This window comes from Bufo gargarizans, chromosome 3 (genome assembly GCF_014858855.1).
Source record: "Bufo gargarizans isolate SCDJY-AF-19 chromosome 3, ASM1485885v1, whole genome shotgun sequence".
In the NCBI taxonomy this organism is placed as follows: domain Eukaryota; kingdom Metazoa; phylum Chordata; class Amphibia; order Anura; family Bufonidae; genus Bufo; species Bufo gargarizans.
Window position 1 is genome coordinate 64,776,097 of NC_058082.1, and position 72,089 is coordinate 64,848,185.

General features: G+C 45.4%; 1 protein-coding gene across 1 annotated transcript; it reads right to left on the reverse strand.

Moving 5' to 3' along the window:
• Positions 1-4,134: 4,134 nt before the first annotated feature.
• LOC122931373 (chymotrypsin-like elastase family member 1) lies at positions 4,135-60,530 on the reverse strand. The gene is made up of 8 exons (XM_044285444.1): positions 60,474-60,530; positions 51,189-51,286; positions 43,399-43,499; positions 15,307-15,432; positions 14,298-14,434; positions 8,534-8,679; positions 6,691-6,840; positions 4,135-4,143 (listed from the first exon to the last, which is right to left on the reverse strand). Exons 1-8 carry the CDS (start codon positions 60,511-60,513, stop codon positions 4,135-4,137), a joined length of 807 nt encoding a protein of 268 aa, XP_044141379.1. The 5' UTR covers positions 60,514-60,530.
• Between the last annotated feature and the right edge of the window lie 11,559 nt (positions 60,531-72,089).

Sequence of the window (72,089 nt, forward strand, 5' to 3'; positions counted from 1 at the left end):
TAATTATTATTATTTGCCAAATGCCAGAATAATGAGCAAGAGAGAATGTTTTAAGGTATTTTTATTACTTTCTGCAAAGTATGTTAAAGTTTACATACATTTCATAAACATTTCTTAAACTGTATGACATGGGTCAAACGTTTTGGATATCCTTCTACAAGCTTCTCACAATAGTTGATCGGAATTTGGGCCCATTCCTCCTGACAAAACATGGTGTAAATGAGCCATGTTTGTTGGTCGCCTTGATCGCACCTGCCTTTTTAGCTTTGCCCATACATTTTCAATAGGATTGAGATCAGGGCTTTGTGATGGCCACTCCGAAACATTGACTTTGTTTTTCTTAAGCCCTTTTGTAACCAGTTTGGCAGTCTGCTTCGGGTCATTGTCTATTTGGAAGACCCATTTCCGCCCAAGCTTTAAAGGGTTTCTGTCACCAGAAATATATACTGTATACACACAGTATGGAGTGCTGTTCGCATCTATTGCGGCCCCACTGAAATGAATGGGTCTGCACCCGTTCTGCAGAATTACGGAATGGATGGGGACCCATTCATATGGTTGTGTGAATGAGCCCTAAGAGTTATGAATATGCAGATATGTACACCAATTTACACACTCAATGCTCTGCTGACGTGGCTCGTGTCATGGTGACAAGATGCCATTTTTCTCCTGATCTGCTTTGCAAACAGAAAGCTTCATTTCTGGGTGTATTTAGGACTGTTAGGGTGCGGCAAGACTGGCCACACAACATCTGTTGCGGCCAAGATAGCAGAGTAGCAGCTATCCCATAGAAATTGATGCTGTCCGGGTAAAAAAAAAATAGGTGTTTTTGAAAGTCATGTAGCAATCTCATTCATTTCTATGGGATCACTGCTACTCTACTTTCCTTACTGCGACCAGTGTCACATTCTGCTGATTTTGCTGCAGAATACGAATATTGCCTGACCCCTCAGTGCTTTGCACTGGTATTTCTGACTCCCATCCTGTGGATCAGCTACCAACTACACCGGCACTATGTCAAGAGGTAGTGACCTGGTGGCCACCCAGCAGCAAAGACCTTTGTAAGGGTTACAGGGTGAAAACCAGAGTACAGCCAGGGTAATGCCCTAAAAATTTGCCTAAAGTCAAACTGGTTAGTTGGTAAAATGGGGCCACACCAACCTGCCCATTACAAATTCCACCTGCACTGAACTTCTGCCTGAAAAACAATGTATTCTGCCTCTTGATTTGGTCCCGCAAACTGTTATTCTATCCATCTCCATGTCAGTTGTTACTAGCAAACACTACACCAGTGAAGTGCCTTGGGGAGTCACTGTGGGAAAATCCATACCTGCATGCAGGGCCGGTTTTAGACAAAATGTGGCCCTGGGATAAATGAAAAGTGGGGCCCTATATTCTTAAGTATTGTATCAACAGACACATTTATTCACTTTCGGAAAATAAAAAAATATAGTAATGTAAAACATAGGAGGTCATTTATTAAGGCCAGCGTTTTAGACGCCGGTCTGAATAAAGCTCCTGCTCTGGCAGTAGATTGCCGAAGTTATGTAGAGGTGCCAACACAACTCATCAGTCTGTTCTTCGATGCCCGTCCACTGCTCCTGCGCGCTGTTGTTTTTTTTCCCCAAACAGAGTTTAAGAACAGCCTGCTGTAGTTTCGCTCTGGCTTTGTTGAAGTTGGTGGTGCAGGTGTTATGCTAACCAGATGAGGAGGCGGTAGAGGAGGAAGTGGAGTAGGAGGCAACAGGAGGCAACAAGAAACGTCCAGCAATCCTCGGTGGCGGTAGGACATGTACCAAACCGCTTTCCTCCTCAGGCCCAGCCGCCGCTGCATTTACCCAGTGTGCAGTTAGGGAGATATAACGTCTCTGCCCGTGCTTACTAGTCCACATATAGGTGGTTATGTGGACCTTGCCATAGATGGCGTTGCACAGTGCACACCTGATTTTGTCTGCCACTTGGTTGTGCAGGGCCAGCACCATAAGGTTTTTAAAAGTCTCCATCTCCACCAGACGGAATGACAGCATTTCAAAAGCCAGGAATTTGGCATTCAGGACCAGGGATCGCTGGTGGGTAAGGAGGTACTTCCTCTTTCTCTCCAGTGTTTGGGGGATGGACAGCGGAACGCTTCCTGGGGACAGGGTGGAGATGCTCAGTGACACTGCTGGTGGTGGTGGTGATGATGCGGTCACACCCTCTGTTTGCGGGGAGCCATGTGGCCCTGTTGCTCGAGATTCAAGAGGGGGAGAAAGAGGCCGAGACTGCAGCAGAAGAGGGAGCAGAAGGAGCCTGAGATCTTTCGTGGTTTTTAAAGTGTGTACTCCACTGCAGTATGTGCTTTGCATTTAGATGCCTGGTCATGCAGGTGGTGCTCAGGCTTAGAACATTTATGCCTCACTTCAGGCTCTGACTGCACAGCATGCAAACCACTCGCGTCTAGTCGTCAGCACATTGCCTGAAGAACTGCCATGCCAGGGAACTCTTTGGAGCTGGCTTTGGTGTGCTCAGTCCCTGGGTGCGGTGGGTAGTAGCAGGTGTACTGGCTAGGGGATGGCCGCTCTGCTTTTGCACTATGCTCCCTCTTTTGCTGTGCGGCTGTGCTCTTTGACCACCACCTCTTCCTCCGAACTGCACACGTCACTTGCATGACCTTGATTCCATGTGGGGTCTAGGACCTCATTATCCTCCACATCACCCCCTAACCACTCCTCCCCCCTACCATCTTTACTGGTCTGCACACTGCAGAAAGCTGCAGCAGTCCCATGTCCACATTCTCAAACATAAGTGGTTGGGTATCAGTGCACTCAATCTCTTCCACTTCTGGGGCAGGGCTAGGTGGATGGCGCATGGAAACCCCGGCAGCAGAGTCCCCAAAAAGCATAAGTGACTGCTGCATGACTTGGGGCTCAGACTGCTTGGCTGATTTGCAAGGGGTGAGGTGGAAGACAGATGCCCATGGGCTGCAGGTGCCTACTCTGTGCTTTCAACAGGAGACCGGGTGGGAGACAATGTGAAGGAACTGGAGACACTGTCAACCATCCAATCTACTATCGCCTCTACTAGTTCTGGCCTCACCATTTGTGTACCGGTATTCGGGCTTACAAAATGACGCAGAATGTCCTGTCATCTACGTGTACCTGAGAAAGGTGTTTGATTTGGGCTTATAGCTGGCACAGATTGACTACGTCCTCTCCCTGCAGCAGGAGCTCCAACAACACCAGCAGCACCACAACCATGGCCATGTCCGTTATTTGATGCTCTCCTCATTCTTTGAGGTCACCCACCGAACTAACAGACAGATTAACTATTGTGTTTCTCTTTCTTGGATATAGTGCAGTTGCATCTGTTACCAAAAATAGGTATATCTCAACCACAGAACTAACAGATAAATTAACTATTGTATTTCCTTGTCATGGATGCAGTGCAGGTGTATCTGACACCAAAAATGGGTATATGTCACCCACCAAACTAACAGAAAGATTAACTATTGTATTTCCCTGTCTCGGATGCAATGCAGGTGTATCTCACACCAAAAATGGGTATATGTTACCCACTAAACTAACAGACAGATTAACTATAGTATTTCCCTGTCTCAAATGCAATGCAGGCTTATTTCACAGCAATAATGGGTATGTTACCCACCGAACTAACAGACAGATTAACTAGTTGCAAACACTCCACTGGGGTGAGATAAAGCATTTACAGAAAGCAGCTGCTTGGTCTCTCTCTCACTGTAGCTGCTCCTTCCCATTCCTCCCCCCTCCATGCACACACTTCTATAACCTACTTATGGGTAGGAACTGTAACCTTATCTCTAAGTAAGCTAATAACCTAGCAAGGGGATAAGATGAGGAATCTGTTAAGTAGAGAAAAGGGAATTTTTCTGTAAAAACACAGTATATTGACAAAGTTTCTTATCTACAACTGTACTATTAGTTTATAGAATGAAAATGGAAATGATGGCTAAGCATTATATAATTATAGGAATATCCAATGTACATTCCCACGTGTCACAATGGAAAAAAGTAGTAAAACAATTGGTTTTAGGTTAGTTCTTTATTAGCAAGTTGTTCTCATTTAAACAGTTGTGTGTTGTAGCTGTTATTCCAACTAGGCAAATAGGTGTAATCCCGATTAGATGTTCTACAAAAGAAAACATACATGGAAATTTAAGCTTTTATTTGAACATATGAGAAGTCTAAATTTAGTCGTGTCATTAGGACTAATGATGGTTGCCAATTTACAAAGGTAGTCTCTTTAGTGGCGTGCCTAGGGTGATTGGTCTTTTCTCTGCCCCCCAATACTTAAAAAAAATTGTACCCCCTCACAGTAGTATTGCCCTCATTGTACAACCTTCACAGTAGTTTTGTACATATGTGTGGCCTCTCTCAGTAGTTATGTCCACATTTTGCTGTCTCACAGTAGGTATGCCCACATTGTGCCCCCCTTCCTAGTAGTTATGCCATCTCTGTGTCCCTTTCACAGTTTAATGCCCTCTTTGTGCCCCCTGCACAGTAATAATCCCCATTGCGCCCCCTTCACAGTAATAATGCCCATTGTGCCCATTAATAGTAGTAATGCCCTCTGTGCCCCTTCACAGTAATAATGCCCTTTGTGCCCCCTTAATAGTAGTAATGCCCTCTGTGCCCCTCCATAGTAGAAATCCAAATTGTGCCCCCCTCACAGTAATAATGTCCTCTGTGCCCCCTTCACTGTAGTAATGCCCTCTGGCTCTGTGCCACCTCCATAGTAGAAATGCCCATCGTGCCCCCTTCACATTAGTATTGTCTTCTGTACCCCCTCCAAAGTAGTAATGCCCTCTGTGCCCCCTCCATAGTAGTGATGCCTTCTGTGCCCCCTCCATAGTATTAAAGTCCTCTGTGCCCCCTCCATAGCAATAAAGACCTCTGTGCCTCCTCCAAAGTAATAAAGCCCTCGGTGCCTGTTCCTGAAGCTCACATACCTCTCTTCCCTGCAGGCTCCGCCCACACCGGCAGTGCGATCTGGTGGAGCAGGCTGACTGGTGGAGCAGGAGAAGTCTTTCTGCTTCACCATTCAGACCACTGCCGGCCTTAAGGAAGGGAGGAGCACGGAGAGCTGAGTGGTCAGCGAGAGGACTGCAGCTCCCTGCACTCGAGCAATGAGCGCCCCCCCCTCCCTCTTAGCACGCCACTGAGTCTGTTACCTCCGAAATGGGTTTCAAGGTTAGCTAAGCATAACTCAAACATTTCTCAGAATTAGAGGACCGGTTTTTCACAAGAAAGCTATGGCCATGTTTTGGGGTATCTAACCTACATGGTGGTATCTTACTTGGAGGTCAATTTTGGAGGTGACAGACTCTATTTTAAAATAGATAAATTATACAGGTTGGCAGTACATCACATAAATCCAAAAACAAGTAGAGCCTGCCCATCATATTATGGTATCATTTTTTTGTAAGTCTAATATAAGCAATCGCCAAATGACCAATTTAAAAAAAGCCAACACAGTTGCTTACCAACTGGGACTGAATGTCTTTATTTCATTTCATACATATTGTGTGTAAGGGCCCTTTTTCAGATGGACATGGACAAATATACAAAACGTATGAAAAACAATATATACCCTCCTTAGCTGGAAACAACCTACAATGTGTGGGGGAGGAATTAATCATAACACAAGTGCAGAAGTAAATTACCTCCTAAAATTGCAATTATATACATAGAAATGGGATCATAATCAATAAGCAACAAGAAGCTAAATGAATTAACCCCTTCCCGGCAGCTTTGGTACATGTATGTCAGAAATCGGGTCTTTAAAGAGGGCACTAATGTCTATGATTGACAGTAATGCCGATCTCAGACATTTAATCCCTCAAATGTCATGGTCAGATGTGACCACGGCATCTGAGGCGGCTTTCCCTGGGAACTCTGCACTTCAGAGGCCCAAATTGCTTCTCTGCACGGAGCTAGGGGAAACTGTTCATTCTTTCTAAGAGTTCCAGGCTAATGGAGTGTTAGTTTCTATTGAGCCCTGCAGGTGGCAGTGCTCCATAGGAATATAATGATTCTCCCATACACTATTATATTAAATTACATTAGTGTATGGGAGCAGTGAGCAAAAGATTGCATATTATATTCCCCTAGTGTAAAAAAAAAGAGTAAAGCAAGTTTGAAAAAATAAAAATAAACAATAAAAATAAACATTAGCATCACATCATAGCTACGGGATGGTAGAAAGTGAAAAATGAAAATGCAAAATGGAAAATCACATGGAGCTGAAAGGGTTAACTATTAATTATCAGCACAATTCTGAGTATATAATTGTAATTTTAGGAGACGATGTTTATCTGCACTTGTGTTGTGATTAACTTCTCCCCCACAGGTCGCACTTTGTTCCCACCCATAAGTAGGTGTAAGTATTATTTTGTATGTCCATATGCATGTTATGTCCATGTCCACCTGTCTTAATGATGTATGGCTATCCTGGGCATCAACAAAGTGGTAATTCTGCTCAACTGAATGATTGATTGAAACAGTTTAATGTACATATTGCCTAAATGGATGTATTATTGAAGACTTGCACCCAGTTTTAGTGCACCTCTTCTGTACAGCTCAGCAATTCAGTGTAAGTCCTATTGACACCATAGTATATAGTTGGCACGTAGGCAGGTTTGGGGTATAATCCAATATATTCATATACATTACTTACGCTGTTGATCCAGGAGATGTAATCAGAGACTTTGGTAAAGACGGATGGTTTCCGGTAGTAGTTGCATCCAAGAGCAGATCCAAAGCTGACAATACCATGGACTTGATACACACCATTGATAGCACAGTTGAGGGGTCCACCAGAATCACCCTAAGGTGCAATCATGAAGAAACACACACTTCAGTAGATAGCAATACATTTTTTTCATGTGTATCATAGAATCATGTTCTTAAATCACAAAATTTAGTATGGCCCACCCAGACCCACCCAGTTTCCCAGTACGGATGCATCATTCACAAGCACCCCATAACGCAAAGTGCAACACACCAGATTTATGAAAATTTTTATTTATTGAGCAGAAGAAATTTTAATAAAACACTTTATACTATTTCTATGTTGGAGAAAGTAGGGCAGGTGTTTCAAAAATATAGTGCTCGTATAATATTTATCAGTATATTCCTTAATTTATTTACACCAGAAAGCTGGCATAAATATATTGACATTGTAAATCCCCACCATAGAGCCGTAAACCACTGCTTCTTTTTTACATAATATATTACAAATCTGGCTACTTGTAGACATCACTGGGGGGAGTTCAGAGCATAGGAATTTATATAGTTACTGTAGTAATCTCTTTGCACTGAGTTCCCCCTAGTGGCAGCTGCACGAAAACAGTGCTTTCATGGTGGGAAGGAGGTTCAGCATTGGACCCTATAGCAGTTATATGGTCTGCCTATTGAAGGTACGCCATTGTATATGCAATGATCTTATGGTTGATTGCTAAAGGGTTAATACTATATTCATGGTAGAGTTTTGATCCTGATATTAATCTATGTACTATGTAACCCCAAAAGGCTGGATAGTGGGCTGGTCCAATTTCCCTCTGGTTAGTGCAGTCTGCAACTAAGCAAGCCAGTAGGAAGACCTGTTCAATGTGTGCTGCTGCCAAGTAGGCCACAGGTTCTACTCCAGAAAAACACCATTCCTGTGAGTGAAAACTGAGGAAAAAGCAGCTGGGAACTACTGTAACTCTGAAAGAAAGAAGCATTTAATTATTGCAGATGGTTGAAGACCATGAGGTCCGTGCTCGGACTCAGTAAAGGTAATGCACGCATATGGCTTTAGACTTTACTGCCTAGGTTTGGGTTTATTGCTTCTGACGCCCACCACACTACTGAGTTGAACTGTACATCCAATCTAATATTACACTTTGTGACTTGGCACTGCAGAGGAATATTGAGGAATTGCAAGCTTTTGGTTATTTGAGAAAATTGCTGGTATCTATAGAGGTAGAATCATATACACAGCCTTTTGTGAAAAGCCTACTCTGTGAAAAACTTTGGACTGTGCCTACTGCATATATTTTCACTGTGAACTCCATAATCTATTTAGTAAAGGAAATACTTTATTTTGCTATAATCAAGGCAGCAGTCATTGGTCTCTATACTTGATCATCATCATTGACCTTCTGTTCTCCTGCCTTTCATTCCGCTGCATATATATTAACATAAAGGGCACCCCAGCTATCACCAGGGAGGAGACACCAAAAGTGAAGGGTATATCCTGCAGGGAAGAAGGGTTGCACCCCTCCATTTACTGCCCATGCGGCCTGGGAGAGCTCTGGAGCAGAGACTAGTCACCATGATGGCTACACATTCCCTCATTGCTTCCACCAAAGTTCCCATATACTCTATAGTATGCATAGTTTTGTAATATATCTTTTTCATGTAGCCCGCTTACTACCCAAGTGATTTATAATGATGGAAACATTTGCATTGAATAACCATTACTATTGTAGGCATGTCTACATTCAAGGAGAGCATTTTAAGAAGATGCAACTCACATAGCAGGAAGACTTTATTCCATCTCCACCAGCACAGATCATACTGGTCTTGACAGTGCTGCCCCACCAATAGCTGCCAGAGCAGGTTGAGTAGGAAACTACAGGCAGAGTGGCTTGCTGGAGAATCGCAGGAATAGGTCCACTGGCTGTGTAGAAATGATAGTATTTTATAATCATCACAATTGAATGCAACAGATAGCAAACTGGCATTGGAACAGGAGGCTTCATATATGTATATATATATATATATATATATATATATTATTTAAAAAAATATATATATTAGCATCAGTTCTTCTTGGTGCTCTTGCATCTCTAAGATATTTACATGTTTTTCATGCTGAAAGTTTCTTTAAAATAGGATCATTCCCCTTATATGAAACACATTGGGGCAGATATATCAATCTCACTACGCCTGTATCATGTCTTGATTTTTGCTAAAATTTTTGACGCACAATTTCCACAGCAAACATATGAAGTGTGTTTGCCACAGTTTTCTTTCATTTACCACAAATAGGGATTTTTATGGCACATTTGGTCTCATCTTCCCTTCACCACTGTATAAAACATCATCACAGATTTTGACATGTTTAACAGCCCAAATAATCAATTTTGAGGATCCTGCAAGGTACAGAGAGAGACACTACCTTTTTGTTCACACCCACCATACTGGACACTAAAAAGCGTTTTGAGTATGACTCTAAACGTCTCATTAACCTGGAGCTCCATATGTTCACTCTGTGTGAATATCATCAAAATCACAGAATCCCACGTGGGATGAGGTCACAGTTGAGACCGGATTTTTTTCCCAACAATGCTGATTTCTGTGCGAGATTCTCACAAATTTGTAATAAGTTTGCATTTGATATGATACTGCTCAATATTGAGTTTCTCCAGAAAGAGATTTTGTCTCTACAGGATGCTCTACAGATAACAACAACGGCATTGAAAAATTTATTGCCGGCTGCAGAATTTGATGCATATATTGCGTCTTGCGCACCACATTTTGAGAAACTAAGAGCTGATCTGCAAGATAAAAAACGCCAAAAATGGTCACGCGACATGGAGGACTATACACGTGGATTCATATACATATGGCAACGTGATCCTAAGAATCCTAGAGGAGGAGATAGGAGGCAGATTCATCCCTCTGACAAAAGACATACACGATCTCAATCTCAAAATAAGAGTCAGGAACGTGTAGAGGCCAACCAGCAAGCAACTTGTCCGAAATCTTTTTTAGGACTGGGTATGGATCCTATAGAACCAGGAGGGGCGGCAAACGCCACCGGAGATGGCGAGGACAGAAAAAAAACCTCAGACCTCAGCGCCAGAAAATAGTGAACAAAAAGAGGACACAGTGGTAAATATCTCCTCTATGGTTCTAGATGATGCACAACTATCAGTCTTGAACAAGGGCCTGTCTTTTTGCCCTGTGTCCAAGACTGATTGGTTTAACATTGAGTTGGACTTACACAGATTTTTACGTAGTATCAAACTCAAGATTTGGTTTGCAACACAAAACCAAACTGTGAGAGGTGAAGGTAATAGATCAACAGAATTGTCTTTGCATAATACAGGTCTATATGTCAAAAGTAATTTTAACCCTGTGATTGATCATCCAGCTGTTGATGCCTTTTTTCTAGCCATACGCAGGGACCTAAATGAATTGAAAAGGGTTTCTGAACACCATAATCTTAGATTTGCTAATATCACCTCTGACGAGATGACTGCAATGTGCTCTCTGGCCTCCGACCACAGCCTCACCATCAAGTCCACGGACAAAGGTGGTGGGGTTGTGGTAATGGACACCAGTGAGTACATTCGGGAGATTCATGGCCAACTTAACGATCCGCAGGTGTATAAACGGGTCGCACAGGATCCGAAATTTGGCTTACTAAGGGAGCTAAGAGATATTCTAAATCAAGCCCGTGAGGCGGAAATTATTGATGACAAGTTGTTCAGCTACTTGTATCGGGATAAGCCCTGTACACCTCTGTTATACACCCTGCCAAAAGTACACAAGGGGGTTTCGCCCCCGCCTGGCCGCCCAATTGTATCTGGGAGGGAATCCCTTTTTTACAATGTAGCGATTTTTCTTGATAAAATGTTGCGCCGTTTTGCCATCTCCACCAGATCATTCATCAGAGATACGGGTGATTTTTTGTCCAAAATAAATGATCTTGAGGTCCCTGCAGGCTCGGCTCTTGTGTCATTCGACGTGTGTAGTTTATACACGTCGATTGACCATGAGCTCGGCCTGCAGGCCGTTGAGGCGTGTCTTAGAAGTTCTGATTATTCCGAAATTTGTCAAGAATTTTTACTTTCATTATTAAGATTTGTTCTCACGAAAAATTATTTTCTTTTTCAGGACGATTTCTTTGTTCAGTTGCGTGGAACCGCGATGGGGTCCAACGTGGCGCCCACTTATGCAAACATCTACATGGCCCACCTCGAGGAGTCGTCGATCTATGGCAGCCACCACTTCAGACATGTTCTGGGGTGGTGGCGCTATATCGACGATATCTTCTTGGTGTGGACGGGCGACACGTTGGACCTCCTTGCGTTCCATGCTTTTCTCAACGAAATCGACCCCACTGTGAAATTCACTATGGTGCAGTCCATGGACAAACTACAGTTCCTGGACACAGAGGTCCGGATCATGGGACGAGGTTTGAGTACTGATTTATTTGTCAAGCCTACTGACAAGAACACTCTGTTACGATATGACAGCCACCATCCTCGTTCCATGATCCGATCTCTACCCTACAGCCAGTTCTTGCGAGTACATCGCATAGTCAAGGATAGACAAGTGAGACACACTAGATTCCAAGAAATGAGTCAGAAATTTGCCATACGTGGATATCCGAAAAAGCTGATCAGAAACACCATTGATAGATTGGGGAATCAGCTCACTGATACTATCGTTCAGAAAGAGGCCCAAAGTCCTCGCATTCCCTTCATCTCCCATTTCTCGACTGACAGCCCGCAAATTGCGGGTGTCATTCGGAGACATTGGAGATTGATAGGGAATAGTTTTCCCGAAATTGCGGAATTTAAATCACCCCCTCTTTTCTCCTATCGGAGAGGACGGAACGTGGGTGATAGATTGGTGAAGGCGGATGTGGGCAGTGCCAGGATCAATGTGAGGACAATGTGTGGTTCTACTCGTACTGGCTGCTACCCTTGCTATCATTGCATAAATTGCAAACTTATGATCAAAGGAGATACATTTTTAAATCCGGCCACTGGTGGGATGATGAAAATCACTCAATTCTTGACCTGTGACTCATCCTACGTGGTCTACCAACTGACCTGCCCGTGTGGGAAGTGGTATGTTGGTGAGACCACGTGGGATGTAAAGACACCATTGAATCAACATCGCTACTCCATCAGGAAAGAAAAGATGGATTTACCAGTGTCCAAACATTTTAAAGAGGCAGGGCACACACAGAGTGATTTGAGATTTCGTATTTTGGAACAGGTAGAATTGGGGAGGCGTGGTGGAGATAGACAGGCTATCCTTAAAAAACGCGAGTTATACTGGATATATACGCTAAAGACGTTAAAACCTAATGGGTTAAACGTGGACTTTAGGGTGGATTAGTGTAGTTTGGCCCTGGCACTGCCCATATCTTATGCCTTCTCTACTCTGCAGGATCCGTATTCTTTTCTGTAGGTCAAATGCACGTGTGTTTCTGCATTTGAATGATTATCTTGAATCAAGTATAATTTTTTATGAGAACTGCTAAAATTTTCTCTTTTTGTTTTTAGATTCATTTTGATCTCACTGCCTTGGCGGAGGCACTGCATGATGTGACGTTCATCCTGGTTCCAGTTGGCTCCCCAATATCTATTTACTTTATTCAACCAATATATGCCTGGTTCAGTGCTTTACTATTTGTGCGGAATTTGTTGTACATTGTTCTGGATGCCCCCGTATACCGTTCATATAGAAAAATTTGATCAGTTTGACCATGGTACCTGTATTAGTATGGTTGTTCTTCCCCTTTTTTCCTTGAATTGAATGCTTATATTCATTTATGGGTATCAATGTTGTTACTTTTTGAGAGAATAGTGGCGTTCCGTGGGGATCCCCCTGCGATGTAGGGTTGTTTTCCCATTGTTCACGCCGATATCTCATTATTATAAATTGTCAATCAATATGTGACATTCATATACAAACCATGTAAAACTATTTTTTATAGTTTAGATTTTGGATCTTTGGGGCACTGTGCCCGACTACCATACGTGCTTTGACATGTGGGTGGCCGTGCGGCATTGCCCTAGGACCCATTCATTTATAATATCGGGTTCCATGGACTAGCAGTCTTATTGAGATCACTTTGATCATGTGATATGTGTTGGGTGGCACCCATTACTGCTCTGACATGCGCACAATGCATTTGATCCAGTTTCGTCCATCTTAGTTGTGGGCGTTAGCCAGCCGCTCGAAAACGGAGGAATCGCGAGATTTGATATATTCGCGCATGCGCTAATTACGTGTATTTTCGCGCATGCGCTAATCACGAGATTTTCGCGCATGCGCTAATTACGTATAGTATTTTCGCGCATGCGCAAATCATGCATGGGGACGCCAATGGAGCATGTTCAACGCCAACCATGCAGCTGCCCACCTGACAGTGAGTTTTTAATTCACCTTATTAGGGTAATCACTGACACTTATTATGTTATATTCCATATAAATCACGATATGTGGAATTAATGTAGTTTTAGTCTGATGTATTATTTTTGCCAAATGAGGCCAATTTGTTATATGTATTTTTTATGATCACATGTATTGTTCGTTCACTGTATATTCACTGTATTATGTTCAATTGATGTTAATCTATTTTCGATTGATGCCCTTATTTAAAGTGTGTCTGTAACACATGTGCACTGTGCTTGATAAAGACAGCAACAAGCTGTTGAAACGTCGCCTGATTTTGGGTCCAATAAATCATCAACTTTTGAATTGATTTGGAGTGCTGCTGGCTATTTTTCACTTCTCCTATATATATATATATATATATATATATATTATTTAAAAAAATATATATATATTAGCATCAGTTCTTCTTGGTGCTCTTGCATCTCTAAGATATTTACATGTTTTTCATGCTGAAAGTTTCTTTAAAATAGGATCATTCCCCTTATATGAAACACATTGGGGCAGATATATCAATCTCACGCCTGTATGTCTTTATTTTTGCTAAAATTTTTGACGCACAATTTCCACAGCAAACATATGAAGTGTGTTTGCCACAGTTTTCTTTCATTTACCACAAATAGGGATTTTTATGGCACATTTGGTCTCATCTTCCCTTCACCACTGTATAAAACATCATCACAGATTTTGACATGTTTAACAGCCCAAATAATCAATTTTGCACAAACAAATATCTTAAAGTGGTTTTCCGAGTGTTATATACTGATGACTTTACATCATGATAGGTCATCAGTATGTGATCGATGGGAGTCCTTACAGCTTACCAAGCACAGCACCGTCCATTGGAAAGCAGCTGCGCTTCACTTGAATGGGACTGAGCTGTGCCTCGGCCGTGTGACTGATGAATGTGACGTTCCTGGCCTAGGAAGAGGCTGCAGTGCTCATCAGAGCACCATGGCCTCCTCAAACAGCTGATCGGTGGGAGTCGGGACCGTTACTAATAACCTATCCTGAGGATAGGTCATCAGTATAAAATACTCGGGCAAGCATTTTAATGTAAAAGTACATTAATGTTAAAGTACAATAAAAACTTACTGCGGACTCTCCCCCATCCAGTAACAATACAGTTGTAGTTGCTGGGCAGGGTGTATCCACTTGGTGGCAGCGTGGCCAATTTCACAGCACTGTTCAGGGTAGCACTGGAGGCCAGCCACAGGATAGCAATATCATATCTGTATGGAAGATGATAGCAATGTATTCATGGAGGGTTTTAATCATTTAAATATAATTAAAGGGTTTCTACCATCAGCTTTTGCCATATGTAGCTGACTGACACTAGCGATGTGCTGGTGTCAGCAGTACATAACAGTCTTCTTTGTTCACTTCTGTCTGCGGCCGTTCACCTAAAAAACGTACTTTTATCCATATGCTAATGAGCCTCTTGGTGCTATGTGGGCGTTGATTCAGCACCTAGATGCTCCGTCTACTGACCATTTTCGCCGCCCATGTTGTTCTTCTAGCCCGCCCCACTCCTCTTGATTGACGTCCGATTTGCCTGCACCTGTCTAAATCCCGCGCCTGCGCCGTGCGCTTCTGTATTTGGCGCAGGCGCAGTGAGGGAATGCCACGCTCCTGGTGCCGGCTTTCTCACTGCGCCTGCGCCGACTACGTTAGAATGAGGAAGCTGGCACCAGGAGCGCGGCATTCACTCACTGCGCCTGTGCTGAATACAGAAGCGCATGGCGCAGGCGCGGGATTTAGACAGGTGCAGGCAAATCGGACGTCAATCAAGAGGAGCGGGGTGGGCAAGAAGAACAACATGGGCGGCAAAAATGGTCAGTAGACGGAGCCTCTAGGTGCTGAATCGACGCCCACATAGCACCTAGAGGCTCATTAGCATATGGATTTTTTAGGTGAACGGCCGCAGACAGAAGTGAACAAAGAACACTGTTATGTACTGCTGACACCAGCACATCGCTAGTGTCAGTCAGCTACATATGGCAAAATCTGAAGGTAGAAACCCTTTAAGACATTTTGACCATATTACAGTACTAGAAGTAAAATAGCTTTTATTTTATTTTTTACATGTTAGTGAGTATCTTACCCAGCAGCAATATTGTTGGGGTTCCAAAAAGTGTGTTCCCTGAAGGAAGAGACGGCAATGAACTGTTCAGTGCCATCAACAGCACCAAAATTGTATTCTCCAAGTTCCACACGGTATGTATCCATTCTGTTGGGAATAAAACAATGGAAAGTTAGAGATTGTGGGTGTATAGTCAGTCATTTTCAAAGTTATAGGCGTCGCTACAGGGGGGCAAGGTCCCCCCTAGGTTATTCATTGCCCCCCCCCCCCGCTGATGCCCCTTTAAAATGCTGGCTGCCGCTGCCACTAGTACAGCAGTGATCTGTCTGTTTTGCCAAACTGAAAGTACTGCCCATGCTGCCCACCCGCTTCACTACCCCTTGGCAGTCGGCAGCCAAGTGAATCTTCCCCCGCCCACCTCAGCTGCCATTGGCTGCCTGTGTATTTCAGCCTAGCAGGGCAGAAGAAAATGCAGAGGCAGAAGAGAATGCTGTTTGGGGATTTAACATCAGGAAACATCGTTGCGCCCCCCTCCCCCTGCCACCACGTCTAGAGTAAGAAGGCATGAGGACAGAGCACATCAGAACTGTTGGTACCTTTTCTATCTGCAATGCACCCCTGACCAGCGCCCCTGCATCACATGCACCCCTGACCAGTGCCCCTGCATTACATGCACACCTGACTAGCGCACATTGCGTTACATGCACCCCTCACCAGCGCACCTTGTGTTGCACGCACCCCTGACCGCCGCACTCTGCGTTACATGCACCCCTAACCATCGCACCTTGTGTTGCACACACCCCTGACCGCCGCACTCTGCGTTACATGCACCCCTGACTAGCGCACCCTGAGTTACACGCACCCCTGACCGCCGCACTCTGCATTACACACACCCCTGACCACCGCATTCTGCGTTATAAGCAGAATAAGTAGTATTAGTTGCACACACCAACAACACCCATAGGGTTATTTCACAAAAGGGTGAAGAGTTAGGAGAAGTGAACAATATAGGACAACATAGCAGATTTGAAAAAAATCTCCCTTTCCTGCTCCTCAGATAGGCTGCAGGCACTAGCACTTGCAGCCTATCAGAGGCTGGCACAGGCGGAGCGATGACATCATCGCGTCCGCCTGAGATGAGATTTGTACTTCGTGGGACACAGGCCGGAAGAGGCCTGCATCGCGGCCAGCATGGAGGTAAATATTAGTTTTTTTTTTTCTTTTATGTGGCGCACTATGGGGGCATCAACTGGGGGAATTACTGGCACATGATGGGGGAAACTATGGGGGCATTACTGGCACATGATGGGGAACACTATGGGGGCATTACTTGCACATGATGGGGGACAATATAGGGGCATTACTTGCACATCATGGGGGCACTATGGGGGCAATTATACTGGCAGCCAATGTGGACTATGTGTACATCTATTGGGGGCATTTACACTGGCACATGATGGGGGCATATACTGGGGGCATTTATACTGGCAAATCTGGGGTATCTACTTGGGGGAATTTATACTGCCACATTATGGGGGACTATGGAGGCACCTACTGGGGGCATTTACACTGGGACATCATGGGGGACACTATGTGGGCATTTACTGGGGGGAAGTTATAGTGGCACATCATGGGGGACTCTATGGGGGCATCTATACTGGAACATCATGGAGGACACTATGGGGGAATCTTATACTGGAACATTATGGAAGCACTATGGGGGCTTATTATATAGGCACATTATGGGGGCACAATGGGCAAAGGGAAGGAGTGCTATGGTGGCATTTACTTGGGGTACTATATAGGGGCATTTTATACTGGCATATTATGGTGGACACTATGGATAAGGGGAGAGAAGCACTATGTGAGCATTATATAGGGTTATTTTATACTTTCACACATTATGGGGGCACTATAGGGATGTTAGCTCAACAGGGGGCAATACCGGGGAATTTTTTGTACTGGCACACAGAACAGGAGCATTTCTGAAAAAGTGCACATTAGGGGGCATTTGTTGTACTGGGACACATTACAAGGGACATTCTTTGTACTGGTGCTCATTTTAGGTGGCCAGTTTGTGCCCCACAGTAATACTGCTCCAAAAATTCACCAATAGTAATATTTCTCTGCCCGAGTGCACTTAGTAATAATAATGTCACCACTGTGCCCCAGAAGTAATAATGCTCCCATAGTAGCCTTAATAGTAACCATGTTCCCCATCGTCCCCCAGTAGTAACAGGGGGACATAATGTTTTGCACTTTTAGTGTCTGGGGCACTATTTGCTGGGAGCAGTTATTTGCAGGGCAGTGTCTGCCAATAATTATTGAAGGGCACTATCTGTGTGGTACTAGTGTTATCAGGGGTTTATCTGTTTCTGCTGGTTAGTATTGGGGAGCACAGCGGGCACTATCTCTGTGGTACTGGCATTTTCAGGTGTATAGTTTCTGTAGTATAGTATTGGGGAGCACAGCAGGCACAGTATTAAATGTGGCAGGATGAGTTGTTCAGAAGGTAGGAGGATGGAAAAGTAGCTAAGATGTATCTTTGTTAAACTGCAGAGATGAAAGATGAATGAAAATTCGGTCTGTATTCACTAAGTAATATTAAATGTTGTTGGCGACTACCTGGCCTATATCGTTTCACTATAATAATTGTGGTCGCTAAAATAGGCGGTCTGGTCTGAAAGGAGAAGATGAGGAAAGAGAACATCTACATCAGAGGAGAAGTCACTGGATGTAAGAGGTATGTGACGCTGTATTCTGGATAGCACTGAATATAATGTGCATGCAAATATGTCTTTAGTGCTAGGTACAAATGTGTATGAAATGTATATGGAGTAGGTAAATCTACTGTAAGTGCACCCTATATGGGTGTATATTGTATATGTGTTTATGTGAGTGTAGTGTTTATATAGTCCCAACCATCCCAGATCTGGCATAACTACTGTGTGGGGGGCACAATGGAGACTAGGCAGACAGACATTATGTGGAGTTAGAGGTGTGGGCCAGCGCTTTAAAAAACTTGTGACGAGCTTTGCACGCCTCTGATAGTTTAGCTCCTTGGGCTTTTTGAAAGTTGGGTGGTATGTGTGTGTAATGTATATATGGTGTATTTATGTATGTGTACCATTTATATGGTGTATTTATGTGTATGTGTGTTGCATATATATTGTGTATGTATATCTAAACGTGTGTTGTGACGCTGCATGCCTACCGTTAAGTAGGCTGTTAAAAATTTGAATCCCACCCCGGGTATGAGAATTTGTATAAACGTTCATTCTCGATAATTTGACTGTGAAATCATTCATTCTGTCTAAACAATGATCTGCCACCTAGGAACAATGATCTCCTATGGGAACAATCGATCACAGTATCGATCGCATGTCCCCATACAGAGGAGGGGATTGCTGAATGTAAATGCAGTAATCATCTCTGCTGAAGATCGGGCAGTTATCAGGAAAGTCTACTTTCCTCCCGAGAGTCTGCCAGATCATTGGTCTGTGTAAAAAGACCTTAAAACAAAGCCATGAAAAAACGCTTAAAAGGGCTGGGCATTTTCTGGTTCCTGTTGACCAGTGTGTTTGTAAGATGACTGAATGGCACTTACTTGTGGCGAAACCAACCTCGCCACAGTGTTTTGAGGGGGCTGTTTGCCAGCCTCCTGCCCTGGGATTATGGTCCCTTAAGTTATTGGGTCTTAAAGCACTTGGGACTGAGCCCTGTGTCCCTGAATTGCATCATTTGCCTTACTTGCTTGGATTTTACTATTCCCATGGTGAGAACAATGGATGAAGCACATGGTAAGAACAATAGATAGCGGCCATTTTAACTCACAGACACTGTTCTGACTTTTCAACACGGTGCTATCTTGCCTGTATTTGGTGCACAGAGACATCATTCAGTAGTTTGAAACTACCAAACAGGGGACGCATTTATTAGTGACTATTTTCTGTATAACTTGTATATTTTCGGTGTAACTGGCATAAAACTGTATCTTCCAAACTACTGAACAGATGTGGGTGAATTTTGGATATTTGGTTCACCCAGATCCCACAGTTCCGAGGATATATTGGTTATGGGGTTATTGCATGTTTTGGGGTTCCTGTGATATGTTTTATAAAACTGTATTTCTCTGCCTTTGATAATTATATTCGCCATTGTGTTCAATAATCATCACCGGCAGAGGGGAGGATTTTGTGTGGGTGTGTTTCTGTTGTCCCATTGTGTGTTTAAATGGTGATGTCTGTCCTGTTGTCTCCACATGTGTATTGGCGATCTCTCTTTGTCCTGAGAGATAATTGGATTGCCCTCGGTTGTCTCCGGGACAGAGAGGAGGAAACCATGATGCATTGTGGGGATGTGTTGTATCTGTTCTGTGTCGCAGTCTCCCTTCTGGTCCTCTAGGGGGCGTGAACGATTGGTTGCTGTACTTGCATTGTGTGTGTTGTAAGATATTGATTGGTTGGATTTCAAAACCCTGTGGGCAGTACTATGTTTGTTTGTTATGAATAAAAGAGGCTGTACCTGAAGTACAGTCAGACCACTGCTTGACCCTCAACACGGAGCCTTGTCTCGTTATTGGGGGGATTCCCTGTATGCTGTTAGAGACTGATTGCCAGGAGTGTAAGCTGATTGTATGCTTTTCCTGTTCATCTGCTGGCAGCTATTCGTGAGGTTCCAGTTTGGAGTGCTATTTTGTATCCAGTTCGGGAGTTTGGTGTTCTGCAGTAGCTGTGCCTGTCTCTCAGAAAGGGGCATATCGCCTAAACGGATTTTAAACCCTTGTCTGCTGAAACGGTCCGTTACAATTGGTGGCAAGCAGCGGGATCGTTCCTACAGCCAGAAGGACAGCTACAGGAGACACCATTTCTTTGGATTTTACAACTTAAGGGCAACGCATGTCTCAGTACAGCGACCCTAAAAGCACCAGGATGGAACCAGCAGTTGAGTACAGATACTCTGTTGAGGAATTTGACCGTATGATGTGGTTGCGGCTGAACTTCTTCGGACCCAATCCAGCTGAGAAATCCGTGAAGTTTGTGAGGAGTCTAGTGTTCAAGACCCTACTATACCGGGCAGAAGGTGACGGTCAGCTGCCACGTTGGGTGGACCTCCATCGGAAGTTACAGTTGCGGGACAGAGGGAGCCCAGTCTCCATTCTCCAGCGGCAGTGTGAATTGCAGGGAATTGGGAGCCCAGTCTCCATTCCCCAGCGGCAGTGTGAAGTGCAGGGAGAGGAGAGCAGCGTCCTCCCTCCCCAGCGGCAGGCTGAGTTACAGGGGGCAGAGGTAGTTGTTCCTGCCCCCCAGCAGCAGCATGATTTTTTGGGAATTGGGAGCCCAGTCTCCATTCCCCAGCGGCCGTGTAATGTACATTGAAAATTGTGGTGTGCAATGCATGGGCACCAGCCGTGTGAATCCCATATTGAGGTGCGGACCCATTGACTTGAACATACAGGTCCGCAATATATGGAAAAGATAGGGCACGTTCTATTTTTTTGCAGTGCAGAAGCAGGGACACTAATGCAGAGGAGCAGAGGAAGCAGAGGAAAAACATTGGGGCACGTTTATTAAGACTGGCCATATACACACTGATCATAATAGTGACTGTGCTGCTGGAGGAAGAGGCAAAGTTGTATGGCGGCTTACACAACTTTGGTGCAGCCTCCAGCACAGGGCCGTCTTTAATATTGATTGGACCCTAGGCAAAAATTTACTTGGACCCCCTGGATCCCGCCTTCCCACACCTTAGCAGGCAATCACGCCCTCCACCACAACACACACACAAAAAATCCACACATCTGGTAGAGTACAGGGAATGACTATAAATACTTCCAGTTCTGAAGACTCCAGCGGCTCAGGATCAGTGCTCTGGGCAGCTGGGCTCAGGCTGGAAGTGGGCACCGCTCTGCAGGAAGGAGACTTGGCTCGGCTTACCCTAGTGTTACAGTGCACCCCAGCACCCCACAGTATGCAGTATAGCACCCTATAATATACAGCACCACACAGTATGCAGTTTAGCACCCAACACTATACAGTACCCCACAGTATATAGTAGAGCAGTATAGCAGCCCACAGTATACAACACCTCACTGTATACAGCACCCTAAACTATACACGATACAGCCCCCCACACTATACAGTACAGCAGTATAGCACTCCACACTATACCGCACCCACAGTATACAGTCCCCCACAGTATACAGTACAGCAGTATAGCCCCCCCTCACTATACAGGCCCCCCACACTATACAGGCCCCCCACACTATACAGGCCCCCCCACAGTATACAGCCCACCACACAGTATACAGGCCCCCACACAGTATACAGACCCCCCACAGTATACAGCCCCCCCACAGTATACAGCCCCCCCCACAGTATACAGCCCACCACACAATATACAGCCCATTACACAATATACAGCACACCACACAATATACAGCCCACCACACAGTATACACAGCCCACCACACAATATACAGCCCACCACACAGTATACAGCCCACCACACAGTATACAGCCCCCACAGTATACAGGCCCCCCACAGTATACAGACCCACACAGTATACAGCCCACCACACAGTATACAGTACCACACAATATACAGCCCCCCCACAGTATACAGGCCCCCACACAATATACAGCACCCCACTATACAGTAGTTTACAGTATATTAACATAACTGCCCCTGTCACCTTTTTCTGATGTAATCTTTACACAAAAAAGCTCCACAGTTAACTTCTGCAACACTCAGTAGGACCTGTGATGACCTCATAGCCATGTGACCAGTAATTGCTAGGTTACTGGTCACATGGTAATGATGTCATTAAGGTCCTAGATCACAACTTTAACACAGTACGATCATGATGCCTGTGTAGCTGACAGCCTGACACCCGGGGCAGTAGCTAGCAGGGCTCAAAAGGCAGCTACCTTGGGCCCCCAGGAGCAACTGGGCCCGGGGCAGCTGCCCCTTTTGCCCCTTGGTAAAGACGGCCCTGCTCCAGCAGGACATGCGACAATCTGAAGTCTATACCAGCTCCCTGGCATACAAAATGATTATGAAGATGGGCCACGACCTCTTTTTCAAACCTGTCAAAGATTTTGTTGCAAAATGGCTGGCGACAAAATCTGCAACCAATATATGACACAAAAGTGGTGTATATCAGTTAATAAATGAGCCCCATAGTTTACACAGCCATTTAGAAAAAAAAACACAAACACAGTAAAAACTGCAGGTGACAAAAAATTGCATCCACTTTTTTTGTCATTTTTTAGGGGTAAAAGAAACGCCGGATCCAAATTCATGTGTGTAAGCATCCAAATACCCTGATAACACACATGCAGTTTGTGATGGCGGATAACCAGCTGTCTGCCATATGTGACTGGTTGGCTGAAACTATTCATCTATAAAATGAGCAATAATTTTTCAGTTTGCACAAGCACATTATTATTTTTACACCATTTTTAACCACCTACTGTCCGCCCATTGAATATAAACGTCCTGGAGGTGGTTGTCTATCTCCTAATGGACGTTTTAAAACATCCTTTTAGAGATCGCAGCTGCACGCTAATCGTGCAGCTGCTAATCGGGTTGCCCGCTGTCAGTGACAGCAGGGCAACCCTTAGAGAAGGCAGGGACAGTGCCCAGATGTCCCTGCCTTGTAGATCGCTGTATACAAAGCGCTCACCGAGCTATGCGCTTCCTGTTCCGGCCCCAGTTACAGGAGAAATCAACATAAAAAAAAAAAAAGTAAATGTCCCCCAGAGGTCTTGTATGACCTTATGGGGGACGCAAAGTGTAAAAAATTTAAAAAATAAAATAAAATAGACATATTTGGTACTGCCGCATCCGTGACGGTTGGCTCTATAAATATATCACTTGATCGACCCAGTCCGATAAACACCATAAAAAAAAGTGTCAAAAAAAGCTATTTTTGTCACCTTGCATCACAAAAAGTGATCTCATCCCGCAAAAAAATGAGCCCTACATATAAAAATCGCTAAAAAAATAATAATAATATATAGCTCTTAGAACATGGAGACACTAAAACATCTTTTTTGGGTTTAAAAAATGCTATTATTGTGTTAAAGTGAAATAAATTTAAAAAAGTATAAATATTAGGCATCGCCGCGTCCGTAACAACCAGCTCTATAAAAATATCACATGACCTAACCCCTCGGGTGAACACCGTAAAAAAAAAAACTGTGTCAAAACTGTGTTTCAAAAATGCTATTATTGTGTGAAACTTAAATAATAAAAAGTATACATATTAGGTATCGCCACGTCCGTAACGATCTGCTATATAAAAATGTCACTTGACCGAACCCCTCAGGTGAACGCTGTAAAAATAAATAAATAAAAACTGTGCTAAAACAACCAATTTTTTGTTGCCCCATAAAGTGTTATACTGAATGATCAAAAAATCATATGTACCCAAAAATAGTACCAATAAAACTGGAACCTTATCCCCTAGTTTCCAAAATGATGTCACTTCTTGGGAGTTTCTACTGTAAGGGTGCATTAGGGGGGCTTCAAATGGGACATGGCATCTAAAAACCATGTGGCGCTCCTTTTCTTCTGCTCCCTGCTCTGTGCCCATACAGCAGTTTATGACCACATGTGGGGTGTTTCTGTAAACCGCAGAATCTGGGTAATAAATATTGAGTTTTGTTTGGCTGTTACCCATCGATGTATTAAAGAAAAAATTGGATTAAAATTGAAAATCTGCCCAAAAAGTGAAATTTCTAATTTTGTTCTCCATTTTCCTTTAATTCTTGTAGAACGCCTAAAGGGTTAACAAAGTTTGTAAAATCGGTTTTAAGTAACTTCAGGGGTGTAGTTTCTAAATTGGGGTCATTTATGGGGGTATCCACTATGTAGGCCCCACAAAGTGACTTCAGACCTGAACTGGTCCTTAAAAAGTGGGTTTGGGCAATTTTCTTAAAAATGTTAAGAATTGCTTCTAAACTTCTAAGCCTTCTAACGTCCCCAAAAAATAAAATTACATTTCCAAAATGACGCCAACATAAAGTAGACATATGGGGAATGTTAAGTAATAAATATTTTATGAGGTATCACTTTCTGTTTTAAAAGCAGAGAAATTGAAATTTAGAAAATTGCTAATTTTTCTAAATTTTTGGTAAATTTGGGATATTTTCATAAATAAAGGTGAAATATATTGACTCAGATTTATGAATAGCATGAAGTACAATCTCTGAATGACTTGGATAAGTAAAAGCATTCCAAAGTTATTACCACATAAAGTGAGTGTCACGGCTGAGGATGGGGAAAACCCTCAGCCGTGCGATGCCAAAAGATGTTAAATGGCTGCTCGGCCAGGACGACAGAATTAGGGAGCAGGTCACCTCCTAATACATCCCTAATCCGTCCTTAAATCCTAGCTGCATGGGCCGACCTTGAAGGTAGGAGGGCCCATGCTCAGGAACCTCGGATCCCTACTCACCCTCCGACCGGTCCCTGAACTAGGAGTAGGGTAAGACGACCTGTTCCTTCTGGACACGGAGGAACAGGAGTCTCACTGGCCAAGCTGCAAGGAATGGGGGAACAAATACAGGCCTATGGATATGGCAGGTGAACTGCACAAGTTCCAGCCACCTGCCACAGCCTTGCTGACTGGGTCCGTGTGCAGGCAAGCTGAAGTCCACAACAATACAAATAGAACCCAGCACACACACATCCACACACATGAACCCAGATCCAAAGCTGCACAGAATAATAAAGGAAAACATAAACTTAAACATCACACATAAACTTAAACTTATGACCACAAGGGTGGCCCCCACTGGCAGGTGATACACAGGAGGTTGCTCCAGCTAACCAAGGCTGAAGTACCCCCTCAGACACGTGCTAAACACTGAGGCTTTATAGGCCCAAGTAGTCACACCCACACAGACACACCCAGTGTTCACACACACAGAAGGGAATTAACCATTCCAACACCAGGGAGTGTAGAGAGACCACATAAAGGGAAATACACACAAATACTCACTGCAGCTGTTACCGATGACAATGACATGTGTGGCAAACGTGTCCTGGGAGCCGGCCAAAAGGCCGAGACACTGCCACCACATGTACATCAAACCAAACGTTGCCACGGGCAGCTACAGGGAAAGGAAAATGTCACAGTGCACACCAAACCTAAAACAGAGTGCACACCAGACATTCAGAGTGCATAAATACACACACACAACTCAGGTGTAACCGCATGCACTTGACAATAAGCTACCTAGCACCAGCTCCGGCTGCTATACTGCCAAGTACAATCACATGTTGCCAGCGGCAACCACAAGTGAGGCAACATACTAGCGGCCCTCACCTGTGGCTGAACAACAACACCCGCAGCCAACAGCATGCGGACACCGGAGTCACGACCATGACCATGGCCGTGACAGTGAGATATGTCAGATTTGCAAAATTAGGCCTGGTCAGGAAGGGGGCAAATGGCCCAGATGTGAAGTGGTTAAAGCTTTGTTCCTGATTTGCCATTAATCTGAATCCAGCATACTGTATTTTTGAAGGTGAGCGAAGCTGGCCCCCCTTCAATCAGCACAAACAAAAACTCCAGTGTGTTTCTTTAGTGCTACGTTTGTGCTGTTTTGTGCCGCAAAAATTAACATTTGTGCTGCTTTTATTTTAAAGATAATAGCAACTGTTTGTTTCAACATGATGACATCACCAGCCCCCCTACAACAGCAAAAAGACATGAAACTTGCTGGATGGTTAGTGCTACGTTTGTGCTGGTTTGTGCCGTTTAAATCTCCATTCTACCTCCTTTCGTTTTCGAGTTATTAACCATTTGTTGAAAGGTCACAAAAGGTCACGTAGCCCCCCATCACAGCCAAAAGACACGAAACTGGGCTGGTTGGTTAGTGCTACGTTTGTGCTGTAGAAATTAACATTTGTGCTGCTTTTATTTGTAAGATAATAGCAAAAACGGGCTGGTTGGTTAGTGCTGCATTTGTGCTGTAAAAATGATCATTTGTGCTGCTTAATTTTCTGAACTCCATAACCAGGGCTGAAGCATACTCACTTTACACAGGTAGTAAGACAAGTTAATGTTGACTGACATCACTTGAAGTAAGAATGATTATAGCTACAGCCAAAAAAATAAATACTAATCATCAAGAAGTAGAATAGTAAAATGTGTCTCAAACATTTTTATTCTACAAATCATTTTACAAACTAAAGATCATAAAGTTTTCATGAAAATCAATGACAAATAAAGAACAAATAAACCCAAACATAGAGATATCCATATTAAGTCCTGATTTTTTTGCAGTCTTCATTAAACGGTAACTGCACTTGTCCATGGGAAGTGCATAAAAAAGTAGATTATCTCAAGCTAAAACCTTTGTGTCACGAGGGTGTCAAGAGCCACGTCTGACTCCGTTATACCCGGGGTCAGGAAGTCGCAGCGGGTGGCTGCGCGCTCTATGTCTAAAGATCACGGTTTTTCTTAGTGTTTGTTTTCTGTGTTTGCCTTGCTATCCTTTTTGTCTCACTCAGGGATCCGTAGCTTCTCCTCCTCAGCTGTTTCTTGTCTGCCACTCCCAAACTCCTTATATTCTCCTCTCACACTTCTCTTGTTGCCAGTTATAGAGCTTCCTGCCTGGACTTCTATACTGACCCACTGGAGCTGAGAATCTGGTTGTTGTTCCAGAGTGCTACCCTCCGGATCCCTGTTGGGCTTTTGTTGTCTCCTGTTGTTGCCCTCCTGGGATTATATGTTTAGTTTGTATTGTCTGTCCTCCCCTTGGTGTTTTCCTTTAGAGCTAGTGGTGCGGACTAGTGTTCCCACCGCCCTGTTCACTATCTAGGGCTCATCCTAGGGAAAGCCAGGGTTTTAGGCACGTGATCGGCGTACGGGTGAGGAACCCGTCTAGGGACGACAGGGCAGCCAGGCGCCAGTCGCAAGGTGAGTCAGGGGTCACCACCTTCCCTCTCACTAGGGCAGGGCCTCCCTCTTTTCCTCCCTCCGTGTCACGTATGTGACAGTTACGCCGATCGTGATATTATAACTGGCCCTTATTTTTTTTTTGAGAAAAAAAAATAATATATATAATTTTTTTTTTTCTCTACTTAGAATCCAATATGGATCCTATTGCTGCTTTGGCAAAACAGCTTCAAGGCCTGTCTTTGGAGGTGGCAGGATTGAAGGCGTCTGTCCTCCAACAGCAGCAGCAAATGCAGCAGACCGTAAGCCCAGCGGTTGCTATGGGTAACCAGGTTGTTACAGAACCCAAGGTTGTTCTTCCTGACAGATTCTCTGGGGGAAGGGACAAATTTGTGTTGTTCCGTGAGGCCTGCAAATTATATTTTAAGCTGCGCCCTTACTCCTCAGGTAATGAAGAACAGCGGGTGGGGATTGTTATTTCCCTGCTTCAGGGGGACCCGCAATCCTGGGCGTTCTCGTTACCCCCTGGTTCCCAGGCTCTCCGGTCAGTGGAGGGATTTTTTGGGGCTTTGGGTCTCATATATGATGACCCTGACCGTGTCGCCCTGGCTGAGTCGAAGTTACGGAGACTCCTACAGGGAGATCGGCCAGCAGAGGAATATTGCTCAGAGTTCCGCAGGTGGGCTACGGATACTCAGTGGAACGACCCGGCTCTCAGGAGTCAGTTCTGCTCTGGGTTATCTGAAAGGGTTAAGGATGCGCTGGCGCTGTATGAGACCCCCGTTTCCCTTGATGCTGTTATGTCCCTCTCTATCAGGATAGATAGACGTCTTAGGGAGAGATCGAAAATTCCTGAGCAATCGGTAACCTCTCCCAAGCAGCAGTTAGTCTGTACTGACTTGGATGAGCCTATGCAGCTAGGAGGAACTTCTCGTCAGGTCCGTCCTCCTGAGGTTCGCCGTAGGTGGGGGGCTTGTTTTTTCTGTGGGGGGAAGGGTCATTTCATTAATGTCTGTCCCTCCTTTTCCCAAAAACAAAAGACCGTCGGAAAACTACTAACCCCAGGCTGTGCGGAGGATGTCAGCCGGGGGGTATACGTTTCCTCCATACGAACATCTCAATTTGTGTTGCCAGCGGTTATTGTTTTTGGTGTTAAGACGGAGTCTATTTCTTTTTTTCTAGACAGTGGTGCAGGGGTAAATTTGATAGATGCCCATTTTGCCCGCACTATGGGTTTGTCTCTCTGTACGCTGCAGAGACCCATTCCCATATTCGCTATTGACTCTGCTCCTCTGTCTCAGAGAAACCTCACTCACGTTATCCATAACTTACATCTTCGGGTAGGGGACCACCATAAGGAGCGTCTTTCATGTTACGTTCTGGAGGGCCTTCCCTCTCCTGTGGTATTGGGTCTTCCCTGGTTGGTAGCGCACAATCCAGTGGTGGATTGGCAGGCCAGGGAGATATTGGAGTGGAGTGAGCATTGCAGAGAGAATTGCTTAAATAACAATTGCTTAATCGCCTCCATAGCTTCCCTACCTACATTTATTTCGGACTTTGAGGACGTTTTTTCTGAAAAGGGTTGTCAGAAGCTACCACCTCATCGTCCTTATGATTGCCCGGTTAACCTGATTCCCGGTGCAAAATTACCCAAGTCCAGGTTGTATAATCTTTCGGGTCCCGAGAGACAAGCCATGAAAGATTATATCTCCGAGAGTCTGGCCAAGGGACACATCAGACCCTCTTCTTCACCCGTGGCTGCAGGGTTTTTCTTTGTTAAAAAGAAAGATGGGGGCCTGCGTCCTTGCCTAGATTTCCGTGAGCTAAACCGGATAACCGTCCGAGACCCATACCCTCTTCCTCTCATTCCTGACCTTTTTAATCAGATTGCGGGTGCTAGGTGGTTCTCCAAACTTGATCTTAGGGGGGCCTACAATCTGATTCGTATCAAGGAAGGGGATGAGTGGAAGACAGCTTTTAACACCCCTGAGGGGCATTACGAAAATTTAGTCATGCCTTTCGGTCTGACCAATGCCCCTGCTGTCTTCCAACATTTCGTTAATGATATTTTTAGTCATCTCATCGGCAGGTTTGTAGTCATATACCTAGATGATATCTTAATTTATTCGGCTGATCTGAAAACACGTGAAGTACATGTCAGGCAAGTACTGCAGGTCCTACGGACGAATAAATTATATGCGAAAATTGAAAAATGTGTCTTCGCCGTTCAGGAAATACAATTCCTGGGATATCTATTATCTGCTTCAGGTTTCCGTATGGATCCTGGGAAGGTCCAGGCAATTTTAGATTGGGATCTTCCTGAGAACCTTAAAGCTCTACAACGGTTTTTGGGTTTCGCAAATTTCTACAGAAAGTTTATTAAAAATTATTCAGTGATCGTTAAACCCCTTACTGACATGACTAGGAAGGGGACTGATTTTTCTAAATGGTCTGACGCCGCTAAAATTGCATTTTCCTCTCTAAAAGAGAGATTTACCTCGGCACCTGTCCTAATTCAACCTGATGTCTCCCAGCCTTTTATTGTTGAAGTTGATGCGTCGGAGGTGGGAGTGGGGGCTGTATTGTCTCAGGGTCCGTCTCCTGGCAAATGGCGTCCTTGCGCTTTCTTTTCCAAAAAATTATCTGCAGCAGAAAAGAACTATGATATTGGAAATAGGGAACTGTTGGCGATTAAACTGGCGTTTGAAGAGTGGCGTCACTTCTTAGAGGGAGCAATCCACCCCGTCACGGTAATTACGGATCACAAAAACCTTCTGTACCTAGAATCGGCTAAGCGTCTCACCCCTAGACAAGCTAGGTGGTCGCTATTCTTTACCAGATTTAACTTTGTAATCACCTATCGTCCTGGGGCAAAAAATACCAAGGCAGACGCATTGTCTCGTAGTTTCCCTGGAGGGGGTAATGTTAGTGATCCGGTACCTATTTTACAAAGAGGAGTGGTTGTCTCTGCTGTACACTCTGTTCTAGAGGGAAAGGTGTTAGAGGCCCAGGGGGACGCCCCGGCCTCTTGCCCCTCAGAGAAATTGTTTGTACCGTTAAACCTGCGTCTTGAGTTATTGAAGGAACATCATAATTCGGCACTTGCTGGGCACCCGGGTAGTAAAGCAACCTTGGAGCTATTGTCTCGTCGTTTTTGGTGGCCAAGGTTGCGTCAGGATGTAATAGATTTCGTGTCTACTTGTTCTACTTGTGCACGCGCGAAAGTCTCTCATACACGTCCAGCAGGGTCTTTATTGCCACTTTTCATCCCCAATAGACCATGGACACATCTATCAATGGATTTCATCACTGACTTACCTTTGTCTGCGGGTAAAACAGTTATCTTGGTAGTAGTAGACAGGTTTAGAAAAATGGTACACTTTATTGCGCTACCCGCACTTCCTAATGCTAAGACTCTTGCTCAGGTGTTTATCAGTGAAATCGTGAAGCTTCACGGGGTCCCTTCCGATGTGGTTTCGGATCGGGGAACCCAGTTTATTTCTAAGTTTTGGAAAGCTTTTTGTACCCGTTTAGGGGTACACTTATCCTTTTCCTCAGCTTTCCATCCTCAGTCGAATGGACAGACTGAGCGTACCAACCAAAACCTAGAAACATATTTAAGGTGTTTTGCGTCTGAAAACCAAGAGGTGTGGTCATCATATTTACCGTTAGCCGAGTTTGCCATAAATAATCGCCGTCAGGAATCCACTGGCAAGTCACCATTTCTTGGTGCATACGGTTTTCATCCCCAATTTTGTACTTTCAAAGAGGGGGGGTCTTCTGGGGTTCCCGAAGAGGAACGGTTTTCTTCATCTCTTTCATCGGTATGGCAGAAGGTGCAAGCTAACTTGAAAAATATGAGTGGTAAATACAAATGCATGGCCGATAAGAAACGGTCGCCAGGTCCGGACCTAGGAGTGAATGACTATGTGTGGTTGTCTACTAGGAATATTAAGTTGAAGGTTCCCTCTTGGAAACTGGGTCCTAGGTTCATTGGTCCTTATAAAATTGTAGCCGTCATTAACCCTGTGGCTTTTCGCCTGGAGCTACCTCAGACTTTTAAGATCCATAACGTCTTCCATAAGTCGCTGCTCAAGAAGTATGTTCCACCTCTAGAACCATCACCGCTGCCACCTCCTCCTGTTGTTGTGGATGGTAATCTGGAGTTTCAAATATCCAGAATTGTTGATTCTCGTCGGGTCCGCCGCTCTCTTCAGTATCTGGTGCATTGGAGGGGTTACGGTCCCGAGGAAAGAATGTGGGTTCCAGCGTCAGAGGTAAACGCCAACAGGTTGATTCAGGCTTTCCATGTCTCTCATCCGGAGAGACCTGGTCCTGAGTGTCCGGAGGCCCCTCGTGAAAGGGGGGGTACTGTCACGAGGGTGTCAAGAGCCACGTCTGACTCCGTTATACCCGGGGTCAGGAAGTCGCAGCGGGTGGCTGCGCGCTCTATGTCTAAAGATCACGGTGTTTCTTAGTGTTTGTTTTCTGTGTTTGCCTTGCTATCCTTTTTGTCTCACTCAGGGATCCGTAGCTTCTCCTCCTCAGCTGTTTCTTGTCTGCCACTCCCAAACTCCTTATATTCTCCTCTCACACTTCTCTTGTTGCCAGTTATAGAGCTTCCTGCCTGGACATCTATGCTGACCCACTGGAGCTGAGAATCTGGTTGTTGTTCCAGAGTGCTACCCTCCGGATCCCTGTTGGGCTTTTGTTGTCTCCTGTTGTTGCCCTCCTGGGATTATATGTTTAGTTTGTATTGTCTGTCCTCCCCTTGGTGTTTTCCTTTAGAGCTAGTGGTGCGGACTAGTGTTCCCACCGCCCTGTTCACTATCTAGGGCTCATCCTAGGGAAAGCCAGGGTTTTAGGCACGTGATCGGCGGAACCCGTCTAGGGACGACAGGGCAGCCAGGCGCCAGTCGCAAGGTGAGTCAGGGGTCACCACCTTCCCTCTCACTAGGGCAGGGCCTCCCTCTTTTCCTCCCTCCGTGTCACGTATGTGACAGTTACGCCGATCGTGATACTTTGCTACCTACGCTTAACAAATAGTAACTTGGAACTACAAGCAGCTAATAATACAAAATCATCAGCACTCCATACAGTGTACAGACCTTGAGTAAGAGGTTGGTGCTTGAAGTGACAACATGGATGGCGCTGTGTCCGTCAAACAGCCAACATTCGGGGGCCATACAGGGTCCCTTCTTCTGGGCGACATAGTGACCGTCACTATGTTGGCCAAAAGAAGGGACCCTGCATGGCCCCGAAATGTTGGCTGTTTGACGCATGTGACGATTGAATAAAAAGTGCTTTACTTCTGGCACATATTGTCCAGTGCTGGTGTCTTCTATTGTGGACTACAAGCAGCTACCTCTTGTGTACAGAACAGTATGGGGGCAGATCTCGGTATGCGAATTTACCACTGCCATACCATGTGTCAAATTATCATATTTTTCCCATGCGTAATCAGACCTTTTACAGTAGGCTATGTAATGGCCTAGAGAGCTTCTGGTAGCTGGTTGGCAAAATGCAACAACAGCTCTTAAAGTGAACCTGTTCTGGTTTAATTCAAGGTAGGCTGGAAATTCTGAGAGTTCTGCTTCAAGAAATCTTTTTGGTGAACCTCTGCTTCGTGTTTCACAAGCTGCCCAGAATCCTATGTCAGTGTCAATCCAAAGGTGCTGTCCCGTTTTGAAGGTGTTTCCTACTGTGCCATTACAAAGAACATTTCCAGAAACTGAAGGGTCAAAAAACTGCATTTCCATGGGTGTATGTTGCACATCATGGATGCGTGACAGGCATTTTGAAGGTGGTAAGTTAATGTGTTTGTTGACTGCATCTTGTAGAGCTGAAACTCCTCTGGATTTTAATGTGTCTTGGTCAACTGATACACATGCAATATTTCTTGATGCTCCAACATGTCGTGAACATGTTTCTGAAGAACATTTGGCCTCAGCCACTATACTGGGCACTGTTGAGAACACATTTGAAGTTATTGATGATATGTTGCACTCAGCTTTAACCAGCTGGAGTCCTGCTTTTATTTGTTCTGCTCCAAATATGTCCCTTAGGATTTTACCTCTCAGCATGTAAATTTATTTTTGTACACCTTTTTCTGCCATGGCTTTCACAAGCTGAAAACATTCTTCATTGCTTATTTCTTGAGTCACATAATTACTGTAGGATGTGCTGTCACAAAAGGCACTACAAAGGCACTGACAAAAATGCATCAAATGCACATGTGTTTGTGACTCTCACTCTGTGTCCACACACCTTTACAGGTTGCAGGTCTCTGATGTTGCCATTCCTAAAATGCTGCCTAAACCTATTTTTGCCCTTTTCATTGAGACTGATGTGTCTGCATGCAACCACTCTGTACAAGGGGAAAGGTATGTACTCCTTCGTTTTTTTGGAGGAATAGCAAGTCCTCTCCAATTCTCCTACAACCTTATCATCTTCTGGGTAAAGGGACTCCTTATTTTCTATACCGATTTCAGCTATGACCGTATCATCACAAACTGTGTGTGGTAACACCGGGGAAATATTGTCTTTTGCAGCTGATATTCTCATACGTCCTTCTATGTATGATAAGTGATGGATAAACTTGTCGACTCGCATTGGCAAGGTTTCATGTTTCAGAACAGAGGGCTTCAAGTTAATAAACTCCGCTTCAACACTAGCAGAACTTGCTGTGACATTAAAAGTTTTGAAGAATGGAACCAATATTCCAGTCCAGAGTGGCAGGTAACAACAAAGCCATGTGATATGAGGAACAATTTCAGGTAAAAAATGTAAGTTGTCTCTATTACCATTGTCAGCAGCTAACAACTTGCATTCATTACACAAGTGGACTACCCATTGCTTTAATTCTGTTGAGCATGCATCAAGTTTTTCTTTTGGTTTTAGGATGTCAGTTTCATCTTCAGACTCTTCAGCGGGCAAATTGACACATCCTTCAGAGATTCTTTTTTTCAGGAAGATTTTGCATGACTTTGATATTAGTGGCTTTCCCATTTCATCACAGCCTTCAGCTTCACTTAAAGCAACTACAAAAATGGCCTTGATGAGATCTTTGGCATCAGCAAGGGATACCGATGTGATGAGTTGTGCTACAGCCCGCATGTAAAATTCTTTGACTCTTCTGCCTTTTTTTCTCAGACATTCCCACCTGGTGACTAGCTTGATGCAATGTGCAACATCAACTCGAACAAAGCAAGGAGGCAGTTTGGAAGATTCCTTTTGCATCAACACTCCAAAGCAATGGTTTATGTACGTCACAAGGTCTGGGAATGGAGTAAAAGCTCTCACAATGGCACCAAGTAAAGCCAGTGAAAAATCACATACTGTTTCTTTTGGCAGAGGAGCACCTGCACGTTTCCATATCGTTAGCCAATATGAAATTGCATTTATGTCATGCTTTTCAGACAGCATTTGAACTACTGGGACCTTCATGGATTCCTCCATACTTCCAGGTATCAGTACGCCTTCATACAAAAAAATGTGTCCAGACACACCTTGTGGACGTTTCAGTTTGTTGACAAGGGAACCTGTGGCATCAAAGGCAACAACACTGGAATGCTGTTTAGACTGTGTTTTGTACACATACATTTGTGATGTTGACCAATAATGAACAAAAAATTTGTCAAGTCCAATGTCATGCACACTGCCGTAATAGGGCGATGAATATTTCATGTGAAGGACAGATATAAGTGGGTCTTTGTCAAAAACTTCACGATTTCTTTGTTCTTGTTTAACTTTTCTCAAAACTGACAAATTATGTAAATGGCCTGGCTCAGGGTCCCCTACATCCATAAGCCGTAGAGCTTCAAATGCACGCCATATATTTGGATCCTTCTTGCCCTCACACAATTCACTGGAAATTTGAACACGCAGATCCCCTGACACCATTCTTTTTGATTTCCCAGAGTGAAGATGTTCACATTTGTTATATATTTCGCAGTTCAATGTTAATGGTTCATCATTGTTAGGTTTTTTGCCACAGTGAACAAAGAGTCCTGCCTTACATTCTTTGCATGATCCATGAATTGTTATGTAGTTTTCTCCTGATGGGTACACCTTTGCCCTCTTAAAGACCCATGTACATGGATATTTTTGGGAAAACCAGATGGCTTCATTGATTACATGAGTCCATGCACCACGTCTAAGGACCTTATAGTTCCGGCCTTTGAAATACTTGCTGTCCTTGCAACGGTAAGTTACAGACTAAGGAAAAACTTGTTTCCACTTCTCAGGAGACAGGACTACATCAAATTTTTCTCTATCCTCAGGTAGCTCACTGTTGTGCTCAGAGTTAGAGGTGCTCTCATCAGTTTCATCTAATATTTTCTGGTCAGGGGCCTGTTTTGTCTGCACACATTCCAAGCCAAGCTTCTGGTACAAATTATATCTATTTAATTTAACTAATGTGTAAAGAGCCTTGGAGGATATATCACCTTTCAGATATTTACTTAGTTCCTCCCACACCTTGGCTGATGGCATAGCAATTTTCCCATCTTTAACAATTTCTAATTTTCTCTCTGCAATGATTGTAACAATCTCCTCCCTGGAAAACTTTGGTACCCTGGGCATCTGTAAAACAATATGAATATAAAATTATGTGACTTTGCTTGGATGCATCTATTCAATTAAAAATCCATTGTGTTTCATTTGTGCCGGTTCTCTGTCAAATTAGCCAACACATTGAACGTTTTAGTCAGCTGCAATCTGCGCATGTGCAGTACAGCTATTTGGAGATTCTGATGAAATATAATATCCAGGGAGGCCTCCAGCATCCTCAAAGTTGAGAGGATCAAGACAGTGTCATGACAGGCCCCCGGAAAGCAGCCACCAGCTTTCCGGGGGTCCCTAGCCACCTCTTAGCATGCAAAGTATAAAAAGGCGGAGGGGTAAAGTTCTGCATTCACCCTGTTTTAGTTCCCTCAACTTTAGAGGCCTCCCTAGACATCATATTCTGTAAAAAGAAAATCCCAACCCGTGCATGCGCAGTAGTTTTAGAGATATTGTGCATTATATTTTAGATCATGTCACCTCAACCCCTGCCCACTTTGCAACCCATGGTTTTAAATTTTTGAATGAATGTACCATTCCTTTGTGCGACCTTTATGTCTTAAAAAATATTTGTGCCAGTTTGGTTTTGGCGATATTACATTTTAATATTTTCACCCCTACCTTGTACCGCATGTATAAGTAAAAGCTACAAGTGCTTCAAGTGTATACTTAAAGGGGAACTATGGGCCAATGTGTTTTGCCCATAGTTCTCTTCAGGGTCATAGGAAAACATAAACGAAGGTCCTCTGGTGACCCAAAACTCAGTATATAGCAGTCTATTGCCCAGTATATGCTGAGATCCAGTGGCAGAACTACCAGGGTCGTAGCATTCGCCGGCATGAACGGGCCCTTGCGTTCCGCCATTAGGGCACTTGGGGGGGGGGGCCCAGGAAAGAAAAACGGGCCCTGACCATGACAGTGGAGTAACAATCGGGGGGCACGATGGAGCGGCTTCTCCGAGCGCAAATGGTAGACAAAAGAGCAGGAGGGGGTCGAAACGGTCGCCAGCAGTGAAGGAGGCTGGCCGGTAGAGGACACGTCCGCGAGGACCCAGCAGCAGCCGTCCTGATATTACAGTGAGACTCGTCTGCATGTTCCCAGCTGCTGTCCCCTATGTTTTTTTGTTTTTTTTTCTTATCCTGCTTGAGTTTCCTTCAGCTGGGAGAACAAGAGGACAGTGACAGGTGAGATAAGTGCTTTCCATTATAGAATATGGAATAGAACATGGCTAAATTTGGAACTGACTATATTCTATTTCATTTGCTATAATGGCATTGCATTACTAGAAAACTACAAGTCGGCAGTTCAGCTGGGACTTGTAGTTCCCTGAATATTAGAAGGCTGTTTTAATTACTGTCCTCATGAAAGTACAAGTAATACAATGTCATTATAGAAGAATATAGTTGACCTTCAAAATTACTGTACTATAATGCTATTGTATTACTAGTATTTTCATGAGGAATTAATTAAAACAGCATTCTATCATACAGGGGACTACAAATCCCAGCATACACTCACTGTCCTGTACAACTCTCACATATCACCCAGTGAACTACTACAGGGGGGTTGCATGCTGGAACTTGTAGTTCCCTGGGTGATTTATATGTGGGGGTGTACAAGGACAATGAGGGCAAGATGGGACTTGTAGTTCCCTGGTTGATGTGCAGGGGTGTACAGGGACATTGAAGGTATGCTGGTTGTAGTTGAACTAAAAGTCCCAGCATAATTTCATTGTTATATCCCCAGGGGCCTGGAAAGGTAGAAGAGGGCCCAGCCCAGGAACCACTGAGGCCATGACTTTGCCTCCTGGGACCACAGCTCCCAGCAGGCTGATGCTCCGCTGCATATAGTGGGTGGGGGGGTTTAGTTGGGATGCCTTCATGGCTTCTTGCAGCGGGGTCCAGGCTAGAATTTGCAATTACAGTTAGGGGCGGACTGAGAACCCTCAGGGCCCCCGGGCAAAATAAATCAAGGGCCCCCTTACAGGCCCCACCCATGTTCTGCTGCAAGCCCCACCCTTGTCCTGCCTCCATGTCGCCTCCAGCCACACCCTACACAATCTTTAATAAGATTTCAAAGTTAAAGTGACACAAAAGGCACCCAGACCACTTCAGCTCATTGCAGTGCTCTGGGTACAGTGTCCCTTTTGCAAATCGAGCTGCAATGTTCTAGAGAAACTGCATTGTTTACGTTCCAGCAATAAGTCAGCCTCTAGTTGCCGGCAGCCACCTGAGGGCTTCCTGGAGTAAAACAGACCTTTGGTCTGGTATCTGACGCTGGACGTCCTCACACCCTGCATGATGACCTCCAGGGTAAAATTCTTCCCCATAGGAAAGCATTGATTCAATGCTTTCGTATGGGGTGATCTAATCTCAGCGTCCATTAGTGAGCCTCTGTTAGAAGCAGTGTGGGCATAACTACTGTGAAGGGGGCACATATCTGGGCATAACTACTGTGAAGGGGGCACATATCTGGGCATGACTACTGTGAAAGGGGGCACATATCTGGGCATAACTACTGTGAAGGGGGCACATATCTTGGCATAACTACTGTGAAAGAGGGGGAGGCCCTTCACAGTAGTTATTAATCCCTTTCAGCAGTCTCCCCTTCAGTGAATGGGGGAATGCTGAAAGGGGTTAATATCTACTGTGAAGGGCCTAGCCGTCTGGGCAACCCCACAGATCATCCCCCCACCCACCCCACCTTGTACTTGTTCCACTGATCCGCTACTTGCGGGCTACATGGGCATGAGTTCAGTCACTTCGGTGCGCAATCCCATCCTGTGGTGCGTGATCCCGCGAGACCCGTGACCTACAGCGGCAGGTCTTGCGGGATCACGCGCTGCAGGACAGGATTGCACACCGAAGTGACTGAACTCATTCCCGCGTGCCCACAAGTAGCGGAACAATTACAAGAGGGGTGGGGAATAGCCAAATAAAAAAAGATTTTGAACCAAAAGGTGTTATGGGGGCTCTGTGGATGGCACTGTTGTGTGTGGGGGGGGGGGGGGGGGGGGAATCTGTGGATGACACTGTTATGGGGGGATCTGTGGATGGCACTGTTATGGGGGGGGGTCTGTGGATGACACTGTTGTGGGGGGGGGGGATCTGTGGGTGACACATATATAGCACCTTATGCTATATATGTGTCATCCACAGATCCCCCCATAACAGTGTCCCTATGAGTGAATGATCCCCAATACACTGCGCATGCGTGAAAAAAAAGACGACTTGGCGCAGGCGCAGTAGAGGTTAACAAAATGCAAACAAAAATAAAGGTTAACAAAATGCAAATATCTAGACATCTTCAGCACCTCTGTGACGTTTAATTGACAGTATTATGTCTATATCGTGGAAAATAGTTTTAAGGAAATGAAATAAAGATTTAAAATTTTATATTAGTCAGCACTTCAAGCTAGACGTAATGTAAAACTATCTCCCACGATATAGACATAATACTGTCAAGTAAACAGAACACCGGCATCTGGTGTTGTAATGGCAGCGGGGCCCGGTGCAGTCACTGTATTCTATTACACCGGGCCCCGCTCACTGTAATACTAATATTCCTATGTGAACAACTTGAAATCCTCTGCGATCCTCTCCCTCTGAGTTCTCTGTACTCACAAACTCAGTAGCAGGCCGGGCGGCAGCGCAACTCACTGACGTCACGCGCCTGCTCCTCCCACTTTATGAATGAAGTAGGAGGAGCATGCGCGTGATGTCAGTGAGTTGCGCTGCTGCCCGGCCTGCTACTGAGTTTTAGAGATGGGAAGTTCGGATCTTTTTCATGAATCGATTCATTTGAATCAATTCATTCAAAAGAACCGATTCATGAATCGGATCTTCGGTTCACTTCCTGAGTCGGCAGAAGCAAGTGAACTGAAGATCAATGCGCATGCTCAGCTCATCGAATCTTCGGTTCACTTGCTGAGTTGGCTCTCAAGTGAACTGAAGATCTGGAGGGACTGACTCCTGGCAAACACAGCTCTGCTGCAGTGGAGCAGACTGATGTAATTACACTGTATAGTTATTGCAGGGATTTAGATAATGGTCTAAGAGTTTATTAGTTAAAAGAATCAAATTTGTCAGAGACTCATTTGATTCTTTGAGTTAAAATAATTCTGTCACCGAGTCCCTGCCAGGCTTTCTGCTCTGCTACATTGCTGCAAGCACCCTGTACACACACAGCTCTGCTACATTGCTGCAAGCACCCTGTACACACACAGCTCTGCAACATTGCTGCAAGCACCCTGTACACACACAGCTCTGCAACATTGCTGCAAGCACCCTGTACACACACAGCTCTGCTACATTGCTGCAAGCACCCTGTACACACACAGCTATGCTACATTGCTGCAAGCACCCTGTACACCCACAGCTCTGCTACATTGCTGCAAGCACCCTGCACACACACACAGCTCTGCTACATGCAATACTATACCCCCCCCCCCCTCTTTTAACTAATAAAATCAGACGATTCTCTTAGTCCCGACTCCCCCTGTGCTGTGAGTCAGTGCTGGACTGCTGGCTGCCTCTGATTGGTTGGACGGCGGGGACGGGCGGGGCTACTTTCCACTGTCGGCTCCTATTACACTGCCTGCTTCTGCCTCTATGCTAAGTGAGTTTGTGAGTACAGAGAGGGAGAGGATCGCAGGGGATTTCATATTACTATTACAGTGAGCGGGGCCCGGTGTTATGTTATTTTGGTGGCGGGCCCCCATCCCGGCCGGGCCCTCGGACCATGTCCGAAGTGCCCGACCGGTCAGTCCGCCCCTGATTACAGTTCTCTTTTGAGTGAATAGGCCAGTCACAGTGACAGTAAATAGGTTCCACGGCTGGTAACTGTAATCCCTGCACGTTGCGGACCATTATGCTGATCGCAACCACTGTTCCATTCCACAGCCCCACAAAAATATAGAGCATGTCCTAAAATAAGCATTTCTATAATTGGCCGCCAGTTCTGTTCTACAAATTGTGGAAGGCACATGGGCGGCATCTGTGTTTTGCGGATCCGCGATTCGAGGACTGCAAAACACAGCATGGTTGAAGGGCCAGTCCACCCCTGGATTTCTGTATGTTGCTACACGGACTTTCAATTCTGACTAACACAGAACCAGAACACATTTTATTAACATGGTTGCATCACTGAGAAACACAACAAAAGCAAAAGAGGGTTAAACTTCAATTACCTTGACTTACCCTGTATTCTCTCAGGTAGCAGTCAAAATATCTAGTATGCAGTTACTTAAGCTGTATTACTGCCTTCCACCCACCAGGGTGCTGTGTGCAGTGCTTACAGAGCCGAGGAAAGAGGAGTGTAGTTTAGCCTCCCAGACGTTAGAGGGAGCTAGAGAGCCCTAGATATATATAGGAAGGCCCAGGCAGGGGAGAGGTAGTGTATTCCAGGGGACTAGAGGAGTCACCTAGTCAGCCTGAAGCTCCTGAGGCTAAGGGCTCTTTCACATCTGCGTTATTGTCTTCCGGCATAGAGTTCCGTCGTCGGGGCTCTATGCCAGAAGAATACTGATCAGGATTATCCTAATGCATTCTGAATGGACAGTCCGTCCTTCAGGATGCATCAGGATGTCTTCCGTTACGGAACGTTTTTTGGCCGCAGCAAATAGCGCAGCATGCTGCGCTTTTTGCTCCGACCAAAAATCCGGAACACTTGCCGCAAGGCCGGATCCGGAATGAATGCCCATTGAAAGGCATTGATCCGGATCCGGCCTTAAGCTAAACGTCGTTTCGGCGCATTGCCGGATGCGACGTTTAGCTTTTTCTGAATGGTTACCATGGCTGCCGGGACGGTAAAGTCCTGGCAGCCATGGTAAAGTGTAGTGGGGAGCGGGGAGCGGGGAGCAGCATACTTACCATCCGTGCGGCTCCCGGGGCGCTCCAGAGTGACGTCAGGGCGCCCCAGGCGCATGGATGACGTGATCGCATGGATCACATGATCCATGCGCATGGGGCGCTCTGACGTCATTCTGGAGCGCCCCGGGAGCCGCACGGACTGTAAGTATACCGCTCCCCTGCTCCCCACTACTACTATGGCAACCAGGACTTTAATAGCGTCCTGGGTGCCATAGTAACACTGAAAGCATTTTGAAGACGGATCCGTCTTCAAATGCTTTCAGTACACTTGCGTTTTTCCGGATCCGGCGTGTAATTCCGGCAAGTGGAGTACACGCCGGATCCGGACAACGCAAGTGTGAAAGAGGCCTAAGGATAGCTCAGTTGAGATACCCCAGTAGTAGGACAGCACCTCCTGGGAGAAACCTGCAGCCACCTTTCCCATCCAGCAGTGAAGACAGCTAGGAAAAGAAGGTATTGTAACCTAAGCAAGTGTCCAAACTGGAGGAAGGAATTCATACCAAGGATTTAAGCCAGTAATTAGGCATCCGGGCCTTGGAATCCAGACAGCTAGAATAGCTGTGGGGATAGAGCAGCATTAACTATATACCCTCCAAGTATCTTGCAAGATTGAAACCTGCTGTATTATAAACCTGCTGTGCATTGGGAACTGTAAAGGACTGCATTATCATCTACTGTAACTGCATGTACAAAGTTGGTCTGTTTCATCAAGTAAAGCAACGTTTGGTTCACCAACTGCGTACTCATTTAATCCTCCTGCAAACTGGTGTGCCACCGTCACAGGCACTGGCGTCACGATCCTTAAAGGGACCTTACCTCAGGCACTCAAAACACCTACAACATCCAGGGCACCTCACACACCATCAGGCCTGGTCCCTATCTACAGAGTGTGCCCCAGAGGAACTAGTGTCTGCCTCTCTTTCACTGTTGCATGCCTGCCCAGGGTTCTCCTCAGAAAAGTGAGTAACCCTCGATTGCCCATACCGTGACCTCACTGTCGCTAATACCTTGCAGGTCTGGCGTGCTGCATCCATAATGTTTTAATAGCATAATAATAATAATAATAATGTTAATATTTTCACTTTCGGTTTGCGCTCTGACTCCCCCGTCTGGCCAATAGGGGAGCAGAAGCCTACCTGCAGCTGCCTGAGTCTCTATGAATGAAACCCAGGCTGCTGCATAGTATTTCCTATGAAGCCATAGCCTGTAATAGAGCTCCATAGGAAATATGCGATTTTCTCATATATTCCAATGCTAGTGCTATGGCAATCTAATATGGCATCATCTTATATGGCATCTAATATGGATTCATCTAAAAACAAAAACAACATAACAGTTGCTATTATCTTTAAAATAAAAGCAGCACAAATGTTAATTTTTGCGGCACAAAACAGCACAAACGTAGCGCTAAAGAAACACACTGGAGTTTTTGTTTGTGCTGATTGAAGGGGGGCCAGCTTCGCTCACCTTATGTTTGATGGGTTTGGCTGTGGCCAGCCCTAATCTAAAATGAGAGATTCGCCCATTTTTAAGTGATATTTATTAATAAAGTTTTTTTATTTTTTATTTTAACCGTTCTTCAGGCAGTGAGACCTTCTATAGTAGTACGGTAAACGTCAAACATACCCCTCCGTGAATTCCAGCTTTAGATCCCCATAACGCTTTGTAATCTACATATTTATTGCAAGTAACTTTCATGAGATTGCCAAAATTATTTCAATACATGACATTAATATAATGGGAGGAGAATATAAAAGTTATGATTACGTGTTCAGGCAATGAGCAGCAGTCAGCACACGGTTAGCACGAATGAGGGTTCCTCCACAGTTGTGGTACCAGTAACCACCAGACAGATATTGAATAGAAACCTGGAGGGAGTCAATAAATGAAAATATTAAATAAACAATTGTTATTGACACTGTTTGAAAAAGAGGTATTCACCTCTTTGACATTTCTGGAATATCAATAGGATATGCCATAATTGTCAGCAAGGTGCTCCTATCTCCAGGATGGGGCCCGAAGTTCTCTGCAGAGCAAGCTACGCAAGTGCAGACACCCTCCATACATGCAATGGAGCTTCCAAAAGCAGCCACACTCACTCCGCTAAGTCCTGTAGCAGTAAATGGAGAGGACACCACGCATGCACAGTGTACACTCTGTTCACTTCAGGACCCTTTTCTTGAGATGAGTCTGAGAGTTGGGACCAGGACTTCTCTGACATTTATGGCATGTTCTTAAGGGAGTAAAACATTCCTCTTATATCTTAAAGAAGACGTCTTTTGATTTTTTGAGATATAAAAATACTGTATGTTATAATGTACATATCGAATCAAGTTATTAGTAGTGATAGTTCCCGATTCTTTCTCTGGCTGCTCTGGCTGCTCCCTATTATAAAATGAATGTTTAGCCTCATGGCTTATAAATATTTGAATCATGATCTTGTTCTATTGCATTCTTTTGAAAATACCTTGACAACTGAAAATTATCCTATAGAAGGGTGCAGGGGCGGGCTGGGCCGGGGGGCAGGGAGGCAATTGCCCCCCAGGCCACCCTAAAAAAACGGCCACTGGGCCGTCTTTAACAAAGAATTTATATTTTTTTAAATTCCTCAGGGCCGCACCGCCGATCACCACAGGCGGCGCGGCCCTGGATGTAATTGCGGCGGCGGCTGTGAGCTGTGGGCAGGGGAGGGAGAGGCGTGTCCCTCCCCTGGTCTTCTGATAGGCCGCAGGCACTAATGCCTGCGGCCTATCAGAGGCCGGCTCAGGCAGCGCGCTGACGTCATCATCATCGAGCTGCCTGAGCCGGGCAGCACACAGCAGGGACACAGGCCGGAAGAGGCCTGCATCGTTGCTGATGATGGTAAGTATTAGTGTTTTTTTTTTTTTCTTAGGGGGGGGGGGTTGGCACTATGGAGGGAGCTGGCACTTTGGGGGGAAGAAGGCTGGCACTATGGAGGGAGCTGGCACTATGGGGGACTGGCACTATGGGGGGGAGTTGGCACTATGGGGGGAGCTGGCACTATGGAGGGAGCTGGCACTATGGGGGGAAGAGGGCTGGCACTATGGGGGACTGGCACTATGGGGGGGAGATGGCACTATGGGGGAGCTGGCGCTATGGGGGGGCTGGCACTATGGGGGAGCTGGCACTATGGGGGGGCTGGCACTATGGGGGGGCTGGCACTATGGGGGAGCTGGCACTATGGGGGGCTGGCACTATGGGGGGAGCTGGAACTATGGGGGGAGCTGGCACTTTGGGGGGAGCTGGCGCTATAGGGGAAGAGGGCTGGCACTATGGGGCAGCTGGCACTATAGGGGAGCTGGCACTATGGGGGAGCTTGCACTATGGGGGGCTGGCCCTATGGGGGGAGCTGGCACTATGGGGGAGGCTGGCACTATGGGGTGAGCTGGCACTAGGGGTGAGCTGGCACTATGGGGGGCTGGCACTATGGGGGGGGCTGGCACTATGGGGGAGGCTGTCACTATGGGGAGAGCTGTCACTATGGGGGGGCACCATGGGGAAGAGGAACACTATGGGGTATCTGGGGGCTCTAAAGGGGCTTTTTTTAAATTATTGGCACAATATGGGGGCACTATAGGGGTGAGAGGCACCATGGGGCATCTGGTGTCACTATAGGGGCATTATTTGGGGGCACTATGGGGAAGTGGGGGCTCTAAAGGGACCATTTTTATTGGCACATTATGGGGGGCACTATGGCATTTGGTGGCACTAAGGGGGCATTTTTTACTGGCACATTATGTGAGGCACTATAGGGGAGAGCGGCACTATGGGGCATTATTTGGGGCACTATGGGAGAGTGGAGCACTATTGGGGCATATAGTGGCACTAAGAAGGGGCATTTTTTACTGGCACATTATGGGAGAGAGGAGCACTTTAGGGACATCTGCTGAGGGCACTAAGAAGGGGCATTTTTTTACTGGCATATTATGGGGGACACTATGGGGAAGGGGGAGAGGAGCACTATGAGGGCATTTACTGGGGCACTATATAGGGGTATTTTATACTGGCATACATTATGGGGACATTAGCTCAACTGTGGGCACTAAGCGGGGGTATTTCATGTACTGTCATATTATAGGGAGAATTATTACTACTAGGGGGTATTATGGGGAGCTTTACTACTACTGGGGGGCTATGAGGAACATGATTACTAGTATAGGCACTATAGGGGCACTATTACTACTAAGTGTGCTCTGGCAGATAATTATTTCTATTGGTGGGATTTTGGGAAGCACTGTTATTTTGGGGGGCACCCTGGCATAGTATCAGCTTAGCACAATTATTTTTGGGGGACATTATGTTTATACTATTAGTGTCTGGGCGCAGTTATGTCTGTTTCTCAATCTCTGCAGAGACGGCGGTCTGGTCTGAATGGAGAAGATGAGGAAAGAGAACGTCTACAACAAAGGTGACATCACTGGATGTAAGAGTTATGTGGCGCTATGTAGGAGAGGAGATTCTCCGGCTCCTTCCCCTGCCATTTGCAGAAGGAGTATTCAGAGCTGGGTGAGGATGGCCAAAGGGGGGCAGCAGGCCACGGGCGGAACCACAAGCCTTGAGCAGGATCTGGGGAGGCAGTTGAGCGGAGGAGCTTCCTGGCTGTAGCCTGCTGTTTATTGTATAATGTGAAGCAGGCAGCGCAGCCAGGACAGGCCTCCCCTCTCCGTATGATGTGTAGAGACAGGCCGCAACTATAGAATGTCAGCGGTACAGTGTTTGTTAGGAGTGGCCTATTATATGTAGGAGGGGCTTTTAATAATGGGTGGGGCTAAAAATAGGCCACTTGACTGGATTTGCCCCCCAGGGCTAAGGCTGCCAGCCCTCCCCTGGAAGGGTGTGTACCTGGTTTTTTTTTTGTGACGTCACTCGCTGCTCCTAGTGAGCGCAAAAAATTGTCCAACCCCTACCTGCTGCAGCATCGCGTCCCCAGCCGGGGCGCGAAGCGGCACGCTAGCTACACGAAACAGTGACAGGCCTACATCCCGGACTCTTCTGGCATCAGTGACTCGGTGAATCGACATCAGTGTAATTGGCAATCCCTGACTCCAGGAAGGTGCGACTACCGCACCGAGCAGGAATCTACATACTCAAATACAGGTACACTGTTTGTTTCAGGAAGATAACCGGGTTGATACATACTTGTGTGCCTTATTATAGGTAGTACAAGCTTTAACTCTGTCATTTCCCACTACATTTAATCATACCCAGTCCTAGAGCGCAGTATCATTATCTTTTATATTCAGTGTCTTCCCCAGTGCGGCAGATCTTGCGGTTCTGCCGCGATACCGCTGCCACAGTATAGTGCACACACAGAGCGCCATTGAAGTATTTACACTACGTGCAGAATTATTAGGCAAATGAGTATTTTGACCACATCATCCTCTTTATGCATGTTGTCTTACTCCAAGCTGTATAGGCTCGAAAGCCTACTACCAATTAAGCATATTAGGTGATGTGCATCTCTGTAATGAGAAGGGGTGTGGTCTAATGACATCAACACCCTATATCAGGTGTGCATAATTATTAGGCAACTTCCTTTCCTTTGGCAAAATGGGTCAAAAGAAGGACTTGACAGGCTCAGAAAAGTCAAACATAGTGAGATATCTTGCAGAGGGATGCAGCACTCACTGTGGAAAAACCAAGGCGCAAAATAACTGCCCATGAACTGAGAAAAGTCAAGCGTGCAGCTGCCAAGATGCCACTTGCCACCAGTTTGGCCATATTTCAGAGCTGCAACATCACTGGAGTGCCCAAAAGCACAAGGTGTGCAATACTCAGAGACAAGGCCAAGGTAAGAAAGGCTGAAAGACGACCACCACTGAACAAGACACACAAGCTGAAACGTCAAGACTGGGCCAAGAAATATCTCAAGACTGATTTTTCTAAGGTTTTATGGACTGATGAAATGAGAGTGAGTCTTGATGGGCCAGATGGCTGGATTGGTAAAGGGCAGAGAGCTTTAGTCCGACTCAGACGCCATAAAGGTGGAGGTGGAGTACTGGTTTGGGCTGGTATCATCAAAGATGAGCTTGTGGGGCCTTTTTGGGTTGAGGATGGAGTCAAGCTCAACTCCCAGTCCTACTGCCAGTTTCTGGAAGACACCTTCTTCAAGCAGTGGTACAGGAAGAAGTCTGCAAGGTAAGAAAAACATGATTTTCATGCAGGACAATGCTCCATCACACGCGTCTGGCAAGAAAGGGTATAAAAGAAGAAAATCTAATGACATGGCCTCCTTGTTCACCTGATCTGAACCCCATTGAGAACCTGTGGTCCATCATCAAATGTGAGATTTACAAGGAGGGAAAACAGTACACCTCTCTGAACAGTGTCTGGGAGGCTGTGGTTGCTGCTGCACGCAATGTTGATGGTGAACAGATCAAAACACTGACAGAATCCATGGATGGCAGGCTTTTGAGTGTCCTTGCAAAGAAAGGTGGCTATATTGGTCACTGATTTGTTTTTGAATGTCAGAAATGTATATTTGTGAATGTTGAGATGTTATATTGGTTTCACTGGTAAAAATAAATAATTGAAATGGGTATATATTAGTTTTTTGTTAAGTTGCCTAATAATTATGTACAGTAATAGTCACCTGCACACACAGATATCCCCCTAAAATAGCTAAAACTAAAAACAAACTAAAAACTACTTCCAAAAATATTCAGCTTTGATATTAATGAGTTTTTTGGGTTCATTGAGAACATGGTTGTTGTTCAATAATAAAATTAATCCTCAAAAATACAACTTGCCTAATAATTCTGCACTCCCTGTATATTACAGAGTACATTTTCTTTTTTCAACCAACTAACTATGTAACAATTTCTCAAAGCACAAGTAAATCAACTAAAGATTGATTTAAAAAAAACATTGTATTTCCAATTGTCCAAGTCCTGACTTTAACCCTATGGAAATGTTGTTACTGTACATGACCTGAAGAGGGCGGTGCACATAAGCCATCCCAGAAATATTGACTCAAACACATTTGCACGAAAAATGGTCCAAAATTCCACCTTACCAAGGTGGAAATTACATTTGCAGCAACAGGAAATGCTCTGAGGATGTGATTACTGCTAAAGCTGCATCTATAGGTTATTAAATTGCTGCTAAATTGGGAATACACAGTAATAAATTGAGACTTTCAGACCAGCAATGGCCGTCAAAACATTGTACAAGCAAGATTAAACCTACCTTTATGTCATTTGGCTCTTTATCGAGTGTCCAGCAAAAGCAATTTTCGTCCTATGAAAAACAGTTGTCAATTGCCCATTTTTGGGGAGGAGCACCCAGTAGGGAAGGGTGGTGGGCTTGGACACTTTCAAAAGTTAAGCTCGCCCTGTTGGGCACTTGGGAGTCATTTTTCATAGGATTAAAAGTGCTTTTCCTGGACATTAGATAAAAAGCCAAATAACATAAAGTTAGGTATATCATGCTGCTACAATGTTTTGATGGCCATTGCTGGTAGTTAGATAAGTGAAGACTACTTGACAAATTGAATTTGTCACCACATGTCTCCATAGTAATCCAAGTCAAGAGTCAGCGACTAATGCACAGGTAGCGACTAATGCCCAGTACGGCCCTGGTGCTTGCCCGAGATGCATAGCACAGATGACTGCGGCCCTGAAAACCATTGGTGCTGTACTGTGTATGCCCTGATTCCCAAAGTGCTGGTGCACGCTCAGGCTTTTGGCGCAACAAAGTGCAACGGTGACACCCTCATTGCACCAAACAGCTCCTTTGCATGTCAAAAAATCAACAATTTCTTAGGAATGCAGGCATTGAGCAGGAAGGAGGGAAAAATATGGGAATCAGGAGACCAGAGCACATCTGACACTTGACTTGGATTACTATTGAGGTTCAAAGGTTCACTTACTTTTTCTAAATGTGCACTGTGAATGTTTACTGAATGCGCTCAGTACAATGCACGCCTGGTACAACTGTGTGTGTGTCTTATAAGTTTGCTTAGATTTTGTGAGATCAGACCAGATTATGCTCTATTAGCAATAGATGCAGAAATGCAGGTAAATCCAAAAGGTTCACTTAAGGTGGATTTAGAAGGGCCAACTGAGCGGCCGTTTGTCGCAAATAGTGATGAGTGAAGTGACTTTCGGATGCTAGAAGCAAAGTCGCTTTGCACAAAACTTTGGATTAATGCCGTACGGACGACCCGTCTCTGTACAGCATTAAAATGTACGGCCTCCGATGAGGCGAAGTGAGTTATTCGCAAAGTCTAGCGAGACTTCAGTGAATATCTTCGGCATTTGATTTTTAAAGTGGAAAACCACTTTAAAACTTGGTTGCGCAGTCGGCTGTCGCTAAGGAAGCGTTCCTTTCTGACAGTCGGCTGCTCGTTTAGTGAATGAGACTGATCTTTGAATAGTTCATACTTCTTACATCACACGATTCTAATTCATATGTAATCCAAAGAAAAAACTTGTGGTCCAGCTTCCCATAAAAACTTGCAGCTTTATTAATAACAATAAAAAACTGTTATCCAAACACGAATCACATACCAGATCCAAGATGTCATCATGGCTCTTGTTTGTGATTCGTGTTTGGATAACAGTTTTTTATTGTTATTAATAAAGCTGCAAGTTTTTATGGGAAGCTGGACCACAAGTTTTTTCTTTGGATTGCCTTTGTGTACAGTCAAGTACGGACTGGGCCGGTGCTTCCGTGAATGCAACAAAGGTGAGAGCTGTCTTATATATATTTGGAATTTTCACATACATACACGAGAATCTGTACGATATTCGCTTCGTGTAATAGGGCCTTCATTTTTTCTTGCAACTGTACAATTTCTATCAGACTAAGGCTACTTTCACACTTGCGCTTGATCGGATCCGTTCTGAACGGATCCGATCATATTAATGCAGACGGAGGCTCCGTTCAGTACGGATCCATCTGCATTAATAACTTAGAAAAATTTCTAAGTGCGCAAGATGCCTGAGCGGATCCGTTCAGACTTTCAATGTAAAGTCAATGGGGGACGGATCCGCTTGAAGATTGAGCCATATGGTGTCATCTTCAAGCGGATCCGTTCCCATTGACTTACATTGTAAGTCTGAACGGATCCGCTCGCCTCCGCACGGCCAGGCGGACAGCTGAACGCTGCAAGCAGCGTTCAGCTGTCCGCCTGGCTGTGCGGAGGCGAGCGGAGCGGAGGCTGAACGCCGCCAGACTGATGCAGTCTGAGCGGATCCGCTCCATTCAGACTGCATCAGGGCTGGACGGAGGCGTTCGGGTCCGCTCGTGAGCCCCTTCAAACGGAGCTCATGAGCGGACCGACGAACGCAAGTGTGAAAGTAGCCTAAGGTAGTATGACTGCTGACACTAAGCCTCTGCCCCTCCCAATACTTTACTCTTTAGCTCAGCCTGTACTGACAGGCTCCTGTGTATATGCATGAGCTCACCAAGAAGTCAGTGTAAGAACTGATATCTATTACCACAGATGAGAATGGTAATAAATTAGAATCAACTAAACTTCCATTAGATTATCAGATAATGACACAGAGGTGCATATACATGTGAATACTGACCTGCCAGGGCCAGGCATTCCTAGCCGCATTAGATCCTCCTACCACACGTGCATTTGGAATCTGTTCAAAATAGCGGATGTCTTCATTATTACATTGTCCTATGGGCAGAATAATACAGAAAATGAAAAATTGCAGACATTGGAAAACCATTTGCAGTAAGTACTTAGTCATTAACTGTGAGTTGTATGTGTTTTTAATTTATTTGTAGAGAAATATGAAGTGCACTTTATTAATAATGACTTTCCTTGATTTGCATTCTACATTTAATTTAGATTACTTAGGCCACATACACACGACCATTGTTTGTTTCCGTGTCCGTTCCGTTTTTTTTGCAGATAGGATGCGGACCCATTCATTTCAATGGATCAGCAAAAAAATGCAGACAGCACACCGTGTGCTGTCCGCATCAGTATGTCCCTTCCGTTGCCCCACAAAAAAAATAGTGCATGTCTTATTTAGGCATTATTACAATGGATCAGCAAAAAAAAACTGATCCGGAACGTCATCCTTTTTTTTTGCGGACCGCAAAACACATATGGTCGTGTGCATGTAGCCTTATGATTATCCATATGGATCCGTTTTTAATACAGTTTTGAAACCAAATCAATCAAGCTAGTGTGATAATATTCTAGACTAGACAATGTTTACCAGAAGAGACTACTTTTTGGTTGTAGAAAGTTTATTTTAGTTCATAGTTTTTAACAGAAGAGCAGATAAAACCAGACTGTATTGGCTCCCTGGTGTCCAACGGAGGGGGCCAGGAGTAAAGTGCTAAAACAAACACAGACCCATTTTCAAACCTGCTTATACTATATAACTAATAGAGATGAGCGAAGAATTCGATTCGGTTTGCTTTGCCGAACTTCGACAAGAAGTTGCAAATGACTTCATCACAAATTGCTTTCCATTTTTCCATTTTATGGAGAGGGCGCAATGACAGATCCCGCATTCAATGCTAATCATGGCATCTGTGACTCAGTCAGCCTTTCATGGATTAATCAGGGCTTAAAAAAATTATACTCACCTCATCCACTTGCTCGCGGAGAGGCCTTCTGCTCCTGTCTGATGACGTCATCACGCTCGCTGTAGTCCCTTTGGCGGGTTTTCTTCAATTAAGATGGGAGAGGTCAGCCTCTCCGTGAGCAAGTGGTTGAGGTGAATAATATTTTTTTCAGCCACCATTTTTAGGAAAAATTGATTCGTTACTGTCATGGAACCATGAACCAGACGTACAACAAGAGATAAGTGGAAATAAGAAGGCTTTATTGAAAATCAAGCTGTAAGGCAAAAGTCCAAACGGATGGCTAAACCGAAGCAGGGTCTTGCGAAGCCAGAGGTCAGGAACCAGAAGGGTAGTCAGACGGAGCCTGGATCAGGAACCAGCAGTGTAGTCAGACGAAGCCTGGATCAGGAACCAGCAGGGTAGTCAGACGAAGCCAGGATCAGGAACCAGAAGCAGCAGCAGTCTTAGAAGCATGTGAACACAGGAGGACCAAGCAAGGAACTGAAGCCACAGACCTCCTATATATATGAGCTAGGCATCCAGCTCCTCCCAGTGGGAAGGAGGAGCCGCAGGGTGGAAGGCTACAAGAAACCCAGAAACCAAGATGGCCGCCAGCACATGTCAAACGAAGGAGAGCAGCAAGAAGGTAAGACCATGACAGTACCTCCCCCTCAAGGGCCCCTCCTCCGCGGAGTAAAGAACGGTTTCTGAGGGAAGCGTGCGTGGAAGGCTCGGAGCAAGGCAGGAGCATGGACATCTGCGGAGGGAACCCAGGAACGCTCCTCTGGACCATAACCACGCCAATGGACCAAAAACTGCACCCGACCGCGGACCAGGCGTGAGTCCAGGATATTGCTCACCTCATACTCCTCACGATTGCCCACTTGGACCGGACGAGGCCGAGGAACCGAGGAAGTGAAACGATTACACACCAGTGGCTTCAACAGGGAGACATGAAACACGTTGGAGATCCGCATGCCAGGAGGAAGCGCAAGGGCATAGGCTACCGGGTTTACCCTGCAAAGCACTCGGAAGGGACCAACAAAGCGAGGCGCCAGCTTGGGAGTGGGCACTCGAAGGTTGAGGTTGCGGGTGGACAACCATACGCGGTCTCCGACCTGGTAGGAAGGAGCGGGCGCTCGTCTGCGATCAGCCTGGAGTCTCTGGCGCTGCGCAGAGACCTCAAGGGACCTCTGGATCTGTACCCAAGAAGCACGTAGGACGGAAAGGTGATCCTCCACAGCCGGAATATCCTGGGGAGAGAATACCTCCGGTAACACGGCAGGTTGGAACCCATAATTGGCCATGAAGGGAGACGTCCCAGAGGAAGAGTTCACCGCCGTGTTCCTGGCAAACTCAGCCCAAGGCAGGAGGTCAACCCAATTGTCTTGGTGATCGGAGACATAGCAACGAAGGAATTGCTCCAAGGCCTGATTGGATCGTTCTGCGGCCCCATTGGACTGAGGGTGGTAGGCCGAGGAGAAAGAGAGATGAATCCCCAACTGGGAGCAAAAGGAGCGCCAGAACCTGGACACAAACTGACTCCCCCGATCCGACACAATCTCCTTGGGCAAACCGTGCAACCGGAAGACCTCCCTGGCAAAAATCGTGGCCAACTCTTGTGCAGAGGGTAACTTCTTGAGAGGAACACAGTGGCACATCTTGGAAAACCGATCCACAATCATGAGAATGACCGTATGGCCTCGGGATGCAGGGAGGTCCACAATGAAATCCATCCCCAGGTGTGACCATGGACGCTCCCCGGTGGCTATGGGTTGCAAAAGGCCCAACGGACGGTGCCGAGGGGACTTACTCTGGGCACAAACGGAGCATGCCGCTACATATGCGGCGATGTCGGAACGTAGAGAAGGCCACCAGAACAGACGTGAAACAGCCCAGGACAGCTGATTCTTTCCAGGATGCCCCGCGGCCTTGGAGTTATGGTAGGTTCGCAACAACCGAGTGCGCAACTCCTCAGGCACAAAACATCTGCCGTTGGGTCTCCCAGAGGGAGCACCAGATTGAGCCGCCAAAATCTGCTCACCCAGGGGAGAGGTCAGGCTGGTGCGAATGGCGGCCAGGATCTGATTCGGAGGTATGACCGAAGTCGGAATCGACTCCTCCCCGGACAGCTCGGAGTACTGCCGTGATAAGGCATCCGCTCTGATGTTCTTGGAACCGGGTAGGTAGGAGACCACGTAATTAAAACGTGACAAGAACAGAGCCCATCTGGCCTGACGTGGTGTCAATCTCTTGGCCTCAGAGAGGTAGGTCAGATTCTTGTGGTCCGTCAGGATGAGAACCGGAACCACCGAGCCCTCGAGCAAGTGCCTCCATTCTTTAAGGGCCTGCACGATGGCCAATAACTCCCTGTCACCAATCTGATAGTTGCTCTCCGCGGAAGACAGTTTCCGGGAGTAAAACCCACAAGGAAGCAGAGGACCCTCTGGTGTTCTACGCTGAGACAGAAGGGCGCCTACTCCCGTCTCAGACGCGTCCACCTCGAGGACAAAAGGCAACCCAGGGTTGGGATGCGACAGAATCGGAGCCGACACAAAGGCGGACTTTAGAGCCTCAAAAGCTCGGATGGCCTCGAGCGGCCAGACCTGGGGATTACTGCCCTTCCTGGTCAGATCCGTGAGAGGCTTGGCTAGCCTGGAAAAGTCCCTGATGAACTTCCGATAATAATTGGCGAAGCCCAAAAAGCGCTGCAGGGCACGAAGACCACTGGGCTGGGGCCCCTGTAAGACAGCCGAAACCTTCTCAGGATCCATGGAGAACCCCTCAGCGGAAATGATGTAACCTAAGAAGGTTACCTGGGATCGGTGAAATTCGCATTTCTCAAGCTTACCGAACAGCTTGTTCTCTCGTAACCGTTGCAACACTCGTCTGACATCCAGAATGTGGGCCTCCATGGATTCAGAATATACCAAGATGTCATCCAAATAGACCACCACACACTGCTGCAACAGGTCACGGAAAACATCGTTGATGAATTCCTGGAAGACTGCGGGCGCATTGCACAACCCAAAGGGCATAACCAAGGATTCATAATGACCGGTCCTGGTGTTAAACGCGGTCTTCCACTCATCGCCCGCCTTGATCCTTACCAGGTTATATGCCGCCCTCAGGTCGAGTTTGGTAAAGACCGTGGCCCCTTTGAGGCGATCGAACAGCTCGGAAATCAAGGGTATCGGGTAAGCGTTCTTGATCGTGATGCGATTGAGACCCCTGTAATCGATGCAAGGCCTCAACTCACCGCCCTTCTTTTTCACAAAGAAAAATCCAGCCCCTGCCGGGGACGAGGATTTGCGAATGTGTCCACGTGAAAGCGCCTCCCTCACGTACTCCTCCATGGCCTCATTCTCCGCTACCGACAGTGGATAGACTTTGCCACGAGGAGGAACGGCACCAGATTGTAACTCTATGGCACAATCGTATGGGCGGTGCGGAGGTAGGGCAACCGCACGCACCTTATCGAATACATCCCGGTACTCCTCGTATTCAGGAGGCAACAGAGAGTCCGAGGAAGTACACAGCAACTTGACAGACCCATGGATGCAACTAGCCCCACACTGCGGTGACCACGAGAGGATCTCGGCCGATCTCCAATCGAAAGTCGGATTATGCTTCTGGAGCCAGGGGTACCCCAAGACCACCGAGTAGTGTGGAGACGAAATAACCTGGAGACAGACCGACTCTCTGTGAACGGCACCAATGGCCATCCCCACTGGAAGGGTCTCATGAGTCACGTGTGGCGGCAGAAGGGGTCTGCCGTCTATCGCCTCAAGAGCCAGTGGGGAACCTCGAGGCTGCAGAGGAATGGAATTGGCGGCAGCGAACACACTATCAATGAACAAACCACCATCACCAGAGTCCACCAACGCCTGGGTCGTCACCGAGCCCCCGACCCAGGAGAGGACAACAGTAATCAGTGGTTTGTCAACACGGGAAACCGGGGACGAGGAGACTCCACCCAAGATCTGCCCCCAACAGGATCTCAGGTGCGAGCGTTTCCCGGACGGTTCGGGCATGCCAACCGAAAATGCCCAGCGAGACCACAGTACAAGCATCGGCCCTCGCGTCTCCGGAGTACCCTCTCCCCCTCGGACAGGCGAGCAAACCCCAGCTGCATGGGTTCACCCCCAGACAAGTCATCCCCAGGAGGCGTGGGAGGAGAGGGAGGCACGGGTGGGACAGCAAACGTAGGCGCCAATCTGTTAGGAGACCTCCGCAGGCTCTCCTTAAAGGAAGGTCTCTCCCTGAGTCTGGTGTCAATCAAAATCAGGAAAGAAATAAGAGACTCGAGCTCCACTGGTAGGTCCTTAGCTGCAACCTCATCCTTCAAGGCATCCGAGAGACCATGAGAGAAAGCAGCGACCAGAGCCTCATTATTCCAGCCCACCTCTGCTGCCAGGGTACGAAACTCAATGGCGTATTCAGCTACGGATCGTGAACCCTGTCTGATGGACATAAGGAGCTTCGCAGCAGAGGCAGCACGAGCCGGCACATCGAATACCCTCCGAAGAGAAGCAACAAAACCGGAAAACTCGGCAACCACCGGATTGTTGTTCTCCCATAAAGGGCTGGCCCAGGCCAAGGCCTTGTCCGAGAGCAGCGAGATCAAGAAGCCCACCTTTGATCTCTCAGTAGGAAAGGCATGTGGCAGCAACTCGAAATAAATGCCCACCTGGTTAAGGAAACCTCGGCACTGAGTTGGCTCTCCCCCAAAGCGCTGTGGAAGGGGGGCAGAACCGGTCATACCCCGAAACACCGCAGGCGCAGCAACAGGTGTCGGGGTAGACTCTGGCGCAACAACCGGAGCGGCAGTAGGAGCGGGCCCAGGAGCGACAACCGACCCATCGGCAACGGAAGCTAAATGAGCCGTGCGTTCAAGCAGGGTTTGCAACGCCCCAGCGAACCGACCCAACAGGTGATCCTGCTGATCAAGTCTGGCAACCAGCGTAGGTAGCGAGGATGGCCCTGTACCGTCAGAATTCATGGCTTGGTCCTAATGTCATGGAACCATGAACCAGACGTACAACAAGAGATAAGTGGAAATAAGAAGGCTTTATTGAAAATCAAGCTGTAAGGCAAAAGTCCAAACGGATGGCTAAACCGAAGCAGGGTCTTGCGAAGCCAGAGGTCAGGAACCAGAAGGGTAGTCAGACGGAGCCTGGATCAGGAACCAGCAGGGTAGTCAGACGAAGCCTGGATCAGGAACCAGCAGGGTAGTCAGACGAAGCCAGGATCAGGAACCAGAAGCAGCAGCAGTCTTAGAAGCATGTGAACACAGGAGGACCAAGCAAGGAACTGAAGCCACAGACCTCCTATATATATGAGCTAGGCATCCAGCTCCTCCCAGTGGGAAGGAGGAGCCGCAGGGTGGAAGGCTACAAGAAACCCAGAAACCAAGATGGCCGCCAGCACATGTCAAACGAAGGAGAGCAGCAAGAAGATAAGACCATGACAGTTACCATGAAGTGTGAGGAAATTTGGCTTTGTGGCAAACTAATTTTTTTCTGAATTTCGGATTGAAGTCAACTGCTTCGATTCACTCAACACTAATAACTAAATATATTCATACATAGTTGAATTATGCAAATATGAAAGTAACCATGTAATTGTGATTGGTTGATATTACCCATAGTGAGAAGTGCCTAATGACAACGATTGGTTGTTTTATAATAGTGTTTTCATTGAATAAACAGGTCACTGGTTTTTAGACCAGAGAAAATTGTGCCCAAGATTAACTGTTTCCATCCCTTCTTTTCCTTCACTGCACTGATTATTATATATATCCATTACTTTGGAGCACCAGAAGAAAGAAGGCCTGTAGTCATTATCTAGAGATCTAAAGGGAACTACTTTAACACTAGCTTAGATACTTGAAAAAGGACCCTTATAAAATCACCCCCTTTATTATCAACAAGAATTATGCATTACTGATATGGTGTGACACCAGGTCACAAATAACAGTACAAGAATCTTTCTACCAATATCAACTGGTCATCAATAACTCACCACTGATGGGAAAAGCCTAATATACCTGAATATTACTTGATGTACTGAAATTTAAACTCTTGGTAACTATAGTCCCTTCAGTGGAGTTGTGGTTATTCCCAGTTACCAAATGTTTTAAAAATTTTCATTTTGGATCTGAATTGATTCTACCCGAATCCATAAAAAATATAAAAACGAGAGAGAGACACATGTAATACTCCACTGAAAACTAGATGTACAATCCAGAGCTCCTTCAAAAAAGAACAAGAGTACCCGGTGTCACCCCTTTTTCCTTTTTTTTACCTGAATGAATGCATACAAGTATTGTAACTACTATATCACAATGCAATATCTACTGCTGTCCAGTGTAATGTTCACCCCTTTTAGCTCTGGTCTCTTCACATTCTGTTGACGGGCAGCAACTCGTCACATTGGACCATCAATCGCATCTCCCATGAGTGATTTACAATCAGATCCTATTAAACCTTCTCCTAGCAGTCAAAGTTCTGTTCTCCTGTCTTCCTCCTCTGCATAGCTAATAGTCCCTCACATACAGCCGCAGCAATTCCACTAATAAATAGCTCTGTAGTATGTAATGTCCCCACAATTTCCTTCTCCGCTGTCTAGCGAGGAATACAGATATATATTTCTGAGTATTTAGAAGTAGGGACAATTGAATAAAAAGTATCTCTGTGAAATTACTATGTTGGCTCTTAGAAGAGGAGAGCAGAGAAGCTACTGGGCATGTCAATGCAAGAGAAGGTGGAAATTATAGAATGAGAAACAGCAGGAGGTGCAACGAGAGAGGAAAATGTCATGTACACAAAAACCTATCAATATATTGCATGTATTAGTGATGGTAGATTCGGATTTGTCCCGATCCTCCAATTTTATGTTTAACGTATTTGCCTCGCAGTGGTCGAATGAATATGGCCGCTATTAAAGCAAGACTATTGGAAACTTTCGCATGTGCCATTACTGTAAGTTGTAATGCATGCCGAACTGTATAGAAGAACTACGGTAATCCAAATCCAGATTGGTTAATTGCGGCATAATCCATAATGACTCCAGGTGTGGACTCAGCGGGGTAAATACATTAACCATTACATCGAGCAATCAGGAACTCATATTTACTGTAAATACTAAAAAGATTGGGATTCTTCCATGTATATTGTAGCCAGGGGCAGCGCTATAGTGGAAGCAGGGAAAGCGGCTGATACAGGGCCAAAACTAAGAGGGGGCCCACCCGGGAGGAAGAATCAAAGATTTTATTGTCAGGGGCACCTCAACAGTATTATACAATGACAATATATACAGTGACATACAGTATATAAGTGTAGGAAACGGACGGAGCAGCTGCCTGGCCTGGTCTGAGAGTGACTAGCTACAGGAGTGAAGGTTGCATGGGAGGAAGGGGTTCCTGTAGGGGGGACTCAGTTCTAAAAATCTGCCGTGGGGCCCAGTCAGTTCTAGCTACGCCACTGAATGCAGCAATACTTTATGTGAAATGTCCTATTCATTGCATAGAAATACATTTCATGGGATAACCCCTTTATGTCAGAAATCAACAGAGATCACGTAGCATTATGAATTTCATAGATATCTTAAATTAAGCACAGCGAGGCCTCTTCCCTGTCTAGTGAACGAACATGTTCCCTAAAATTCATTCGCATTGGACGGATAGTCTTACCAATGTTGAAGCAATAACAAGAACATGTTTTAGAATGAAACCTCCAACGATAAAATCCAAGGCTTTATTCAAGTATTTTTAAGAACAGTTTGACTTTAGACTGTGTACCTGTTTTTAAAATTTGAACAAAGCCTTGGATTTTATCCCTGGAGGTTTCAGTCCTGAATGCTGTCTGCCGTGGTCGAAGGCTCCTTCAGCTTGCGGAGCAACAAGGTCATTATATGTCGAAAAAAATGTGGAGAGCATATCTAGAAGTTTTATTGAATACAAGAACACATGGACCATATACACAACATGTTGTCCTGTCCTGTGTGATCCCAGTTGAAGACGTCTTGTTAAAGTTAGTTTAGTACAGAATATTTCCTGGCCTCATCTATAGTCAGTTGCTACTACATGGCTGGGCCACACAATCTGTTGTGTTACAAGAGCCGGTTCACAAAGCTTCTCGCAATTTAGTACAAAGTAGATAGCAGAATAATTAGTTAATAGTATATTTTATCATGATTAATACTTTTTTATTGCTAGATTATAGCTATAAAATTGTTCCTATGAGCACAAATATCATAGTGTGAAATATGGGACAACTTACCCAAAATGACAAGAGCAGCCAGTACGAGAAGCCTGAGCATTGTGAGATGAGATGATTCTCTTTTATGCAGACACATCGATGGCATCTCCTTATATACCATTTCAGATGTGCTAACAGGGTATATTTTCAGGTAATGCAGGTAAAACTGGTTTTCCAAAGGCAAAAAAAACATTTGCATACTCTGGTATTTGCTGACTGGTAACCTCATTGTATTTCCCCTTTAAATATTTCTCTGTTTTTCCTGTTCTCAGATGGTCTTACACATTAGAGAGTCCATACCTAAAATGGTACCCTTTCTAAAATATTTAATAGTAAAACTGGACAAGTGTTTAAGTCAAGTGCTCCCTCCTCTAATAAATTACATCAAAGTACTCCTGACACAAAGAATTCCTGTCTGCAAACCACGGATCTGCAAAATACAGAAACCTTCCGTGTGAAATACGTATTCTCCCCCCCCCCATCCCCGTTACTAGAAATGATTATTCTTGTCTGCAATACATTTCCACATGTGTTTGACATCCATGAAAAAATCTGTCCATGTTTCATTTGTGAATAGGGATGAGAGAACGCGAATTTCAAAGTTCGAAACTTTGCGAGTTTGGGTACCCGGACCTGAACCTGGAAATTTTCACTGAGTTCTGGGTTCGGAGTTTGGGCAATTTATGAATTTATATTCCATTATAACATGGTTATATCGGAAAATAACATAATTCCTAAGATGGAGTGCAAAAGGGACACCTTTAGAGGCATTCCATTTTGCATTCCATCATAATAGAAGTCTATTGGAGCATAACGGATCCATTATGTTGCCCATAGACTTCTGTTATGATGGAATACAAAATAAAATGCCTCTAAAGGTCTCCCTTTTGCACTCCATCTTAAGTATTATGTTATTTTCCGATATAACCATGTTATAACGAAAAATAATAAAGTGAAGATCGGGTCCCCATTGACTTCAGAGGGGTTTGGGTTCAAGTTTGGGTCAAGTTCGGGTCCCGAACAGGTTTGCGCATCTCTATCCTTTAATCAAGCGCTAATTGATTCAATAAGTTGTGTTCTTTTTTTTTCAGCATGCAATCAATGTGTACAAGCACGTCGTGTACACTTTGATTGTATCCATGTTGTGTTAGTGATTTTTCATGGTCGCATAGACTTCAATGGTTGTGTTTGGTCCACATCACGGACCAAGAAAGTGCACTGGGTAAAAAACTACTAATATGTGAACAGACACATTAAAATCAATGAGTATGTGTGCTGTCCAGAGATAACACAGACAGCACATGTCAATGAAAATATGAATGAGGCCTTGGGGAGAAAAGCACATAGATTTTAGTTTACTTGGTAAATGTGGTTGGGCTACTGGTATCACTGCCCTTGTCACGCCCCTTTTCTGAGAAAGTAACAAAGGTGGTGGGGAAACATCACTTACCCAAAAATATTTGCACAAGGAGATAAATAGATAAGCTTTTACAATCACCGATTGTGAATGGTGAATCCTGTCTTATCTATACAGAGATGTATTTTAAACATAAAAAAGAGATTTAAACAGAAGGTCATTGTCAGAGGACTCCTGAGTACGACGGTTATTTAAAGCAAACTCAGGAAGGGACAAAAAAGAACACCAATCCTCCTGATTCTCCGCCACAAAACAGCGCAGATATGTCTCCAGATTCTGATTGACGCGCTCCGTCTGACCATTCGACTGCGGGTGGAAAGCGGAAGAGAATGACAACCGAACCCCCAAGCGAGAACAGAAAGCCTTTCAGAATCTGGAAACAAACTGCGTGCCCCTATCAGAGACTATATCTGAAGGAATACCGTGCAATTTGACAATGTGATCAATAAATGCCTTCGCCAGCGTCTTAGCATTGGGCAAACCAGGAAAAGGGATGAAATGCACCATTTTGCTAAAACGGTCCACCACCACCAGAATCACAGTCTTCCCCGAGGAACGAGGCAGGTCCGTTATGAAGTCCATGGACAGATGTGTCCAAGGACGGGAAGGAATGGGTAAGGGAAGGAGAGGACCTGATGGCCGTGAATGAGGGACTTTGGCACGAGCGCAAGTCTCCCAGGAGGACAAAGATCAGGAGCCTCTGACTGGGCTGCCTGCACCTCTGCCTCCAATTCAGAAAAAAGAGCAGAGACCACCACACCTTCGGCAAAAATGGGACCCGGGTCTTCAAAATTCCCGCCTCCCGGAAAACAACGTGACAGGGCATCTGCCTTCACATTCTTAACCCCAGGGCGGAACGTGACAACAAAATTAAATCTTGAAAAGAACAAAGACCATCTGGCCTGTCTCGGGTTCAGACGCTTGGCTGACTCCAAGTAGGCCAGATTTTTATGGTCAGTAAACACGGTAATAGGGTGTCTGGCTCCCTCTAGCCAATGGCGCCATTCCTCAAAAGCCAACTTGATGGCCAACAATTCCCTATCTCCCACATCGTAATTTCTCTCTGCGGAGGAGAGTTTTTTCGAGAAAAAGGCACATGGTCGCCATTTGGCAGGAGAGGAACCCTGAGACAAGACCGCACCCACCCCCACCTCAGAAGCATCAACCTCAACTATGAAGGGTAAAGAAATGTCAGGTTGCACCAAGATGGGAGCGGAAGCAAAACTCTCCTTGATATTAGAAAAAGCCTTACGCGCCTCTTCCGACCAAGAAGAAAAATCTACCCCCTTTCTGGTCATATCAGTGAGTGGTTTAACAATAGAGGAATAATTCAAAATAATAATTGGCAAAGCCCAAAAAACGCATCAGCGCCTTCTGATTCTCAGGAAGCTCCCACTCAAGCACAGCGCGGACCTTCTCGGGGTCCATGCGAAAACAAGAAGCGGAGAGAAGAAACCCCAGAAATTGAATTTCTGGAACCGCAAACACACATTTTTCCAGTTTCGCATATAATTTATTCTCCCGCAGGATGAGCAAGACCTGACGTAAATGTTCCTTATGAGTTTTGAAATCAGGAGAAAAAATCAAAATGTCATCCAAATACACTAATACAAATTTTCCCATCAAATGATAAAAAATGCTGTTCACGAAATGCTGAAAAACGGCTGGGGCATTCATCAAACCAAAAGGCATAACCAAATTTTCAAAAATGGCCCTCAGGGGTATTGAAGGCCGTCTTCCATTCGTCTCCTTCTCTGACCCTGACCAGGTTGTATGCCCCTCTTAGATCTAATTTGGAAAATACTTTAGCCCCAACAACCTGGTTAAACAGGTCCGGGATCAGAGGATGCGGATAAGGGTCACGAATAGTGATACTGTTCAGCTCCCTGAAATCCAGACAAGGTCTTAAAGAACCATCTTTTTTCTTAACAAAGAAAAAACCAGCGGCAACAGGTGACTTCGAGGGTCGTATGTGTCCTTTTCTCAGACTCTCAGAGATATAAGCACGCATAGCGATCCTTTCAGGTTGGGAAAGATTGTATAAACGAGATTCAGGCAGCTTGGCGCCTGGGATGAGATTAATAGGGCAATCGTACTCCCTGTGCGGAGGCAAATCCTGAACTCCACTCTCAGAGAAGACATCCGAAAATTCAGAGAGAAAAGATGGTACAGTCTTAGTAGCAACCTCAGAAACAGATGTCGTGAGGCAATTCTCTCTGCAAAAGTCACTCCAACCATTTATTTGCCTCGATTGCCAATCAATGGTGGGGTTATGTTTAGTGAGCCAGGGTAGCCCTAACACTAGAGGAGTAGGCAAACCGCTAAGGACGAAACATGACACATCCTCAACATGAGCATCACTCACAATTAAACGGATATTGTGAACTATGCCCTTTAATGATTTCTGAGAAAGTAGAGCGGAATCAATAGCAAAAACAGGAATATCCTTTCCTAAAGTGCACATGAGTTATTGCAAATTGATTATCAATGAGATTGACAGCTGCTCCACTATCCACAAAAATCTCACAAAAAGTGCTCTTGCTCTCTAGCGCCACCCTAGCAGGCAGGACAAAACGGGAACTACAAGCCAACGGAAAACCTTCAATTTCCGCCTCAACCCTGCCAATAGTAACAGACGGAACATTTTTAAAAGATTTTTTCCTCTTTGTTTCTTTATTACTCCCAGAGAACTGCCTGAATCTCCTAGAGGGACAAACATTTGCCAAATGATTTATACCTCCACAACAAAAACAAACCCTCCCACGTGGGCTGAATCTTCTATTGTCAGAAGCAATCAACCCCAGCTGCATGGGCTCCTGCTCAGAAGGGGCTGACAGTGACTGAGACCCCTGCGCACAGAATGGGACCGCTGCACTGTCCTGGGACTGAGTATGACAGGAAGGAGAGATCTCTCCTCTCTCTCTAAGACGCTTGTCAATACGAACGGCCTGAGACATAGCAGAGTCCAAGGAAATAGGCCTTTCATGAAAGGCAAATGCATCTTTCAATCCCTCTGAAAGACCATGGCAAAATTGACTTCGGAGTGCAGCATCATTCCAACCAGTATCACCTGCCCATCTCCGAAATTCTGAGCAGTATATCTCTGCGGATTGTTTACCCTGGCATAATAGACGTAGTCTAGACTCAGCCAGAGCAATACGATCCGGATCATCATATATCTGACCCAGGGCTAAAAAGAATTCATCCACTGAATGGAGGGGCCGTGCCCCCTTCGGCAGCGAAAAGGCCCAGGACTGAACGTTACCTCTGAGCAGCGATATAATGATCCCCACCCTCCGTTCCTCATCACCAGAGGAATGGGGAAGAAGGCGAAAATTGAGTTTGCAAGCCTCTCTAAAACGCACAAAATTCTCACTACCCCCGGAGAACGTATCCGGGAGCGAGATCTTAGGCTCAGAACAAACTCCATGAACGCAAGCTGAACCGGTCACTTGAAGCTGAGAAAAAGTCTTACGGAGATCAGCTACCTCCAATGAAAGACCCTGGAAGCGTTCAGCAAAAAGTGAAACCGGATCCATGCTTGAGACGGTTTTGGCGGCTTATAATGTCACGGAAGGTGTACAGGAAACAAGACAATGCAACATGAATATATGACTCACTGGATCCAAAGCTAAGGAACCAAAAGGGAGACCCCTGCATAAGACCTGGCACTTTCCCTGGCTGCTCAGCCTATGCAAAAATCCCAAAGGTGGATGGTTGCATATCCACGTACCTCGACTATATAACACCTGAACACCCTACAATAGTGAGGGGACACGACCACCGTCTCCCTACACCAGACACGGAGGGAGTCAGGGTCACCTGGGATCCAGCAAACAGAAAACAACAGATAAATGTACAGCACTTAACTTTGTAGCAGACTGGGAAATAGGATCAGCATGCACACACACTCCAGGAAGTAGTATAAGCCGCCCAGTAATGCATTATGGGGCGGAATTTAAAGGGATGCAATCAGTCCAACTACATGACAGCTGAGAGAGGCTAACGAGATGAGGAACTGAACACCACAACAAAGAAAACTCAAGGAGAAGGTTCTGAAAGGCTTCTGTCAGAGCTTCTCAGCTGTCTGGTTGTGACAGTCTTTTTATGATGACACATTCCCTTTAAAATGCTTTCCATTATAAAGTATACTAGTGGCTCTTTACATTGCCCAAGCAATTATTGAGAATGTACCCAATAATTGCCTGATCATGGGCAGTGGTAAGAACTGCATATACATTCTGCAATCATTTCCTCTGTATAGGAATGAACAATTGCTGTTTTGATCACTCGTCCCCATACAGATTCCTTGTTTGCTGGCAGCAGATTCCAGTTTACACAGGGTGATATGCTGCCAGCAAACAAAGATTTTATGTGCCACATGAAAGATGTGATCATTGGGTGATCAATGGGGCAGTTGTCAAGAATGAGCTTTCACCTCATGCTCATCCCCAATAATTACCCCAATCCTCAGCCCATGTAAAAGTGCCTTAAAGGGGTTGTCCAAGTTATTTTTATTGATGACCTATCATCAGGATACACTATCCTATTCACTTGAATAATAATGAGCTGTCCTATTGAAGTTAATGGGATGGCTTCTTGTAATTACATGAACGAATATATAAGGCCTACTGTTATGTGGCCATTGAGTCCTACTCAAATATAAATTAGAATGACACCCACCAAACAAAGAATGGGGGAGAGAAAATAAACTTAAAAGGGTTCTGCACTTTGTTTAAACTGATGATCTATCCTCTGGATAGATCATCAGCATCTGATCGGTGGGGGTCGGACACCCGGGACTCCTGCCGTTCAGCTATTAGAGAAGGCAGCGGTGCTCCAGCAGCACCGCGGCCTTCTCACGGTTTACCGCCGGCCTAGTGACGTCACGACTAGTATCAACTTGCCTGGGCGGGGCTAAGCTCCATTCAAATGAACAGAGCTTAGCCCCGCCCAGGCAAGTTGATACTAGTCGTGACGGCACTGGGCCAGCAGTAAACAGTGAGAAGGCCGCAGCGCTAGTGAAGCGCCGCTGCCTTCTCTAACAGCTGATCAGCGGGGGTCCTGGCTGTCGGACCCCGCCAATCAGATGCTGATAATCTATCTGTCATGCCCTGCTCTGACTATGTGCGGAGGTCGGTCAGAATAGCAGCAAGTGTTTAGTATTTTGTTTTGGAGCCGTGCTGGATCCGCCTCCCATCAGGTGCACTGGGTGGGGTCATTAGTTTAAATAGCACTCCATCCCAGTGCTCTGAGTGGGTGATAGAAATCATTCTGGCCTTGGAAGCAAGGAAGGAAGATTGTCTGTTCCAGCTCTGCAGAGATAAGTGTGGTTTCAGTTTTTTGTTGTTTGCTTTCTTTGTTGTGTTGGTGTCATCTCTCCCATCCAGGTTCTGTGTGAGTAGGCTGCTCCTATTCCCCTTTTCACCATCTCAGGGAATCTAGTGTGTTTTAGCCCAGGCACGAGGACACTTCATACCTCCCATCTAGGTCTGAATGTGGGCTGAGCAGAACAGGGAGAGAAGTTAGGGATTTGCTAGGAGATGACCTTTTCCCCTGCTTCTTGCCTAGAGCCTGGTTTGCGGGTTTATCTGTATGTCTGTTATCCCGTCCGGCGTGACATTATCACCCGCCCTACACCCGGCTGCGTCTATCGTCTTCTGGTGATGAAAGTCAGAGGATAGGTATAGTCATTTCTCTGCTTAAGGGGGACGCGCAATCTTGGGCCTTTTCTCTGCCGCCTGGTTCTCGGGCCCTCCGGTCGGTGGAGGAATTTTTGAAGGTCCTGGGATTGATCTACGGTGACCCAGACCGGGTCTCGATGGCAGAATCGAGATTACGTAATTTATTTTAGGGTGAATATTCTGCAGAGGCTTACTGTGTTGAGTTTAGGAGATGGGCGACCGAATCAAAGTGGAATGATCCCGCGTTACGTAGCCAGTTTTGTCAGGGGTTATCTGAAAGATTGAAAGATGCCCTTGCTTTTCATGAGTACCCAGATGCTTTGGAGAATGCAATGTCTTTAGCAGTACGGTTAAATAGACGCATCAGAGAAAGGAGTAGGGCTCCCTCAGCGCAAGGGATCCCTTCTGTGAGTGGTTTCGTCTCGACTGCCTCCCCGGGTAATGTTACAGGTAACTCTGGGGTAGCGGAGGAACCCATGCAGCTAGGTCAGGTTTCTTGCCGTTCTGATAGTAGAAACTTTAGGAGATTGCACAAACTGTGTTACTACTGTGGGAAAAGTGGTCATTTTGTTTTGGCTTGTCCTTTTGTTAAACCGCAGGTGGAAGAGAAAAAAAAAAAAAAAACTTTCTTGACTTTTGGTGGTGTGAATGGTGCGGTAGAGCAGGCAGGTATGCAAGCTCCCTGCAATTCCCGTTTTCTCCTTCCAGCTAGGGTGGCGCTAGAGTCAAGAGACATTTTTGTTGAAGTTTTCCTTGACTGTGGTGCTGGGGTAAACCTAATTGACTTCCTTTTTCTTCAAAATCTGGGTCTAAATACTTGCACATTAGAAAAAGAGATTTGGGTTTTTGCAATTGATTCTTCCCCTCTTTCTCAAAGGAGTCTCACTCACATTACTCATGGTATTCACTTAAGGGTGGGTGAATCACATGTTGAGATTATGTCTTGTTTTGTCATGAAGGATTTGCCAGCTCCTATAGTTTTGGGGTTACCATGGTTGACTAAACATAACCCAATTATAGATTGGCAAGCGAGACAAATCATTGGTTCTAGTGAGTTTTGTTCGGATAATTGTCTGGGCACATCTATCTCTGGTGTGTCCACTATGGCTTTACCTCAGTACCTTTTTGATTTTTCGGATGTCTTTTCGGAGGGTGGGGCTCAGGGATTGCCCCCTCATCGTGACTATGATTGTCCAGTTAATCTCATCCCAGGGGCTAAGTTGCCAAAGTCTCGGCTTTACAACCTCTCACAACCCGAAAGAGAGGTCATGCGAAAGTATATTGCCAAAAGTTTGGCAAAAGGTCATATTATGCCATCTAAGTCTCCGGTGGCAGTAGGTTTGTTCTTTGTAAAAAAAAGGATGGATCGCTGAGACCGTGTTTGGATTTCCGGGAATTGAATCCATATCCCCTGCCTTTGATCTCTGACCTTTTTGATCAGATTGTTGGAGCCAAGGTGTTCTCCAAGTTGGATTTGAGAGGGGCCTACAATCTGATCAGAATCAAGGAGGCGGATGAGTGGAAAACGGCCTTCAATACGCACGAGGGTCATTTTGAGAACCTGGTTATGCCTTTTGGGTTGACGAACACGCCAGCAGTATTTCAGCGATTCGTCAATGACATTTTTCATAATTTGGTGGGGAGGTTCGTAGTAGTTTACCTGGATGACATTTTAATTTATTCTTCTGATCTGAAGACCCATCAGGATCATCTGAGACAGGTTTTGACAATCCTTAAGGAGCGTTTTGCGTCTGCTCCCATTCTGGTGCAGCCGGACGTGTCTCAGCCATTTGTAGTGGAGGTTGATGCATGAGAAGTGGGGGTGGGAGCGGTGCTGTCGCAGGGTTCATCCCCTGGCAAATTGGTCCCGTGTGCCTTTTTCTCCAAGAAGCTCTCGGTCGCCAAGAGGAATTATGATGTTGGAGATAGAGAGTTGTTGGCTATCAAGTTGGCCTTTGAGGAATGGCGTCACTGGTTGGAGGGGGCGTCTCACCCCGTTACGGTATATACAGACCATAAGAATTTGGCTTACTTGCAATCTGCCAAGCGTCTGAACCCTAGACAGGCCAGATGGTCACTGTTTTTTACCAGGTTCAATTTTGTGGTTACCTTTCACCCAGGGGTTAAGAACGCCAAGGCAGATGCCTTGTCTCGCAGCTTTCCTGGGGGAGGTGATTCAGAGGATCCTGCGCCGATTTTAGCGGATGGGGTGGTGGTCTCCGCCCTGTACCCTGAATTGGAAATGGAGGTGTTGGGAGCCCAGGAGGGGGCTCCTGGTTCTGGTCCCCCAGGGAGGTTGTTTGTTCCTGAGGGCCTGCGATACAAGGTGTTCAAGGAACATCACGATACTGTCCTTGGTGGTAAGTCCACCTGTGATCTGGTGTCCCGGAGGTTCTGGTGGCCAGGGTTACGTAAGAGCATTGAGGATTACGTGACAGCTTGTGAAACCTGTGCTCGGTCAAAGGTTGCTCATACTCGACCGGCTGGTTCACTTCTTCCATTGTCTATTCCGTCTCGTCCTTGGACGCACTTGTCTATGGACTTTATTACGGATCTGCCGAGTTCCTCCGAGAGAACAGTGATTTTGGTGGTAGTTGACCGTTTCAGTAAAATGCCTCACTTTATATCATTAAATAGTCTGCCTAACGCCAAGACTCTTGCGCAGATTTTTGTGGATAATATTGTGAAATTGCATGGTATTCCTTCGGATGTGGTCTCTGATAGGGGCACGCAGTTTGTCTCCAGGTTTTGGAGCTTTTCATCCGCAGTCGAATGGTCAGACGGAGCGTACTAATCAAAACCTGGAGACCTACTTGAGGTGCTTTGTGGCTGGGAATCAGGAGTCCACGGGTAAGTCGCCATTTTTTGGCGCATACGGTTTTCATCCTCAGTTTGGTACCTTTTCTGGGACTGGTTCCTCTGGGATGCCAGAGGAGGAGAGATTTTATTCTGCCTTATCCTCCATCTGGCGGAGGATCCAAGGGAATTTGGAGAAGGTGTGTGAGTGTCACGGACGGTGTACAGGAAACAAGACAAAGCAACATGCATATATGACTCACTGGATCCAAAGGTAAGGAACCAAGAGGAGACCCCTGCACAAGACCTAGCACTTTCCCTGGCTGCTCAGCCTATGCAAAGATCCCAGAGGTGGATGGTTGCATAGCCACGTACCTCGACTATATAACCCCTGAACACCCTACAATAGTGAGGGGACACGACCACCGGCTCCCTACACCAGACACGGAGGGAGTCAGGGTCACCTGGGATCCAGCAAACAGAAAATAACAGATAAATGTACAGCACTTAACTTTGTAGCAGACAGGAAAACAGGATAAGCATGCACACACACTCCAGGAAGAAGTATAAGCCGCCCAGTAATGCATTATGGGGCGGAATTTAAAGGGATGCAATTAGTCCAACTACATGACAGCTGAGAGAGGCTAACGAGATGAGGAACTGAATACCACAACAAAGAGAACTCAAGGAGGAGGTTCTGAAAGGCTTCTGTCAGAGCTTCTTAGCTGTCTGGTTGTGACAGTGAGAGGTATAAACGAATGACTGACAAGAGACGTGTGACTGGGAAGGGGAAGAAGGGGAGGAAAAAGACACAATAAGCCCAGAAGCGAAGAAAGGCAGAGGGATTCCATAGGCATATATAATTTAAGCACACACATTTTGACTCCAGATGAACTATCGGTGCTTAATAAGGGCCTAAAATTTGCCCCAATATATAGAGGAAATAAATTTGAAACATATTTGGATGTGCATAGGTTTATAAGGAAATTAAAGATTTGTAAATATTTGAAAAAGAATCCAATAAAAACTCCCAACACGCAAGACACTAAAATATACACGCATCTGAGAAATAAATCCACTTTTTTCCCAGATAATAAGGAAAACGAGTGTATAGAAGCCTTTAAACGTGGGGTACTTAAAGGGCTAGATCAATTGGATATAGGAGGTTCAAAAAAGAATAATTTAACTAAAAATGAAAAGGAGGCGTTAAAAACTCTGGAAAAAAAACGATAAAATAATTATAAAACCAGCAGATAAAGGTGGAGGTGTAGTTGTTTTAAATTATGAGGACTACAACACTGAAATGCAGAGAATTCTTAGCGACACTACTACATATAGAAAATTGAAAAGGGATCCCATTTTTGAATACAAAAAAACACTTAAAGCTCTGTTAGACAGGGGTTTGATGCAAAAAGTGCTGAATGAGAAAGAATATCAATATTTAAATAATATGTACCCAAAAACTCTGACCATATATTATTTACCCAAGATACATAAGAATGCAGAACGCCCCCCAGGGAGACCCATTGTCTCAGGGATTGATTCAATAACCAGCCGTGTATCTGAGTATATAGATATCTTTCTACAAAAATATGTGACTACCACACCATCATACCTACGGGATACAGGGCATATCCTTGAGGTTTTGAGAGAAATAAATGAGATACCTGAAAATGCTATTCTGATGACCTTAGATGTCACTTCACTTTACACAATCATACCAAATGATATAGGCATGGA

Bases quoted from the DNA above. Each gene is read 5' to 3' on its own strand.
- LOC122931373 (XM_044285444.1), bottom strand. From the start codon at position 60,513: ATGCTCAGGCTTCTCGTACTGGCTGCTCTTGTCATTTTGG. The intron at 51,287-60,473 runs GTAAGTTGTCCC...TTCTGCCCATAG, and splicing joins GGCTGCTCTTGTCATTTTGG to GACAATGTAATAATGAAGAC. The intron at 15,433-43,398 runs GTAATCATAACT...TATTCCCAACAG, and splicing joins GCTGCTCATTGCCTGAACAC to AATGGATACATACCGTGTGG.